Raw genomic sequence first — 72,089 nt, 5'->3', positions numbered from 1 at the left:
TAATCCCAAGCAACGACGGGTTCGTTCGACTAGTCAGTAATAATTACTAATATCTGGAATCGAGAAAATCGAATCAAATAAATGCTTTGCATATGTTCGAAATACATTTTTGTAGGTACATAATTTTTGGTGTTATCAATCGAAAAATATTCCATGCTGATCAATACACACACATTTGCTCCGTTTCGAATCTGAAACAATTCTTATATTGCACTGCTTTACGCACCCAAGTTGAAAAGTATACTCTTGGAGGCTATTCTCGGTAGTCTTTCGCACCGAGAAATCCAACAAAAAACATGAATCGGAATAAGCGTAGGAGCGAACAAATTTGGTGCTCCTAATAGGGAACTGCTCCATTATTCATCTCATTAAGCCAATATTCACGAAGAATGAACGGATTGAACACCAAATTTTCACGAAATCATTGAACAAATAACAAAATACGCTTAAGTGCTCTTATGAAATCGTTTAGCATTGTATATTTAGTAAACTTAGCTAGATTTATCTTGAATTCTGTAAAACAAACCATTTTTCACAACGCTTCCATATCCATCTCAAAACTGGAATCACTGCGCAATTATTCATCTCACGACGCCCCCATATTCATCACACTGTTAATCATGAATGAATCACATTATCATGAATGAACGTAGCCGCAGTCCGTCGTAGTAGGTTACCTAGATATCCGCTGAAGTTGCTTACGTGCAAAATTGGTATCCTAGGTAACCACTGTAGTACTGTCGATTCATGTTCATTGAATCGGAATTAATCAACATTTTCAGTATGATTTTTTCATATTAACAGAAACTGATTTGGCAACTTTTGATTTTCTTCAACGCAGTGAAAACAGATGAAAATGCATACAGTTGAAATTTGGGAATTGTAGAAATGTCTCATATATTCCTGCTCGTTTTTGGAAATTTGAGGTGAACATTTCAAAGATTAAAGTATACTTAGTGTAGTGAGTATTTTTGCTTAGTGATTAAAATAAAAATTGGTCCGCTAGTTATGAAAAAAAACTTTGGTTAGCTGCTGAACGAGTTCCGTTGTAGCCGTATATACCATTTTGTTTTTGAGATGTGTGAGATGTCTGTTTTGATTTTGTTTTCTGAGATAGGTGGTTGAATTAAATGAGTTTTCGAATGCAGATGCCCGATCAAATTCAAATTTAGAGCTTTTAAGTAAGTTTTCGAGGATTTTACTTCATGAGAAACCTAAAGTGAACCAAAAATAAATCATTCCATGAATTAGCAGATTGGTTTAGTTTTTTCCTGTTTTCAATTGTGTTTTCATGTTGTATGATATGAATATGGACTGATATGAATAATGGAGCAGTTCCCCTATGTCATTTCGCATATTTGACAATCTATTAATATTTGACAATCAAACTAGTATGGCAAATACCAGTAAATATAGGTGTGTAACTAAGTTTTTACTATATTCAAATAGGTGGCGCCAACATTATAGTCTGATGGATTTGAACATATCTGAAAAGGGATAAACCAAACCAAGACAAATTGGAATTGGAAAATTGCTCATTAGGATTCTCAGACATTACAAACGTACGTAGCAATAACGGTGGGGATATTGGCTCGGACCACTATCCGGACGAACACATACGATTCGCATAGATTCTCTAGGATTCCTCACATTGGATTTGTGAGCGTCCTTCAAAAGGATTCCTGAAAAAAGAATCCTCAGGAATGCCCTGTATATGGCTCTAGGATTCTTGAATAAGAATCGTGGGTGGAAATCCTCCGGATCGTGTTTGCGATTCCTTTCACGATTCCGTCACCGTGTTAATCGGTATCCTAGGGATCCTTACTCAGGATTCTCTGCGTGTTAGTAAGGGTACCAAGCTGCGGTATCTTTACGCTCAAAACTATCTACCGTATACCACGCGCGACAACGCCGCGGCTTAACGTTAAGCAGGTCCGGGACCTTTAAACTGTGGAGGAATACGCGCAACAGCGCGAAGCGGTATTAGCGGAAGAGGCTTGGCGCATTGCCTCTCGAGGACGACTGGTGCAGCATTCGCACAGCTATCGGGGAGACCGCAAACGGTGACACTAGGAGTGGAAGCACCGTGTGGCAGAAACGACCATCGTCACATTTCATCACAAAACTGCAAACCCCTCCCTTCCCCCTTGAATGCTACGTCATTTATGAATGTTCCCTTATAGCATATTTTAGCACATTATATTATATCAAAATCATTCCAAAGCGAAAGGAGTTTTTCTGGTAGCACATGAACGGCATGTCACCTTTAATTCATATTCCGTTGTGGTGGATAATGGATCTTTTTCACCGATTTCAATATTCGGCTGTCGTTCCTAGAACTAGTTTTCCATTCCACCCTCGTGTTTCTGATTTCTTCTGGTATTTCACAGATCTTTTTACTGTATTCAGTTAAATAGTTTCTGCGGATGGTTTCTGCTTTTTTTTATGTTTTACCTTCATATTGTAGTTGTTGATCAGCCGTTTTGTATTGGGACTGAAATGTTTACCGCGACCCTTTAACGGTGAACAAAAAGCAAAATTATAGAGCCAACTTATGAAAAATCAGTTTATCAGTACAGACTTACTGTTTCCAGTCACGGAAAACCGTAAATCAATATTTTTCAATAAGCAAATTGTATTAACAGTCACGTTACGATGTACAGTTTAGTTTACACCTATTATTTTTTCCACCTAAAATATTAACTATCGAAAGTTTTTTTTTTCACTCACGGGAAAAATACCATGAATTCTGACAGACAGCATTGTTCTATTTATTGCCCATAATATAAGCAATTCCACACAGATATTGCGATCAAATATGCCTTATACATGATAGGGTCTAATTCAGATAAAGTTAGAAGCTCACACCTACTTTTTCCACCACTGTAAATTCCTTTGTGTATGAAAATAACTTGAGAGCAACGAACTACAAACAATTTATTAGTACAATTGAAAGATGCATTCGAAAAACCGACGTGAGAACCGTGCAACGCTTTAGCTTCGGCATCATGAAAAACCTTCGTCGGAAAGCTGGTTACGGACCTTTCTCAAATGTATTTTTTTTTTCGTTGATAACACTGATCAACAAAAGAGAAAAAACGCGGCCCAAAAGCTCAAATTTGAAAAAAAAAGAGAGATTATGGCTATTTAATTATTCCTATGAGTTTCGGTGCCCCTAGCCATTTCAATTATGCGATAATAGCTCCCACCCACTCCAACACGAACATTAACCGTGCGTCTCCTCTCACTGCCCAAGCAGCACTTGTAACATCTTCTTGAAAAAAGCAATAAAAAAGAAAGTCGCATTGTGATCTCACTGCAGTTACTGTGAAACTTACTAGACTGCATGAGAGAGTAAAAGGTCACATATATGACGCGAAACGATTTTTCAACTCCCCAAGATACGTATTGTTACATAGTGGTTAATGTAACTCCGAAGTCAAACAGTAACTTGTATCAATCATCCTTTGTTACAATCATGTTTACATGCAACTGATATGCGGAACAAAAAACTTGTCACATTGCCACTAGTCGACGACTTGTATGCGATTAACATATTTTGAAAGGTTACATTGCATATTGATTCGAAGTTTGTTTGCTTAGTTGACCAAAAATATGGACTGCTCTACTTTTTCGCAACAGCTTCGTCATTTTTCATTAAACTAATCATGTGTTGGATGGCCAGTAAACAATTTTTTCACCACCCAGTTTTTCATAGCTGGTAAAGTTTTTTTTTAAGTTATCCGTGTCTGCACTTATTTTGCGAGACACAACGGCATCGCAACTTCGTTTCCAAACTCTTTGCGATGAAAACACAACACAGGGAAACTAAGGGCAAGACGGACCATTGCCCATTTCCATATGAAACTATTGATATTTTAACAAATTAATAATGCCAGATATATTATGATAGTTTCGAGCGTTTACATATTCAAGAAATAAGCGAAATTATTCCATCCTCATAAGAGCAGCAAACTGATATAGTTTTCACAGTGTGCGGCTTTAGATCTTTCAAACGTATAATTTTTAATGCTATTAGAATGGTTTAATTGGTATTATTTCATGGAAAGCATTAACGAATGTCGAATATTATGAATATCGTTGGATAAAAAATGTGTGTCTTGCCCGTGGTTTCCTTATGCGGCCGCTTCGTTACATTATAACAAAATGCATGGGCAGGATAAGTTACTTCGTGACAAGATATGTCAAGATATTGTTACAGGATAATATACTGGCAACATTTGAGATGCCGTTGTTTCAGTGAAACAAATTCGGACGATAAACAAGTGACAAAGAAACATACTAAAGTTTAATAGTAGTTACGGTAGATAATTGTGACCGAATTGTGATTTCCGACTATATTGTCAAATTTATTCTACTACCAACTGAAAGTTTCTGTACACCTTATCTTAACATTTCATGTTTATTTTTTAATTAGAAGACCGTTGCAAATATTTGTTAAATATTTAATCCTATTGCAACAAATATCATAATAGGAAAATGGAAGATCTAAAAGTAACATTATTATTTTTCTAAAGCAAAAAGATTTCTAAAACATACTAATGTTTTATTAAATATTTCAGTAACAATTTATATTGTAACCTCTTAGAATAAGGGTAAAAAAACAAGGTATTTTATAAATGCGCGTTAATTCAAAAACCCGTGCGAAAATGCGTAATTCGAAAATCCGCGCGAAAAAAGCATTAATTTGAAAACCCGCGTAAAAAAGTGCATTAATCAAAAATCCGCGCAAGGAAAACTAGCATAAAATCCGGATAATGAAAACTAGTATAAAATCTGCATTTAAACCACCTGACTCGTTACTACCTCCCAGATCTTTTGGTTTTCCTTAATAAATATGTGTGTTTGGTTCCACGAAAGATATAGCCACTCTAATGACCGGCAGTGTAAATCCGAGTTGGATGATAAAAATGACGATTATTTTGAGTAAATGAGAAAAAAAAAATCTGTTTCATAAAGCAATATCCTGCAACAATGTTTTCCATCAATAAAAGAGGGATTATTTATTATTTTTGCTGTTAATTACACTACTTTTAGATATCTGGTTTGCTCCGGAATTGAAAACTATTTAAAACGAGTATATAAAATGGTGAATAAAAGTATTTAATTTATTAAATGCGCGTAACATTTTCGGGGCACGTGCTTTTTACGTAAGCAAAATCATCAGTTTCACCATGGATTTTAATTTGCATGTCAAAATCATGTATGAGCACAAAGAACCACTCACATTTATATGACATGGACATGCTGGTTAAATTTTGAAATATGTCGCGAGTAAAAACCAGACAAATATGCTTGAGAAATTTGTTGAATTGTAACTTCAATTTGACCAAGAAGAGTTTCATGATATGCATCTGTTGCACTACGATCGATATGTTACAAATCATGTTACCTAATGGTCTAACAGAAACATCGTTAGAAACAACCAGACTGGTTGCATGTAGACTTCAAATTTGCGCTTTTCAAGTTACATAGTATTAATGATGTTTGTTGCAGAAGCCGCACATGATTTTTCTAATTTGTCGCATAATGCTTACTGACACTTTGATGTAACAAAATATCTTGCTTGGGTGTTGAATCGGTGGAGACGCTAAGTTAATTATTCAATAGCCTTCAATATTATTCAATAGTATTATTCTAGAGACAAACTTTCTCCTACAAAGTTGCTACATATGATAAAGCGCACATTTTTCTGTAATCACATGTTAGGGTGACCCAAATTTTTGATCAAATACAACATATATGTTTCCAGATAGAGTTAAACGATGTAGAGCTATTTTACCAAATCACAACAAGAAAACCACGGGTGCGGCCCTATAGCTCAAACTGGAAAAATGATAGATTATAACTATTCACCCATTCCTGTGAGTTTTGGTGCCCCTAGCCATTTTAAAAACACATCAAAAGCTCCCGCTAACTCCAACGGGAACGTTAATCGTGCGCCTCCTTTCACTTGAATCGATGCTAGAAGAAAAACAATGTTTCTTTTTAAAATAAACAATGTCGTCTTCGTACTTAAAACTCAAAACGGCAAAAATTGTTCCATTGTCACCTTATTATGACTTATGAATTACAGAGTATCTATAAGTCGGTTGTTTTTAAGGATAGTAAACCTTGTTTACAAAGTTGCCTCAAATTAATGGAACAGCAGCATTGTAGACCAATCCTCAATTTTATCTACAAAGATGTGAAAGTAAGATATCTGATTTGATAGAAAATTTGGGTCACTCTTGGGTTGACATAAAAACAACCACCTAATCATATGTAACAACTTTGTAGAAAGTTTTCTCTAGTATATGACTATTAAGCTCTAGATCCGAATTTCCCCCTAAACTCGTTCCCTACAACAATGTACTTGGCGTCTCCATCGATTGAACTCGATTCAACAGTGGAGGCGCACGATTAACGTTCGCGTTGGAATATTCGGGAGCTCTTGACGCGTTTTTGAAATACATGGGGGCACCAAAACTCACGGGAACAGGTAAATTTTCCGTTTGAGCTTCAAGGCCGCACCCGTAGTTTTCTTGTTGTGATTCAGTAAAATAGCTCTATATCGGTTATTTTTAAAGATAGAGAAAAACATTTTTCCACAAAATCATGCAAAATTGATGGGGCTACAACATTGTAGAACATCGTTTTACTCTATCTGCAACGATAAGAAAGTTAGATACTGGATTTCATCGAAAATTTGGGTCACCTTAATTTGTAATTACAGGAAAATATGCGCTTCATCATATGCAGCAACTTTGTAAAAAAAAGTTTTTCTCTAGAATATCACAAGTTACAGACTAAAATTTCACCTTAGCTCGTTCCCTAGAAGGCTTTCGAATAATTAACTTAGCGTCTCCACCGATTTAAAACTGTGAAAGGAGGCGCACGGTTAACGTTCGCGTTGGAGTAGGTAGGAGCTTTTGTCCCATAACAGATTAGGGGCACCAACAATCACAGGAATGGTTAAACAGCTAAAATCTTTCATATTTTTCTAGTTTGAGCTCTAGGGCAAACCGTGTGTTGAACAATGTAATGAATGTATGATCGTGAGAAATAAACCAGTTTTTCTTTAGGTAAACCTACCTTTTTCACAGCAGTAGAACACAATTCAAAATTTTAGTTGTTATCCGTAATATACTAAAATCAAATATCTCTTTTCCAATTTTATAGGTAATAAATCGTTTTGCAAGAACAGAATTACTAACTACAACTTTGCCGATGAAATGAACTGTTTTGGCTCTAAGAATATTTTTCATCCTCAACAGACGTTCGTCGCAGCATATTTGGAAAGTTATTTGTACTGACATGAATCAAACTTAAGGATTATTTTCTGAGCCGATATATTCACCGTTATCCGAACTGAATCAAGATGTAATGCAAAATCTTACTAAGCCTTATTATGGGGGAAGGGGGGGTCGAAAATTTCGAAAAAAGTCCTTACATAATTAATGGATGATGCCTGACGCAAAATTTGCCGAGGACATTGATTGATTCTAGATAAAAATATACGAAGCAATGCTATTTATTTCATAATTTACAGTAGAAGGCTACCTACCTACCTTTATTGTTGTTAAAGCAATATTCATAAGAATATGCTTTAAAAGTTAGGGAAAATTTAAAAAAAAATCTAATAGTTTATTTAGCAGTTTAATTGTTCAAAACTGATCCTCTGTTAGGACCCGGGCCATATTTTCTATAGTCTTAATGAGGTAAACATCAGAGTTTGAATCGCCGGCCGGCCTGCACTGTGGTGACGTTAACCTAAATTGGTTTAATTGCCGGCAGAGTACAATCATTCCACCATATGATTTCATATGATTTGCACGGCAAAAATCGTTACTTCTAGAAAGGCAGCATACGAGTAGAGTGAGTCATATATTTCATCGTGGGCCGGACTGAGCGTCGTCGGTGTGTACTCTTGGGGTTTGCTGTAGGTGCCACGGAACATAACACTTCACCCTCTCTAAAATTAGCGATGGAGTGGGATGTTTAAAATATTGGATCATTTTTTTCCCTCACTATTTCGACGCTCTCTCTCACCGTTCCGCAGATTCAGTAGGGAACGATTTTTACCGATTTTGAAAATACTGAACACTTATACTTTTGGAGTCGATTAGCCGGACGGTTCTAAGGAAACTCATTTATTTTTGATGAGTGTTTTCAGGTGATCACCACTGTGAAACTTGGCTGAACGTCGTGTTCGACCTTTGAAACATGCACCCGCATATTCATGAGATTTTCTCAGACTACCGTTGACTACCTCCAAAGCTGTATGAATCAAAAAAAAAAACTGCTGCCCACGTACCAACATTCCCTATCGCGTCGGGCATTTTCAGATAACATTTCACCAGAAAATCTCCTTCTGCACAGAAGCACACCGCCGCCGGTGTGAATGCTGTCGGGTCCAACACACAGGTTGAGCTCCGAGTTGGCAGAAATGAGAAATGTGTGACATACCTTTACGACGACAGAGAGTTGAGCTAAAAATAATGGGAAGATTTATTCAAATAAATATAATGAAGAAAAGAGTGAGCCGCCGTGCAACGTTAGACAGTTCACCGCTTTAAGGTGACGTTTGTCAAGCACGTCTAATGCATTCGTCGGACATGATTAGCCAACTGTGCGCTTTAGCCATACGGAATGGCATCATTCAGCAGGGGATGCCATTTGTTTGGGTACAGTATTGATTACCTTATTCGCTTTACAAATTCTGCTGTCTGAGGTTGAAGGATGCGTTAAAAAACTACAGTATCGTACAATGAATTTTTATTAGTGTCCTCTGTCGTTAGGGTGAGGCAATTACGAGCTGGAATGTCGCTCCGGAAAACTCACTGAGGTGATTTTATTTTTGCACTGTTTAGCTCTGTCTGGATGGAACAAATTGACTATAAAGCATTTTTTCCTAACAAAATTTATTAAAAGAAGTTGTCATCACTAATATTAGTTTCAAACAGAAAAAAAAGGTGTAACAAGCATTACAGATATTTTATTAGCCCAATACTGTCAGATAGCAACTTAGCAGTGGTGTATATTTTTACTTATGGTTGAAGTAAATCTGTTATAATTTCTGTTCTGTAAATATTAGTTACGATCTTCGATATTCTTGATTTCGTTCGTATTATTTTTCAACAGTATACCAAATCGAAAACATTTTCATTTTTGTAATAAAATAATTAAGTAGTCTGCTCTTATTGTAGAATTAAACAGAAACCTTGTCTATTTTCAATATTCAACCGTTATGTGCCCGACGGGGTACCCGGGTACCCACAAATTGAAATTCCTGTTACTTTTGCAATTTTTATCCAATCTAGATAGTTTTAGCACGAAAAGATTCATTAACTTCTCTACTTTGAAATCAGTGTCAGCGGTGGTCCGAAAGAATCTTCTTACTACCGGAAATCTGGTTTTCCGGGGATATGTTCCGAAACTGTGAAATTTTCATGAATATTTGGTTCCAAAATAGCAACTTCTAATTTCTGAAAAAAATTCATAAATGGCGGAATGCCATCCAATATAGATATTTTTGAAATCGGGATGATGCCCAGAGACCGGAAATCAACTTCACAAGCCATTTTGGATTTCAAGGTGGTGACTTCCGCTTCGTCTGGCGTCGTTTTGAGGTTTTATGTCATCATTCCGATTCCGAAAGTATTCATATTAAGTGGTATTTGTACATTTTCGGCTGTTTTTCGGAAACCGGAAGTTATCATTTTGAATTAGAAAAAAGCACAAGTTAACCGGAAACCGGAGGTCACCAACTAGAACCTCAAAATGATTTGTGAAACTGATTTCCGCTCCCTAGGTATCATCCACATTCTGGAAATACCCGTACTGGCTGTTGTTCGTCCATTTTTGATTCTTTCCCATTTGGAATCCAAAATGGCGTCTGGGATCGTTTGCCGATCTCTAGATATCAACCCGGTTCTGAAAATACTAATATTAGGTGGTATTCGACCTTGTGTTATTTAATTGTTTTTATGGTAGTGAGGCGCCAGTGGAATCAGTTCCAGAAAGACCATTTTGAGGGCATAAGTGCGATACATTCGTTTAGCCGCATCAACAAAAAATAGCTGTTCTCTTTTTGTTTCAGTGCAAATTACTCAATATCATACACATGTAGTAGTAACATCTTGTTTTTTGTTTACACACTCTGCATCAGATCGCTAGCATTGTTGAGTGAAGTGTAAGCGTCTGAACGTGTTTCCTTCGATTTTGGTGCGTTGCATTCGCTCAAACGCAGTAGATATTTAGAGCAAATTTTCGTACGAAAGCTAAAGTATTCGCAAAGTGTTTGTTGTATTTGAATCCAAGTGAGTGTTTTGTCTTGTTTAGACCAACTGCTCGCTATTAATTTTGATTTTTTCAGGCATGGGAAAGGGGTTGAAAGACGTGGAAAAGGTTCAAATTCAAGTTCTGGTGGATACTGGTTGTTCAAAACGCGAGATAGCCCGTAGAATCAACAGGTCGAAAAAGATTGTTCGAAATTTTCTGAAAAATCCTCAAAAGTATGGAGTTAAGGCACGTACCACCGGAAATGCGAAGTTGACGGCTAGGCAAAAACGACGAATTCAGGAAGAAGCGACTAAAAATCATTTGAGTTGTCGCCAGATAATTAACAAACTTGATCTAACAGTACATAAGAGCACCATCATCCGCGTTCTCAATACATCCTCATTCAATAAATAGACAATACCGAAGGGAAAACCCTTACACCTCAACACAAAACGAATTGACTAGAATTAGCAAAAAACACATGCACTAGACTGATGAATGACGCCAAGTAATATTTTCAGATGAAAAAAAGTTTAATCTGGATGGCCCCAATTGCTACAGTCACTATTGGCATGATTTAAGAGATAAAGATGTCACACGTTTTAAGAGAAACTTTGGTGGTGGCACAGTCATGGTATGGGGTGCATTTTCATACGACTCTAAGTTGCCAATCTGCTAGATTTCCACAAAAATGAACTCGAGTAATTGCTGCGAGCTCCTGGAAGAAGTTTTAATACCGCATTTGGACGATCGAATGACCGATTCGGTAATTTTCCAACAAGATATTGCTTCGAACCACATATCACGTCAATCAAAGGCATGGTTTGCTGATAAAGAGATCACCGTTCTCGAATGGCCGGCATGTAACTCAGATTGTAATCCGATTGAAAACTTCTGGAGCATACTTTCTTCTAAGGTTTACGCAAATGGACGTCAGTTTAATACCACAAAGGACCTGAAAAGGTGCATTAGGGAGTGCTGGGATCAAATCGATCAACAAACTATTCAAAACCTCGTCAAATCAATGTACAACATAATCTTCGACGTAATAAGGAACAGCGGAGGAGCAACAAAATACTAAACGACCAATATTTGAGGAATTTTTGTTAATTTTTTTTTTTCTTAATTAAATGCTGCTAAACGAATGCAACGGTGTATTTTCTTTTTTTTACGATTAAAACTACTGAACGAGATTTATTTTTAAGGAAACAGTGGAACTTATTTGGGCTTGCATGAATAAACAGCCTTGAGAAAAAATGTTAAATTTCCATATTGCTTTTACTAAGAAACACAGAATAATTTTAGTGCGCCTAAACGAATGCATCGCACTGTATCAGCATAACGCCCAAAACCATAAGTATGGCCTATGGACAGCTTGAGAGTTTAGAATATCTGAACATTTTTGAGGTCACGCATGATATGATTACCTAAGAAACTTAAATGTTCGTACACTGTTGGTCCCGACGAAATACCGGCAGTTCTTTTGTGCTGGTGTATTGATATTCTGGCTGCTCTACTTTGCAGAATAATCAACCAATCTTTGGCTCGAGAAAAAATATCTGATGTATGGAAGTACTTCCGAATGTTTCTGGTTTAAAAAAATAGTGACCGACGAAATGTTAAAAACTATTGTGGAATAATTAATTTGTCTGCCGTGTCTAAACTAAATGTAATTGGATTGCACACGCAACAAATCTGATCGATTTCACGTCAAATTGCACTTCAGAACTCGAACGAATCGTACAGATTGACGTTATTTACATTTGAGGTCCGTGTGGCTAGTGGCACCAAAATTCATAGGAATGGTTGAATAGCTATAATTTTCTATTTTGTTCCGGTTTGAGCTTTTGTAATGCACTTTCTTTTTCATTTTGTCTACCAGTGTTAGCGAATACTCGTTACGTAGCTTGAATCATTCCTGTGCAATAAAATTTTGCAAATTAGGCTTGGATCTGCATTAACGAACAATTTTGGTTCACCACAAAGTAGTAACCTAGGATCGCTTCTTTTCATTATTTTCCTCAACGATATCGGTAATGTATTTGGAATTCGTTGCAGACAAGTTTACGCCGATGATTTGAAAATATACTCAACGATTCGCCGCATCGTGGATTGTTATAGTCTACAAGCAATTACGTCAACGACCAGGAATTATTCTTGACCGAAAGCTCCGATTATCATAAATTGGACGTGACTTCAAGGACCCATTGTATGAAAGTACTATACTTTTCACTTGTACGCCGTGGTTTTTGGAGTCCGTACTCACCCGTAATTCTGAAATTCGCGTAAAAATAACCGCGTAAAAAACGCGTAAAAAGTTATCTTAGTGTATGCCTATCAAACAAAACAGAGCTTTTAGTTTATTGACAAAATGCCAAAGCAGTCACAATCGAAATTTAGTTATCATGAACTATTGTCAAGCCGACCAACAAGATCTCCACATTATTTAATAAAAATTGTTTAAGGGTATCAACTTTTGTCCAAAAGCTAGGAAAATCATAGAACTGAGCTAAATGTGGCTGAATGTCCATAACCGTCCGGTCAGGACTCATCATGGCGGTCTTGATTTATACGAAAACTGATTTGGCGCCCCCTGCGCATCATTGTCAAGTTTATGTTATAAGCATTTTTAAACAAGGAGGCACTACCAGGCAGTTTTTGAAAAGTTGATAACCTGCCGAACATTTAAATTATATGTAATTATCATTCGAGTTTTATTTTTTTTTTTTAATTTTTCGCTCACTCATTTGGCGTCCTTCGATGATTGAGGCGACCGCCTGCTTCGCCTTCGCGTTAATCCGCCCCTGTTCGTAAACAACTATCTGGCATCTTTTTTTTACTTGCGTTATAAATCGCAAGTCGATTTTTTCCTGGGTGGATTTGCACTGAATCAGTGGAATAAAGTATTTCGCTATATATAACACACTCTAACATATTTGCTAAACACACATACTTCTACTAATGTCAGCCTACTGCGCATACGTGGCAAGTCGCTGCAACGTAAAAAATAAATCATAATGAACCCGATCATCCTACAGTTCGCGCTCCCTAACACACACTGCAAGTGGTCGAGAGAGAAAGAATCCCAAAATCAACTTCTCCGAAGCTGCCTGCGGTCGTAAGCCGCACAAAAGGTGGAACAAACAAAATCTCAATCGCTTGATCACTGCCGCTCAAACGAACAAAAGAAAAAAAATCTTATGAAACCTTAAAAGGTACCCGGGTATCTCGTCGAGCACATAACCGTTAAGCCAATTCTACTCAGACGCTCAACAACAAAAAATAATGTAGAACATCACATGTTTGTGACATCTTCGATAGAACTAACCAGTTCAGTCAGCTTCCTCACTGACGACCTGGACCTTGTCGGAAGGTAACACTTAGCTAAACCATAAACTAAGCCGTGAACCGTGCAGTGAATGCGCCTAAACATCTGCTAGCAGGAGCAGGAGAGGAGATGATTTCAGGCGGGTGGACGAATTTGTGTACCTTCCTCTGACCATTGATTACGTCAGATAACAACGGCAGCAACGATATCCGCAGACGTATTGTAATTATAAGTCGTACTTTTAAGCGGCACTCGAGACGTGAACAATGCCTGAGAAGCAGCGGTAGAAAAAAATCACCTCTAGCGATTTTAAATACATATAAAGCGAGCCTAATGTCGTTTTCGTTTTCGCGGTGTAGCTACACTTTTTCCGTGCTATACTTTGCAGCTTCAAATAAAACATTTTCAGTGTCATTGCATTGGTATGCGTAATAATGGGAAAGCTGTCAATTCGTTTTGTTGTGGTCATTATCGCATTCGTCATTTTGTCTCGTTTCCATTTCATATGTCCATCTCGCAAATGTGCTGAGAAAAAATTTACCTGACACTTTACCACGTGGAACGAAAACCAAAACAAACCAGTTTTGACACATACGTATGAATGTGTTTGTAACTTCCTCCAGTACACTCTACTTTTTTCGGGTGTCGTCAGAGACAGAAAAAGTGTAGAGAGGGACAGAAAAAGGGTAGTCCGAAAATTCAAATAAAACATTCTCGGTGTCAAAAGCGTCGTTTGAGTGTAGCTACACCGCGAAAACGAAAACGACATAAGATGCGTTGACATCGTCGTCATCATGCGAATAACAAAGAATCGGTGTTGGTGCACTCTCTTTGCTTTCCTTCCTACGATATATTTTTTGTTATTAATGTACACATTGGACCGAGTGCCAATGAGAATCGATTTTTCGAATATCGCTAGGTAGGGCTCAAAAGTTTCGTCTGCTCAAAAAAAGTTCCCATGCGAAATTTCAGCTCGATCGGACAGCGGGAACACGTGCTTCAAAGCGGTCAAAGTTTTATGAAAAATATCGATGAAATAAATATCGCTTTATCTGATGCCATATGAAATGTCGAGATTTGGTGTTAACTCGAAAAATTTTTTATTCTAAAACACCAACTTCCTGGGTTTTAGAAAGTTTTCGAGCTTGGGACCAATGGTATATATATATATATATATATATATATATATATATATATATATATATATATATATATATCATTGGTCCCAAGCTCGAAAACTTTCTAAAACCCAGGAAGTTGGTGTTTTAGAATAAAAAATTTTTCGAGTTTTTGAGAAAAATATGTAAACCCGAATTTTAATGGAATCCTTTCTTTCCCTAACGGCCGGCGTATGGAGAGAAAAACACAACAAGCGAATCATGTGTCTGCTTTCTCGCAGCAACCTATACATCATATCATCATTTCATCATGGGCTGAGAGGATTCAAGTTCAGGATCTGTACAACGATTGTATCATATTCGTCTCATTCCCATCACTGCTGAGGAGGGCTTGCAAGCGCTGATCGTTTTTGAACGATCTATATTGAAATAGTTTCCTTCGATTGGAAACTTCAATTTATTACTGTTAAAGTTTGCCAAATTAGCTTTTTAATCTGGAGATAAGTTGTAACAGAGGAACAAAAAGTTAACAATAGATATATAGTCAGGTTTTTTTTACGCGGGGGATACGTTCCAAATTTGTATGAAAACGCGTAAAAAGATTAAATTGAGTTGAAAAAATAAAATAGAGAACCGCCCCAAATCGTTTGAACATTGACTGAACATGACAGTGGTCAGTCTAAAAAGCACAATGCATTACTATAAATTTTCCGTATTTACACCAGAAGTTGTGAATTTTTTTAGAAATCTGATATATGATTACTTTTGTCGTATAACGGAAAACGTGATCGGAATGAGGTCGACATCTTGTACAGTTGAGTTATTGAAAAGAGCAAACCGCGTAAAAAACCTAACCTTACTTATGTTTGTATTTCACCTTTAGCCACATTTCGAATATTACGACTAAATGCACAGGAGATCGCATTAACTGTTTAAAACTGGTGCCGTATTTTATTTCACAATATTTAGTTTAAGACACTTGGACTGTAATTTAAGTGGTAAACAGGATAACATGCTCAAGTTGTCACTTCATATTTATAAGCGACAATGGAAAAACTCAATGTCAACACTGCCTGTACACAGAGTTGTTCGCGTTGGTACACTCCCCCCACAATTATGGAACTCCCACAATTACGGATCACTTTTGTGTCTCATGTTATCTAACTCAGTTAAACTAGCGGTTCGAAGGCATGTAACATTTTTACAGTAAAGTATGCCATATTTTCTAGCTTTAAACACAGAAAACATCGTTCTTATTCCTAGATTGATGTGTTTTTATACGCGTGAAATATTGTCTTCCAGAACCTATCAAAATATTTGTCGTTTTTCTCAATCAGCGTAAGTAGCACGCTCATCATTCGTCAGGTTCATATGTCATATAATCGCTAATTCTCGTGCAAAAAATAACTTATACACAAAGATCAAGGTAAGTTCTTCACGATTCATCAAAATGTTGATGGTTGATAACGATTTGTATTTGTTGATAACGATTTGATAACGATCTGTAAAAAAACTAGTTATTTTCTAAGTGTTCCATAATAGGGACCGAGACAAGATAGTTCTCTATAAATATGGATCACTCCGATTAAAATGTGATTTTCACCAATTAAAAAACCCTCTCAACTTCTATTGAGCTCTAAACGGAAGCTAAGCAATGCTGAGCCTTTGAACAATATTATTTCCAAGGCACGAGGGACAGGAAAGCCACGTAAAGCAGGAAACTGTCATGATGTACCGTATACAATGGTTCATTACTACCTTCGGGAGCGACAGACTTGGGCTCTCGATCTAACTGCAACCTCAAAAGCCACATAATATGTGGCCAGGCCATGCGGGATCTTTAATACGATTTGAAATATGTTATTTCTTCAAATTACATAATTTGAATAAGATTTATTGAATGAATTCGTCGCCAAAAGCTGTTTTTATTATACTGATCCATAATATGAGGCAAAATGTCTCATAATAAGAACCGCTCTCAAAAGTGATCCATAACTGTGTATTTGGTGAGTTATGAAATAAACATACTTTCTGAGAAATATTCACAAAACATGGAAAGAAATAGTCAATGAAGTGAAAGATTACATATTTCTGTAACTGAAAACATTTATAGATTACTTATAAACAATAAAATTGGTCAGTAATGATTTTTTGAATTCATACATCTTCTTAAGTGATCCATAATCGTGGGGGGACTGTAGTAACAATGTCGCCGTTTTTAAGGTGAGCATTTTACATGGTTTTTCTACACCATGTAATCAAACAAACACAAAAAAATACTCATGTTTTCTTTTCTTGCACTAATCTGAAAAACAACCCTCTTACGAAGGACGTTTATGGACGCCAAAAATATAATAGAACCCGTTTATTACTCTGAGTAACTTTAACATTCTTCTGGGTAGAGCAGGGAGTAGCCAATGCTACTAGTTTTACCAGAAATCTGTTCGCGAATCTCGAATCCGCATTCCCACGGTGACAAAAAGATTATGTTGTATCAGTTCGGGTATTTTTTTCCACATCGTCGAGTACGCCGATGATATGAAATTTATCTACCGCGGTGGCATAGACGGTGCAATCGGCGCAATTAATCATACATATTACGTCGTGACTGAAGTAGGTATACGATTGGCAAGATGGCGTAAGATAAAAGCAAGAAGTTCGTGTTATAAAAAACGTTCTCGTATCTGACTTTAAGGTTTGATTTTTGTTTGATATTCGTTGTGCAAATGAAAGCTAGCCGAGCGTTCCGATTGAATAAAAGACGAAAAGTGATGAAGACTAATGTGTCATGTTACTACGGGTATATCGCTTGGACAAACCACTAATTAAGATTGTGTTGGCAATCGTGTTCATATTTTGAGGTAAGCTTAATTTGATTAACTTCTAATTCAAAACAAATGCTGCCCGGTTTTTTCGAATTGTGAGTCAAAATCAACACTAAAGTGATCAAAATTTAACTCGTCAAAATTTTGAAGATTATTTTTTATCTGAACTCAGTTAGTAATTCTCGACGGTTTTCAAAAAATAATATCAAACATAGAGCAGCAGATTATAATTCACATTGATAATAATATGTTACAGAGAAATATACTGATTGATCTCATAACAAACAAAATCTTGCGCTATGTGAGCTCTCATAAATTATTGCCAGTTAAATCCACGCATAATTTAATAGTAGAGAAAATTTTATTTAGAGCGAAATCAGCGCATCATACATGTTTTCATTATCCAAAACATCTTTTAAACCCATTTGATTCCCCTTAATTGACTGCACTATAAACGCATCGAATCCAATGCTTCGTATAGTTCTCTCATAATTGCTGCGCCTTGATAAACGAACAAATTAAAAGGTGTAAAGATTCTGCACCAGACCAGACCCGCTTCGAATGGATCTTTTCACAAGCGAAAAAAAAAGACAACCATCAGAAGAGAACTATTTTTATCGCCGGGCACAGATTCACCAAAACAAACATCCAATGGAATTTTCGTAATAAACATCGCCAAAAATGTTCAGCAGTCAGTCACTCAGCTGAACGTTTAGATCAGGCCGTGAGTGAAAAATCGTACCAGAGATTTTGTACGACACTCACATAAACATAGACACGCAACGTGTGACGAAGAGGAAAAATTAACACCCACGGCCGGCAGCGAAACATCCGAAGGTGGTCCCTATCCAGCATGCTGCACCCAAGTGCCGTGCATTCCCACTGGTTGCACTTCACTCTCGAGTCCCGAGTGACGAAATACGTTTGAACGGTAAAACGACATAGGAATGATTTGACACCTTTCAGTGGTGCTTCCGACCGAGAGTGCTATCGCATCGTTCCGATCGGGTCACTTATGGATGGTAGAATATTTGGCCCACTGCAGCAGTGAGCGTGAGAAAACAGAGAGTTTTCAACACTATTTTTAGACATTTTACTTTGTAACACTAACATGAAGTCTGCCGGAGTTACCCGAGAAGGTGGTCGCCTCACATTTGGGGTAAACAGCTAGTACGTGTAAATGTGCAAATAACCTCGACCACTTCTCAGCGGCTTGGATTCATCCGGCAGCGCGGTGGCAGTGGGTTATAAGACTTGAGAAAAATGGAACATCTAATTTCTCGGTTGTAGCTCAACTGACTGACTGTGTCCTGCAGGTTAGACGGAATTCCAGCTGTGTCGGAATCGGGTACTTTTTCGTCAATTGGAGCTTACTTTTTCTTGGTAGATTAGGTCGAACGCACCATTTCGCAATACTAAGTATAAGTTTTTGCTGGCACGATTGCAGAATCCACAGCAAATTTGCGGCCTAATTGAATTAAGAAAAAACAAACTTGATGTAGCGGCTTTACAAAGACAAATAATTTATTTAGTTCTGCTCTTTTGTTGCTCCGTTCAGTGAGGAATTTAAATATTTTATCTGTTATTTGGTAGCCATGCAATAAGAGCAATCGGGGTTCTCGCAGGTTAGAGAAAATTTATTGAAAGATCCGTGAATTTCTATTTCGTTTTCTCTGCACGTTTTGCAAATATTCTACCAGTCTTATGATGGCATAGAAGTAAGTTTCGATACTTACTATTTTTTTCTTTAGATGCACAGTAATGTTCTTTTTCTTGCAAATGATAAAAAAAACCTCATAGTATTAGTTGTCCCCCACATAATAAGCATAATGAATCTATTTCCTCTTAAATAAATTACAAAATGGTGAAAAGATAGACGCCTTCGATAATTTACCACACCGTCTACCTAAGCCACGTACTGCCCTAAGCTACGCCAATCCTTGGCTACAACACGGGTAATACGCTAGATGAGTAAACCAAAAATATTTATAAAACAATAAAACAATCGGTGCTATACTATTTTTAGCTCGTACCTGACTTCTATGCCACTCACTCACGATGGTGCTCTTTGTCCTTTCTATGATGCGTGCGCAATGCGGATCGCGGTGTGAACTTTCCATTAGCCGCTGCGCTACCAGCAGCAGGAATACGGCATCGCTTGTTTATGTGCCATGTGTTGTGCAGCTCTCCGGCGCGCACTCATCTCAGAATGCGCACACTCGCAGAAGTTTGCTGAAATTTTCATTGAAAATCAACCAAAAAAAAATTTCCTTCTCTTTGCAGACAGAGGAAAACGTCGAACCGCACACGCTTCTATGTTTTCCACGAATAAACACACCGTTGTTATGCTGCGATATTCTATGTTTGCCTCTCATTCTCGCAGCTCAACGCCGACTTAACGGGGGCCGTTCCCAAGTCAGTTGATCGCCAACCTTGCCCCGACATTTCTGAAGTCTCGGACCTATAGTGTGCTCCCAACAGTCGGTTCATTCGGTGTTCAGAACGGATTGATCCCAAGCTCTGCCGGTGGAAACGGAATTTGAGGTTTTCCAGGAGAACAAAATCAGTGAAGATTTATTTCTTACGTGTTTAGCTAACGAAGTCTGTCTTTCAGACTCCATAATCTGGAAAAATTACTTGTGTTCAAACATTTGCCATAATAGTTTTGTGTTGAATAGTGTTTTTGTGAAAACTTCTGAAAAAAAATATCAGGAGCAAGATGTCGTCGTCTGCCGTAACTAAAACTTCGAAGTATACCTATAAATCCACTGGCGGTGGTTCCGCTGACGTTAGCATTGAGTACAGTGCTGACCTGAGCGCATTATCCCGGCTGGAGGTGAGTTTCAGTTACAGACTTGTCTACACTTTGACATCATCAACCCACACGCCTTTGCTCTGCTCGCTACAACACCTGACCGTTACATAACCAACTCAAACGCGACTTTCACTCGTAACAATATTCACACATCATCCACCATTTCCCAGAAAATGACATTTCAAACATTTCATACGACTACCGTCGCCACCGGATTACATAGCTACTTGGGCTAACTTTAGAATCTCCCGGCCGACGGTGGGTAAGACAGCACAAATTCCTTCCAACAGAGTGTCACCGTAGCTGGTCACCGCTATCTTCAAGTTCTCATTATCAATGGCAACGACCATCGTTGAACGCACCTGAAATAGCATTGACACTCGCGGGTACATACACGAACACGAGTCTCGGTACCGAGAATCTTCCCAAGTCTACTTCCCAAAAAACTCGTTCGATTAACCCACGCTGTCACCCCAGCACATGTCAGAATACACTTCAAGCGGCGTTGCATCAGTGAAAAGAAAATCTCGAAAATACCCCCGAACCGACCACTACCGTTGACAACCTACGCAGCGGTGCAATCCCGAGTGAAAGAAATCTCATAGATCCTTCACTGGCAGTGTTGTGTACGTGTGCAAAATAAATCCGATGAACACATCATCAAGTAAAAATGTGAATTTGATTCAGGAACGGTCGGTGAATCTGTGTCTGAACCGTAGCAGTGAAATAAAAAACAACAAACCCACAACGGTTGGTCGGTCGTAAAGTTTTTCGAGAATAAAATGAGACACGTAGCCGCAAAATGTTACTACTGGTGTGGTGTGAAGAAAATACGCTTACCGTTATCACGCGGACGCACGCACCGTTGACAAATTCCGTGACTAAGACTTTCCGCTATAACCGTACGAAAATATGGACTGCGAATGCTAGTAGTGCCTAATGCGTTAGAAACTCAAAGCGAAGAGCAAATATCGTCTAGTGAACGTCAATGCATCTTTACCGGCTTCTAAGCTTTTCGTCTCGTCTCTACCTTCTTACAGGACAAAATCCGCCTGCTGCAGGAAGATCTGGAGTCGGAGCGCGATCTCCGCCAAAGGGTAAGTCACAAACGGGCACGGTATTCATGTTTAGAAAATGCATATATTTATGGAAACTCTCCACTCCAATTAACTTATGTTCTATTCACACGACACATGCATCTCATGGAGGCGCATGGTCACTTACCGCCTTCTAAAGTGGATTTGTGGTTATTTATCCCGTTCAGCGTTCTTTGACAGTTTACAGTTTTCTGATCAAACTATTCAGACGGCACGAATAGTTTCCGTTTCATGTAACCACAACAAAATAACGGTTATATTGTTCTGTTCACACAGAAACCGTATGGTACAGAAATATTTTCGTATCAAGGGTTAAAAGTTTTTTTTATACTATTAAATTTGGTTGAATTTTTCACATGTTCATTTTGGGTTGTCAATCCTAGGAGTTATTTACATTTTGCTAGTACCTTAATCAATTTTTTTCTTTTTTTATATTTTGCAATAAAATACGACACATTAGGTTGTGTGGCCAATTTGTAACTTTTCAACATCAGACCATGATCAAACTAGAGTGGATCATGATCGGACAAAAAAATCTATCATAATCGGACAACTTTACGTCTTAACGCTACTTTACGCTTCTGGTAAAAAAAGCGATTCATCGCATCGCTCGCAGAGCTTCACTTGCATACTGATTTTATCATCAACAGTTTAGTGGAGAATTAGTACTTTCTCAGAAACTACGGAACTTCATTTTCGTGTTCACTCTGCCTGGGTGATTTACATTTAAAAGAAGAATGCTTGCTATTTTCAATACGCATCGAAATAAACGTCACATTATTCCACATTAAATAATCTGCTCTTCCATTTTTCATGGGAATTGTAGTAATGTATTGCTCAGAATGTTTTGAGCCAACAAATTGAGTCAAGCATATGTGTTGGTTTTCGCACCAACTCGACTAAAGAGCTAATACCCTTTAAGAATTCAATAATGCTTTGTAGGCCTTACTGAACTAAGCTAATTTGTTTTATAATTTATTTTTGTTTTGAGATACATCTCAGACTAATATTAAGAAAGGTCTAAAATTTAACCTTTTTTTAAATGATGACGAGAGTGAGAGAAAATTTGTCAATGAATGAGTTTTTGAAAATTATCTTTTCATATAATTTCATTTCAAAATGTTGGAACAATTGGATTTGAGATCCAGCACTAAAACAATTGATTTTAAAAACAAAAACTGATTCAGAGAAACGATCATTTCAGATCTATTTAAACTCAAGTTTTTAAGACAATTTCGAATCATCTGTTAGCGTCTTTTACAAAATGCTGTACAACATCATCTCTCTAAAGATTCCATTGAAGAAAAAACGACACCACGCTAACACTAAACATCCAGTATGGTTTAACAGGCAAATCAAAAAATCAAAAAAACTGCAAACAAAAAGCCCACAAAATTTTCAAAAAACACAATAGCAGTGAAAATCTAGCAATTTACTTGGAAATATGTGAACTTTGCAATCAGTAATGCATTTGAAGAATTCAATGCAAAAACGGAGCTAGAAATTAAGTCTTGTCCAAAGAACTTCTTCAATTACGTCAAAACAAAACTGAAACCAGACAACTTTCCATCAATAACGCAACTCGATGAACGCAAAAGTTTTTCTAGGAAATATAGGTATAGACCACATTTTCCAGAATATCCAAGAAACGTTGGAGTCTACAAACTTCAGGTACAGGATATTTTGCAGGGTCTAATAAATTTAGACCCTTCCAAAGGACCTGGACCTAACGGAATTACTCCAGCACTCATGAAAAATATTTCGAAGGAACTTACATCTCCTTTGTTCTGGCTGTTCAATATGTCGTTGAAAACTGGAGTCTTCCCAAATATATGGAAAAGCTAATTTTTGGTGCCTATTTTCAAATCTGGGCGGAAATCTGACATACGTAATTATCGTGGAATCGCTATTATCTCTTGCATTCCTAAACTCTTCGAGGCAATTGTCAATGAAAAAATATTCGCTCGAGTCAAAAATCGAATCGAATCGAATCCCATTCAAGTTACTTCAGGTGTTCCTAATGGTTCCCACTTAGGACCATTTCTTTTTGTTTTGTACGTAAACGACATTTCTTTCATCCTCAAAAATATTAAAGTTCTAACATATGCCGACGACATGTAGCTGTTTTTGGAAATAAAAAATCAAGAAGACAGCAATGTATTTCAGAATGAAATCCACACATTTACATCTGGTGTAATAAAAGCCTACTTGAATTAAATGAGAAAAAATGCGATGTGATATCCTTTAGAAGAAAATTAACAACACCCAAAATTGTAATTGCATTAGGGAATCAGAATGTAGAGAAATGTGATAAAGTTAGGGATTTAGGAATAATCTTAGATTCTGAACTTATTTTAATCGACCACTATAACACTATCATACACAAGGCAAACAACATGTTAGATGTGAGATCAATACTGGAATACTGTAGCATTGTGTGGTCTCCTCGTCCTGGCGTACATGAAGAAAGAATAGAATCAGTACAAAAGCAATTTCTACTATATGCTCTTCGTAAACTAGGTTGGACCTCACATCGTCCTTCGTCATGTGAAGCACGCTGCATATTGATTGACATTCAAACATTAAAAGAACGGCAAGAGTACGCGATGGCTTCATTTGTAAACGATATCGTTTCGCAGAACGTTGACTCAGTAGTACTACTTTTAAAATTGAACTTTTATGCACCCATTCGACAACTTCGACACCGTAGTTTATTTGCTCTTAACCATCATCGTACGGAATACGCAAAAAAATTGACCTATAAATAGTATGATGAATTCTTATAATCAACACTGCGAAGCCATTGACTTTACGATGTCCCGGTATAAACCGAAACAGTATTTCAAGTCCTTGATGCTGAGGACACAAAATTAATTTGTTTTATGTTTGTGTATAGTTTAGAAATTAATGTTACCAGTCTACATATATGATTGACGAAAATAAAATAAATAAATAAATAAATAAGTTGCTCAAATCTCCAATTTCCAATTGTAAGGAAAAACAAAAGTTTTTGTAAGAGAAATTTTTACGTATTGTACCACGATTGAAACAATTTTTCATATACGAGCTTGCTTAACCATTAAACGAGAAAATTCTATCAAATATTTACCGTTCAAAAAGTTCTCCAGATGATGTTCAGAAAGTTTCGTTGATATTTTTGAAGTAATACTGTAAGTAGAAAAGTTTTAAAATCCATTTTCGAAAAAATATGGTCTACTTTTTAGTAAAATGCTTTTATGATGTCCAAATTTTAAATAGGAATAGGCTGTGGGACTAGGTCGTCAGAGGTTTTCTACGTCATAATTTTTGCTTCATTGTGAGGGGCCATCCACATACCACGTGGACAGATTTTTAACGATAAATTCTAAATTGTATGGACCGTGGACATTAGCCAAACACCTCCCCCCCCCCCAAAGCTTTCCACGTGGTATGTGGATGGCCTCTACTGAGAAATATATGCCGAAGAAAACCCCTGCCGAAGTAGTCTCACACCCTACTTCTTGTGCGAGACATTTGCTTTAAAGTTGAAATTATCGGTTCAACATAACTGCACTAAATCATTGCTGGAAAGGTTTCAAAAAAGGGTACATGAAAGCATAACGAGTTCTGCTTGAGAAACTTACACAAACTTCAATGGAAAAACATGTACCACTTCCATTCTATGGAAAAAGTTATGACAACTAGAAAACGTTAAGAGCAAAAGTGGTACATGTCCAGTCTGAGCATGAGGGATGCATTATAGTTCGCTAATCCTAGGACATAGAACATTTATGTCTTCAGCAGAGTTGTTCAAGTGATTGAGTACTATAGGTTGATGATTAGTTTGTTAAGGAGGTTAACAGAAGAACTTTAACAAAATCTAGATCGGCTGAGGCCAATTCAAAGGAAAACGCTCTAGTATCTTCAGGATTGTTATTTGGCCGATAACAACTACACAGGTTCACCTTTCGGTAGACTACCGGTTGCCTTCCGGATCCAGAAATACCGTAGAAGGGGAAAACTGAAAATTGTTTTGGCTATAACTCTAGTATAAGTTATCAGATCTCGTCTTTTTTTTTTTTTTTTTTTTTTGATATTATTGCGTTCTGGACCAATTTATACAAAAAACCCAAAAAGTGAAAAAATGGCACATGCACAACTTTTGCTCTCAACGGCTCATATAATGATGGACTTCACGTAGGTACAATTCAAGGTAAAGTTTTTGTTAGAAACATTTTTTTCTTTGAGACTGCCCATTTTGTAATGTTAAAAATAGGTTCAGGTGATTAAATTGACTACCTAAAATACTTAATATGAAATGAAATGGCTGGCCCGATTATAATACATTGTTGTTCTTAATCTGAAATTCACGTCGGATTTGCTAGAAATTATTGTTTCTATGAACTAGACAAATACATTGTTTCGATAAACGTAATTTGTTTATAATTTCATATCAATAGTGAAAAAGTGACATGAAAATCTCTGTACCATGAAAATAGATTAAATTGTTTCGATCATGAAGATACATTACCTTATATCAAACACAGGAAATGCGAACCAGTGAAGTCTCAGAAGTAAGCTAGTCCGTTCATAATACAAAACCTTCGCTCAAGAAGCATTTCTATGAGAAATTCAAATGTTACAGAAACATTTTACTGAAAATTATATTGAATATTGGAGTTCATTACCATCGCTTGAAAACAAACCATAATAAAAATTGTGAGGGTGATTTTTTTTTCTGCATCTATTAATATGTGAGGATGAAGTTTGCTCAAAATGGTTAACTTCAGATTTTCTTTACAATACACTGACACTAACAGTCTCTCCCGAGCCGGGACTCGAACCTACGACGATTGGCTTGTTAGGCCAGCATAGTATATATTTATATAGTATTTGCATTGGAGGGATATATTTCATGACCTCTGCCATGCAACGGGCTAGTTTCACAATGTTTTTGTGTATATGAACCTGATATATTCTAGTTTGTGCCATTTAGGCGAAACTTAAAGCATTCGTGTTTTGTCTTCTGTTATTCATTCTGGCATTCTCCTCTATTCCTCTTGCAAAATTATATTTTCAAAGTCTTTCGTCTTACACTTCAATGAGTAAAAAGTTGGTTTCTAATATGCCTTTGTAAAATAATGGATGGTAAAAGCGGCTAACTTTGATAGTTTTTTCTAAATTTTACCTGAATATAGGACTCTTAAATGGGTGCTCTCCGGGTTCACGCATTTCTAAAACAAGTATTTGATATACCTTCTATAATGCATGTACAGCAACAAAATCCATCAATATTGTTTCAATTATGCTGTTGAATTTTTTCGAAAACCAGACTAGTTTTCCGTTTGCGGGTTACTTCGATAATGCTGGAATAGTAAAGAAAAATGAAAGAAAAGTTTCAATTTTTGGAAATTTTGAAATTTATTAAGGTTTACATTTGGATCATTTTTGTACGTTTTGTGCCAATGATTTCCAAGAAAGCTATCCACGTTCTCTGTTGGTGTAGGCTTTTGGTGATTTTATTTGATTAACTGTTTCTTAAAAGAAACCGAAATTATAGGCACATATTTACATTCTTATGAATGAATGTCTATGAAATTTATTAGACCAGTATGTCAGTGTTTTAAGAACTATATTGGAATATTCAGAAGTCATCTTACAACTAACTTAATGGCCAACTCATTGGTTATTAGGAGTAGCAATTGAGGATTGCAACGAATTGTCGAAAATTGGTAATAATTTTATTTGACATAGAATTTTATACTGAATCCTTTGAAGCGTTTTTTTGTTAAACATCAACTTAACCAGATAGGTATAACATAAAGCATTGCTGGTCTAAAAATTTATTCTTCAAACAAAGTTGAGAATTTCTGTTAATGAGAAAACATAAATCTCTTGTATATCTGATGCACTTTGCTTGTAAACTCTCAACGTGCTCTTTGAAAATAAGTATTTTTATCGTTCAAAGAACTTAACCTTGTCAGACCAATTTAAAATAACCCCATTCATCTTGATAACGTGATTTTTGTTTGGCATGAGAAAATAAGAACAATTTTGCAAGCAAACCTTTATGCCAAAAACTGTCGAATGCTTTTTCTATGTGTAGAAGAGCAGATCCAGTTGAATAGCCTTCAGATTGTTAGCGTATAAGCGTATCTTATTGGTAATTCTGGGTAATTGATGAGTAGTGGCATGCCCGTGGCGAAATCCAAATTGTTCATCTGCAAAAATTAAATTTTCATCGATGTATGCCATCATTCTGATAACGGGGGACTCTACTCTTGAAGGTCGAAAAATAATGAATTTTCGTGATTTTTTCAGATGTTTAAAGTATAGTGAAGAGTAAGGGTATTTTGTTTATTCATCGAGGTACATCTGAAGATGTATTTTGCATGTCGTGGATGCAAGTGTAGTGAATATTACGTTGTTGGAAGCTGGAAACGTGGATGCTCTCTCAAAATTAGTAGCATCTACTGAACCGATTTGGCTGAAATTTTGTTTGAGCCGTTTTTAAAAATTTCAAAACCCGTAAATGGCGACCATTATAGTAAAAAATTATTTTTTTCCATGGAAATATATTATTTAAAAAATCATAAAAAATTTTAAAATTCAGATATCGAAAAACGGTTATGTAGCAAGTTAGATAATCCATATTTACATGCAACAAAATTTCATTTCCACGACATGCAAAATACATCTTCAAATATACCTTATTGATTGGCAAAATACCTGAACACTTCACTTTACTCTAAACATCCGAAAAACGAATCAAGAAAATTTATTATTTTTCAACCTTCTAAAGAAAGAAGGGTCTCCCTTAGGAATGATTCTCTCAAACAGTTTACTTATTTAAAAAAAAGCAAACTGATTAGACGATAACTTGAAACCTCAGCTGGATTGTTATCCGGTTTCAAAACTGGAGCATTTTTTTGCATTTTTCCATAATTTGGCAAAATATGCAATTTTGAAACAATTATTGGAAATTTTCACTAAGTAATGCATTGCGCTCTCAGGAAAATGTTCAATTAAAATGTTGAAAAATCCACCGTCACATAGTGCTTTCATATTGCCAAACTACGTAGTGGAAATAGGATAACAATGACGAGTTACTTAATCAATTCAGCTCACATACTTTCAATTCGAATTATGCGCACTCTCAAACTGCTGAGCAAGTCTTTGAGCTTTTTATTCATTGGATACAAGAACATGATCACCATTTTTTATTGCTGGAATAGGATTTGAAGGTTTCTTGAGAATCTTCGACAGCTTTCAAAAGGGGTTTGAATATAGTTTGAATCTTTTCTTTGTTGGTCACAAATGTTTGATTTCTCAGAAGAGTACATCTATGTATAATGCTTTTTATAAATCTTTTCAAACAGTTTTGAACAGCGTCACTGGAACGTTGATATTGACGTCTGCGAACATTTTTTAAACGAATAAGAAGTTGAATTTTCGTCCATTGTTGGTGAATCAAATTTAACTTGAGCGTTTGGAACAGAATAATTCCTGGTATCAATAGTTGCACATTTTAATGCTTCCAAAGCGAAATCAATATTCACTTCATTTTGCAAATCTAACTCATTATTGAAATAATTCTCAATATGAGTTTTATATCTTTCCAAATTAGCCTTGCGATATTTAAAAACAGAGCTAATAGGGTTTTAAACTCATTCATGTGATATTGAAAAAATCACAAGGGTTGTATGCAAAGCCACTACATAAGGTTGTTTGTTACATAACTTGTAATGATTATGTTTTAAATTTTGTGCAAAAGGAAGTTGAAGTGCTACCGAATTTCAATTTGCACATACAACACTGAACAGGAAGGAAACAAACACTATACAACGCAAAAAAATCCAACAGTCAGAGTGCATGCAGATTAAAATAACGTTTTACTTTTATTTCTAGCGCAAAACGAGAAAATATTCTCACCAATATTCCAAAACGTTTGTGTTTCGTCAAGATACAGCAACTTTTCATTAGAGGAAGTGCCGGCTAATGTATCTACTAGTGATGCTGCTCGCTACTGCACAAAGCATCTTTTACTAAAGAAAGTGTCGTTGCATCAGCTGGCCCTACCACTATCGCTGCTGATATCCGCTGCAACTTCTATCCGGTGCCACAGCAGCTGCTGCTATCCGCTGTCATTGCTATCCGCTACGCTGCTGCTGTTATCTGCTGTTATTGCTAAGTAAAGACTGCTGTAGTCGCTCTCTAGAACTAATATGAGCAGTTTCGCCTAAAACAGGCTTTTATATAGTCCAAATTGCACATTCCAAATTGCTAGGTCTTTAATTCTGTCGACTGTGCTTAAGTAAGTAATGAAAGAACGGCCAATCAGATCAATCGAAATTTGTGTTTCAACAATGATTGATCATTTTCAATAGTATAATTTCTTTCCACATTAAGGGTTGACAATCTTCAAGGCTCGATTATGTTCAGGTGTTGCATATTACTGAAGGAAAAAATAATTCAGTACGTTTTGAGGCATGGAGATGAAGTCAAATTTCTAACTGTTTCATTATTTAAAAGTGTAATTAATCTAAGAGAAAATATTAGCTCTTCAATTAGGCATTTAGTTTATCCTGAAAAGGACAATTTGCTATTTAATTCAATATCGGATAAGATGCTGACCACATCTTTGATATCAAATGAGGCAACTTTTCATTGGATGAAAAGATGCCCACTACCGCACAAAGGCAGCATTTAACTAAAGGAAGTGCCGCAGCATTGGCTGGCGCTACCACTATCGTAGCAGATACCCGCTGCAACTGCTGCTATCCGTTGCCAGTGATAACTTGTCACAAGCTGCTGCTGCTGATATTTGTTTCCACAACTGCTGCTTCTATCCGCTGCCACTGCTACTGCTAAGTGAGGACTGTTGTTGTCGCTGTCTAGAACTAATTTGAGCAGTTTCAGCTGAAACAGGCTCTTATATAGGTCAAATAGTACATTCCGAATTACTGGGTCTATTATCCCGTGCATGAGAAAGCAATCATATAACGACCAATCAGAGGTTGAATTTTGCGTTTTGACAAGGCTTGACATTTTTCAATAGTACAAGAGTTCGAATAATAAAATTACAATTTTCTGCATTTAAGAATATTATTGGAAGATTTTCCAACCTATTGCTGCAAAAACGAAGGAAATGCATAAACAACTAACCGATTCATTAGCATTTGAAATTGGACATATTTTTCACTTTTTCCGGTTTTAGCTTTTAATTTTACATCCCTATGTAGCCGAGCATGTAGCCGAACTTCCTGAAAAACGTAGTTCTTCGTCAAAAGTTGAAAAAAATACTAATTTGCCAACAGGTAATCTTGAGATGTAAACTAACCTTTAGGTATTCTTCAAAAGATATACTGTCACAAATCACAAACTATGAAGCTATAGGTAGTCAATGACCAATCCACAAGTAACCAGATACACGACTCAACTGTAGGTCAGCTAAATGAAGCATGCCCAAAAACATGTTATTTTCTTCTTTTATTTCTCTTGCTAACCATCGATAAAGAAAAGTTTACAATGTTAAAAAAGAACTGAGTCGAAAAGGTAGATTGAATCACATACAACTTTCTAGAATTTTTCTCCAAATTTTAAAGAAATAGGTTTCTAATTTTCGCGAAAAACAGGCCGAAATTAACTCAAACTTATAATGGGTTCAGGTGAAATACATGTTTTGCAATTTCGCAATATTTGACAAATCTTCCATCTCGAGCTTAAGCTTTCTCTAGCAAGCTAAAAATCCAAAGAACTTTTTCGAAAACAAAATCTTAAAATGTAAATGAGTCTAAAAGTTTACTTAGGTACTAGAAATATATCCTGCATACGTCGCTGTGGAATATAATACATAAAATACATATAACCTGTCTTTCGTTTAAGCAGTTGAGAAGACTTTTTCTCAATTGTTTGAGCTGCAATCGTCATAAAATCATTGATAACATTTATTACAGCGCAATCCAAACAACATAGGGAAACGACTTTGATCGACCATTATTATTCCTATAGATAAGGATGTCATATCATATTATTAGTATTTTAATCAATCACGACTAGTTTTTGAAACGGCTCCTGTGTAAAGTTGGTTTTGAAGATTAAAATATATGTTTAGAGTTAGAATAATTCGTTTAATTAATGTAATATCTTCGGTTGCGATGCTGTAGTTATTTTTTTTTTTTTTTTGAAAAAAGAAGAATAAATGAAAATGGAAATCATGAAAGTTAAAATTCGTAGAAAATTGTAATGGTGTGATGCCTTCGGCAATGTTGTAGATAGTGATATCGCCATGCAAAAAATAACCACTGTAACAATATCCAATAAAAATATTATACCTTGTAACAATATAACATCTAAATGCACGTAATAACATGCCAATCCCTGCAACTGTTTGGCATTTTCACAAGCAACACAGGTGAAATGAATTTTCGTACCGCCTGCCACTGTTTAAATTTAGAACTCCTAGGAGAAACTGAACAGCTTCAGGTAAGGCTCGCATTTTCAAAACCATGGAAAATTGCGCTCAAAGATTGCATGTGCTGACTAGTGTGCATTATATTTTTCAAAGCGGGTGCAACCAACGGGTTTAATTGTTTCGAGAGGTTGCTAGTTGCCACCTCGTTCAAGTGTTTTCACAAAATGTTGATGATTTGTTTTCATTAGCCGCTTTGCCTGCGTGTTAAGCTTAATGGAGCGTGGAAATAATCTTCACACGTATCCTAAAGTACGCTGCAACAAATAAGCAGATAATTCTACTGTGGAAAGTTTGACTCTCATCGATTTGCTTTCTTCAAAGTTACAAGCCAGCCATTTTCAAATGAAAAATGTCGTTTTAAATCTTATGCTCCCTTTTGCCAACACTGAAACGTTCAAGCTGATGATAAGCTGCCATTCAGAACATCTTTCGAGTCAGGTGGTCATTCGGAACTACCTTCTCTGTTTTGGTCGTGAGTAGTTTGAATACCGTGCTGCCATGTTGGACAACCTAGCCTATTTTTAGGTCATGTTTCTAAAGTCGGCAGGATTAGTACATGAGTGTCAATCAGAAATTTAGTCTCGGTGGTCGCGAACTGCGGCGGCGACATGCCATACAAATCACGAATCGCTTGAACTGGTATTCATTCAGCGATGATGATGAGGTTTAAAAATAGGATTTTTTTTTTCTTTCAAAATAATATTATTTTTCACACTCAAGTTTGTCGGAAATCTCTCCGCTGCTCTTCACTCTCATTGTGTTTAGTGCGGCGGTGATTACATCGCCGTCAACCGAAAAACCAGACGAGAAATAATAACGCCGCAAATCAACAGGAAGATACTTTTGGAAAAATTGTAATAGCGAAACCCGGCGCTCAAAGTGTTTAGCCGCAAAGATGAATCAGACAGATTTTAATAGTCCCCGTGATTCACGGCGCTCATGACGGTGCTGCTTGGCCTACACGGAACGTGACACATACCGTACAAGTTTTGCACATGTTCGTAATTTCTTACACCTACACGTACATACACACCGTCATACTATGAAATGAAATTTTCCATCAACGTCTATAGATTGAAATTCTTTTCTGCACGTAACGACCCTTCACGGAAACTTAAAAAAAAACTTTGATTTGTACAATACTCGCACCAAATTTACGTCAAGAAATCGATAAACTTGTCGTCAGTGACATTTCGTGATCGATACTCACCGAAAGACGAATTGGCGCAATGCGAATCCAATCGGTCAATTTTGATATGTGGAAACATATGCGCACCGCGGCGAATTAGCGAAACCATGCAGTGTAATGTTGCGAACGTGGCGATCGGGAAAATTTATTTTTAGTTCATTCCTGGGTGGAGCTTCTGCGAACAAGCGTCCAGCTTGCCTGGCACGCTAACAACGGCCTCGGGAATCTCAAAGCTGACGGAAATGAAGTAAGACGATATTGGCATTAAGGTGCAAGCTGTTAGACAATTCATGATGTCATTGCGGTTCGCTTTCATATATTTCTTCGTGTGGAATGATTTATGGACGATATTTTGCTGCGAGATCTCAACACAGCAGTTGGAATTTTATCAGGACTTTTGATTACCCTAATGTGAAAAATATTTCGACATGAAAATCGCATTAAGCTATTTTAGAGAGGAGACTTTTCACCTCTTAATAACTTAAGTCAACTGCTCGGCGACTGGTAGCTTTGGTTCGTTTGTAAATAGTACATCCTTTGCTATTTACAAACGAACTGAAGTGACGACAGCCTCCACTTATAAACGTCATTTCACAGACAAATAAAAAACATTATATATTGCATATTAATTTTATGCACATCGTTACTCGAGGAATTTTTGACGAAAAATGGGGAATTACCATTAAAACTGAGTTATATTGTCAAATAATGTCGAACCACCAATACAGGAGTAAATCGTAAAAAAATACATGTGGAACTTCTGCTTAAAAATACTAGATAGTCGTAAACAGAGAGAGCTAAAGGTGACTGATGAAATGGCAATAATGGTATAAACAGGATTCCAAAAATAACACCGGCCTTGTGCGTTTAGTAATGGTTTCTATCGAAAAATGTAGTGAAAAAAGTAATTTTAGAGGTTTTCCTCTATCCAGAATTAGACCAGCATTGCGTCCCAAAACCAACCGGTAGTAGCCGATAAACCACACTCGATGATGATCTGCCAAAACTGTTTCACGATTTTATTGCAATTAATATCTATTACCGAATGTTATAACAGTATTTTATAGACCCTTTAACAGTTGTCATTCGGGTTATTAATTGAAATAAACAAACGTACACCACGATCAGAGGGGTGAAATTGTTCACCTGAAAATTCGTGATAAAAAATACTAATCAAAAGATATTGCTCTTAGGGGCCATCCACAGAACACGTGGATAGATTTTTGATGATTTTTAACACACCTATATATATATATATATATATATATATATATATATATATATATATATATATATATATATATATATATATATATATATATATATATATATATATATATATATATATATATATATATATATATATATATATATATATATATATATATATATATATATATATATATATATATATATATATATATATATATATTTAAATAAACTAAAACAACTTGAGTAATACAAACTAATTACAAATTGAAATTGAAAATTGTTTCCAGAAAATTTGAAGTTCATTATACTTATCAGCAGGAAACATGTCTTTCGCTGCAATTTTCATTTCTTCTAGTGGTTTTCGATGCTTCATTGTTTCATATATATATGTTATCTTCCTAATCCGGTTTCTATGGTTGAAAGAGGACATTTAAACACACGTATAACACCATGAATTGACAACTTACTAGACATTGAATTAGGTGGCGCCGCTGAAGTTGAAGGCTCCATAGTAAAATTCAACGAATTTATGAATTTGAAAACCAAGACACTGGAATGACGCAACGTTCTAAATGAATACAAAAAGATGCGGAGGACGACGACTGTTCTTTGTGGTTTTTTTTTCTCATAAAGCGAAATGTGTGCTTCACTTTTGTATACAAACGAGGGCGAAGCAAAAGCAATCTTCAAACGGGTTATTGTTGGCCGGAGTTTGATGGTATGAATTTGCTGCTAGTATTTGACATTTCAATCAGTTTAGCGAATTTCATGATCATAAATTGAAAAAGGCTGAATGTTTTTAATATTGTTTTAAATTTGCAGAAAGTGATAAAGTTTGACAAAATTAAAATTTCATAAAGATTTGTTTACTGTTTTCTTGTGTAACACTTATTTTAAAACTTTTCATTGATAAATTTTGTGATTTTTGCCTAAATTCATATTTTATCCTTACGGATTGAGTACAATATCATAAATTTTCATTAATTGGGTATCATGGTTATGATTAAAATTAATCCTGGATGAAATTTCAACTTCAAAAATAAAAACTAAAAAAATCTGCTATCTGCTTTTTTCACTAAAGTGACAATTTGCGCAGTTTCGCGCTACAGCAGACAGTATGCATTTGAAAGCTTATGTTTTTACCTGAATTTTGAATCTAGTCACAACCGTGGCAAACTACGGTAACTAAACTTTTAAGCTACTTTTCTACAAAAAATCACGTTTTTTTAATTTTTCTTTAATGTCAGCCCTGCTATAACCAAATTTTACAATATCTAATGAAAAGGGTTTGGTTTGCACAATATTTACAACAACTTTTCCTTTGACGTCAAAAAAATCCAAGCTTTCATTAAAGCTACAGAGCGTTTCAAAGTAATGTCCTTTTTTCAAAAAAAATAGACAAAAAACGTCACTTCGCAAAGCTTTGAAAAGTCATAAAAAATTCAGATTTCATGATATTGCGCCCAAATTTTGGATTGAGACACTTGAATGTTATAGCAATAAAGGAAAAATATTATGAAAGAGCTAACGAAAAAAAAAATTTTTTGGCTGATGGCCAGTGATTCCCCACTGTGCGTTCCATGGTACTGGACCGTGTATTCCATGCAATATATACATAGCAATTGTATTTTTACATGAAACCTATGGTTATATTCAAACTGAGATATCACAAAAACACAAAAAATACATCTTTCAAAATTTCAGCAAATAAAGATTTTTTGATGGACAATTTTTGAAAAAATCATGGTATGCTAATACTTGCTAACCTATGAGATATCTAATTCACAAAATTATGTATTTTTTTCAAATTTTGTGTGTTATTTTCACTTAAGTACTTCAAAAACTTCTGAACTCGGAAGAAAACGACGTAATTATTAAATGTCTATGGAAAAAAAAGATGTAAGAAATAAATTCGAGTGAACTCATAAAATTATCACAATAAAACGTGAATTTCAGACAAATTTTATAAAAACTCGTAGATCTCTGTGTTTTAGGAGTGAGAAATTTAGTGTGTTCTATGAAGTTTCATAGAACTGAAAGATCTACAACTTTGTCGAAAACCGCAAAGCTCTAGCGTGTAAGGGGAAGATTTTGGCATCGCAGTGTCACCTTCGCGGCTAAATTCCGAACTAATTCAAACATCCAAAATGAAGCCCTAACTATACCAAGAAACTTTGTAGAAGATCGGAAACCGATTGGTCAAACCCTGAGAGCGCTAATAATTTCGTACCGCTAGATTCCATTCCTGGCTCAGTGTGCAATGATGGTTTGACACCTCTACCAACTTAACAAATGAAAAACATATTAAACGTTTTCCGAAAACAGCTTAAAATAATCGGGATGATGCACAGAAGCCAAAAATCAACCCCGGACATCGTTTTTTAATTTCGATTTTTGGGAAACAGTCCAAAATGGCTGAATTGAGTATTTCCGGAACTGAAATGATACCCAGAGATCAGAAGGTGACAAGACATGCTCTTTTAAAATCCAAGATAACGACCTCCCGTTACCGGGAAACAGCCTGAAATGACCAAATACCATTCAGTATCTGTATTTCCGGAATCGGAATGATGCCTAGAGGCGACAAATTGTCTCCACATTCTATTTTGAATTCTAAGACGGCAACATTCGCTCTCTGGAAAACATCACAAAACAACCGAATACCACCAAATACGGATATTTCAGGAATCTGGATGATGCACAGACGAGAAACAGTACAGTTGACCTTAGAAATCATTTTGAATTCTAAGATGGTGACTTCCGGTTTCTGAACACAGCCTAAAATGACCGAAATGACCTGGACTATGGGTATTTTTGTAATCGTGATGATACACAGAAACCAAAAATTAACCCCAGATGATATTTTGAATCTTTTTAGGGCCATTAGGTATTTTATTAGTGTTAGATAAATGTTATTGACGTAAACATACTGATACAAAATAGTCTAACATGATAATTGGGTCCAGATTTCAAAGAACTATTGAAAAATGAAGTTTGTTTCGAACTAATGATGCGAGAAAAAATGGGCGGGACGAAGTTTGCCTGTCGGCCAATGATATATAAACACAATTGAAGGGAAAAAGTATCAAAAAAAGATATAAATCCTTCAAACTAAGAGATAGCGATAAACTTTCTGCTACAAAAATGTAAAAACTAACACTAGTTTGAACTTTGTGGAACACTTGAATAATGTAAAAATTAAGATAAGATAAGATTTTCTTGTTTTTTATATTATAACTTTGTCAGATCAAGAGATAGAATATTTCGATCTTCTGCAAACTCACGAAACAAAAATTATCAAGTTCATCAAGAAATAAATTATATGTGAAGAAAATAAAATCAAAAACTGAAAAAGTTATTTTTTTATTTTAATGTAACCAAAACCAAAATAATTACCATCCAATTTAAGAACCAAAAATTTTACCATCCAATTCAAGTACCGTCTGCCGGGGTGAGATTGTGCCAAAAAAGGATATGTTTTTGTTCCTTAGATTTTAGTGCACACATTTAGGCAATGAGTTTGATCCAAATCACGTCAATGCACACTTAAATGTTTAGTTAACGACTGCCTCAAATATGGTTAAGTTACATTAAACTATAATTTTGCTAAAATTAAATGAACTTTGGCCTAATCTCACCCTTTCTATGGGGTGAGATTGTGCCTAAAACAAAATGTTGGATTTAATACCTGGTAAATAAACAGTAGCGCATCTACGAATAATCCACAGGAATAAAATGATAAAACAGTAAGTATAGGGTCGACCATAAACAACGTGGACTATTAAGGGGCTGTAGGGGGTTGACCAGAAACTACGTTTCATATGAATTATAAAAAAATGTATGACTGGATCAAATCAAATCGATAGCTGGAGTAACCAGTTATGAGAACGTGGTTTATAGACAGTCTCTTTACACATAGTACCGTCTCCAGGTAGCTTAGAAAGGGAAAACGTTAGGACATAAAGCCTGAGAAGACTTTTCGTTTCAATTATTATGTGTCATTGACCACATATTCCATTGGAGATCTCAAAACCGCTGGAAACGTACCCACATCCCTCCTTCCTCGCTTCAAAAGTTCTAATTTATATAGAATAGGTGTACAAAACTTTGTTACATTCCATAAGTAATATCAATCATTGTAAATTTCCATCTAACAGTTGAGAACAGTAAGCTTCTTAAGCTTTTAGTCATTATTTCAAATAGTATCATAGCTAGACAACATACCCTATGCTGTGAAGAAAAAAAAATACCCTATGTAAACAATGCAAGTGTTTTGGTGTATACTGATATAATTTTGTCGTGAATGTGAATTCCGCACACTACTGTACCGTTCATTATAACTTGGCACAATCTCACCCCAAAAGGGCTCATAAAGTGTACAGTTCGAAAAAACATTATTTTATAAGCCAACACAGGTTCAATGCATAATATTTCCTAAACACATTGGAGACGATATCCTAACGCACCAACTGAGCAGTAAGTTGATGTGATTTCTTGATCGGGTGGGTTTCCCTGGGACACTTTTGGATAACGTTATTTGCGCATGTTTTTCACCCTGTACTTTGAAACACTATTTAAGTGAAACAGTTCACTGATATTATCTATATTCCATTTGAAGTTGTGAATAAATATGTCACGTTTCATAAAGTATTGAGTTTGAGGTATTAGGTTTTAGAAATCTCAAGTGATTGAACATACAAACATTTTCCGTTTTGGCTCAATCTCACCCCCGTGGCTTAATATCATCCCGGCAAACGGTACTTACAAAACTGAGAAACTGGCAGACATCGAAACACTAAACCATGTATGTCACACTTTTGATATCATCCCACTGTGCGCTGCCGTTTTGAGCATTTCAGCTCCCAGGGGTTCGGGGAATAAAAATTTGATTTTCTGGGTAATCCCAGGATAACGAGAAATAAAAAAAATTGCGAAGAAATGTAAAAAAGCGGCGATTTATCCAATTTGGCGTTTTTGTCATATAGAAGAAGATATTGAAAATGCGATTCAATGATTCGAACTCATAAAAAAGCCGATTTCGACAAAATAAAAAAGTGCACTTCAAAAGCGCCTATTGGAGTGGAACATTATACTGGTCATTACAGGTGCACACCAAGAGCTCAAACCGAAAAAAATGAAAGATTATAGCTGTAGCCCCTACCCATTTTAAAAATGCGACAACATACGTGAGAGTGTCGTATCGAAATTGCACGCCGGGTTCATCGCATCAACGTTATGTTTACGAGGATACTCATTTGAGTCTCTGAAAAAAACGGTAATGGCTAGGGACACCAAAATTCACATGAATGCTATAATCTTTTTTTTCCGGTTTAAGCTTTTGGTGTTGTGTTTCATGTTGCATTTAATATAATTTTAAAATTCATTATTTCTTACGCGAGCTGTTGACAGAATCTTCACAATTTTACACTACACTTTTATTTCAGTTCACTTTTTAATTCTATCACTTTTCACTTTTCACTTATCACTTGCAAATGCGTATTTCAACCCTTACATAACGCCTTCTATATTGCTTAAATGGACTGAATATAAAAATTAATTATTAAATTTGCATCAAATCAGCTAAAAGTAGTTCGATCGTTTTATTCTGGTTCTAGTTATTCGGTGTTTACTCTTGTTGATTTTTTTTTTATATTTTTTCTTGCAATATAGAGTTATTACTATCTACTATCTTGGAGTTACGCGGTTCGAAAAACATATTCAGTCAAAAAGTAATACATTTTTGTGACTAAACATTGTTCTATGATTTCATGCTAGATTTGTAGTTATTTTCTTCTTTGGTATCTAGAAACGTTTTGCTGTGAATTCAAGCTATAATAATTGGACGTTGATTTAATGAACCAATGAAATTATGGAAATCCATCAAAATTTCAAACAATTTCAAACAGTTTTTTGCTTGAAACTACTAATGTCGAGTTTATTTATGTTATTCAACCATTCTTGTCCTTATTTTGTTGGCCTGGATCGGAATTCAAGCCGTTGTCAGTAGAAATCTCAAAACCCAAATTAGGTTTTCTTTTTAACTCACGCAGTGCACGGTGCTCCCACAGACCGTTATTTTAAAAAAATGCACCAAAGAATCTGACTTCACCATCCGATTCGTTATGACATCCAGAATCTCTGGTCGAAATTTCAAAATCATCGTACGGTACATTTTTGAGTAATGCTTTTTGGAAGGTCGTAAAGTACAAAAAAATGATATAAAAACGACAAAATAATTATTATAAGGCATGTTTTTCAATCACCATTTTATGAAATAACTTCCAAAATAGTTTCCACACATTCCAAGGGTTATATTTCAAGACATTTACAACTGGCGGAAAGATTTATTTGAAAATCCCACAGTACACAGTGGTCCAAACTCGAAAAACCGTGATCGTTTAAGATTTGACTGTAAAAATTGATTTTATGTACTTTTATGTACAAGGCCTTACTTTTGGCGTTTTCGGTTTTTCGAGCAATCCACCTAACAGTTAAATAAAAAAAAAAGTTTTTACAGATTTTCAATATAGCAGATTACTTCCTTCAGCAAAATTGTGAAAAAAATTAAAAGAAAAAGAATACTGCGATGTCCTATCTGTACGTTGGACAAGACAAAATAAAGTTTTTTGTGAAACACCTCTACATAAAATCAGTTTTTTGTCTATAACTTTTTCTGTGATTGTCAAAACAAAAAAATTTACAAAGTCTTGAGGAAAGCTGAGTGAATGAATAAAAACTTAGAACATTTTGACCATTACAGACAAAATTATAGACAAAAAACTGATTTTAAGGAAGGGTGTTTCACAAAAAACTCTATTTTGTCGTGTCTTGAGCTGTATTCCCATGGCCATCAGGTCATCGACTTATATAACAGGTAGGCATTTTCGTTCTCTCTCTCTCGTCGATCTGGATGCATAAGCAATAGTCATGTCACGATCTATTGAACCCAAGCTTTAGTACTTGGTTCTGCTTCTCGTTCTAACACTTGGGAGCCTGCTTGAAACCATGCAAAAACTTTTGTAACCGGCAAACTGTATCGGGATCCTCGATGCCATCAGGTACATCCATGAAAATTGTTTCCGGAGTTCTGGAGGGTTCTTCATCCGCCGCACATGGTTGTTCTCCGTGGATTGCAGTTTATCACGGACAACTCTTGTCGTCTTTCCTCTCAATTTCGGATGATGGATCTGTAGAAGCATAAGTTGCAGCAGCAGAGGTTAAGCAGAGGTAAATTCGGTTTGGAAATAAGCAAGTTGACTCCGGACTATCTTCACTTGTTCGTTGCAAATGGAGCGCCCCAAGGGCTGCTTCTTCCTCCGATTCTTCAAAGCACTTCATCATCCGAATCTTCAATAGAGACTTTAGATGTTTGATACTCCCCTTTCTAGATTATGAAAGATGGGGATCACCAAGGTAACTTGACATGCCTCTTTAATTTAGCTTAGCGTAATATAAAAACTCTTCGTTGGTCTTAACGTCTCTTGCAATAACAATATTGCTTGCCGATGCGTCTCAAAACCGGTATCAATTCGTAGCATAATCGATCATCTTCTGGCTCTTGGGATCTAATTCCTTTCTCTGCTGGTTGGGGATCTATGTTTATCATTACATTCGGAAATCTGTATCTTGTCAAGACCTGGTTTTACATTAATTCACTTCTCTGTGGGAGCAACCGTTCGGCAGATACAATGCCGTCAGAGCCGCTTTCGACCATATCTTCGAAGCCTTTGAATCAAGCAGAATTTATTTTAGTTTTTCAAACAGCATCTGATCGAAGCCTTTATTCTTGGAGGTGTTTCGTTGCTCATTTGAAAAATATTAGTGACTGCTGCATTACCATTTCCTTCCGATTTCCTTGAACGACAGTTCTTCGGTGGCCGTAAACTGCTGCTGCGAAATTTTATTCAAACATTCGTTCTGGTACACTAGACTAGAAGAACAAAACCCTTTTATTGTCCATTATTTTGGTCGGTCCTCCACTAACGTCCTGGCGAAAAGTTGTTGAAATTTGCAAAAAATTATACATAGTCGAAACCGGAAGATTTTCACTTTCAAAATGGTTTAGCGTGAACTTTTTAAACTTGCGCTTGCACAAGGCTGCTTGTTTAGACGCCGTTTTAAACATAACTGCACCATTTTGAACCAATTCATAAACAAAACAAAAAATACTGGCTTAAAGAGGAGAGAGAGCCAACATAAACAGACTCTCATTTCTCTCCTGGCGTGTTTGTTTTTGAGTAAGAGAACCTTAAAAAAATCCAAAATGTTAGTTGTCACCCGTTATAAAAATATTTTCTTTCGTCATTAATTTCTCATCGGTTCTCTATTATGAGAAAAATTCTAAATGATGACGTCCTCTAATTGATAGCAACAGAGTAAAGAAGGAGACCACAATAGAGTTGAAATCGAATGTTTCGAAGACTTAGTAACAAGTATAAGCACTGCTGGCGTGACCTTGAACTTGACCTACTCACTCAACGGATGACACCTACTCACATATGCAGTTATAATAGGTCAGATCCTTGACAATAGTATACACTACCCGTCATAAGTTTGGAATCGCTTTACTGAGTATTGCAACACCCAGTTTGAATATTGCAACACCCCGAAAAGTTTAGCATCACTTGATATGGGCAGATCAATGTAACTCTATCTCTTGATTCTGAAAACCTAGCGAGTTATGGTCTTCAGCATAGTTGCTCAGCAGGTTCATTGGAGGAGAGTTCAGTTCGGAATTCAGTCACAACGCAGCGCTAGTGTCCATGAAGTTTTGGGTGTTTTGAACGCTATTTAGCTCAATAATCCCACCATTTAGAGAGGTGCGATTCTCAGCAAAGTTACTCAAGAAGTCAAGGGCTTGTAATTGGCGAACAGTATTGTGTGAAATTCAGCCGCAACGCAGCGCTAGTGTGCATGTAATTTTGAGCGTTTCGAACTTAGTTTAGCTCAAAAATCACTACATTCACACTTATTGCTTACACATGACATAGTGAAACCAATTTGAATGTTGACAATTTGATCATCACACACAATACGTAAGCTTGTGTTTGATTCAGTACTAAATTGTCTACCATGTAGAAGCCTTTAGCATCCTGAACAAGTTTGCTGAACACCGTAACTTTCTAGCAGGTCGGAATCGTGAGATTAGTTAAGTTCAAAATACGACGAATTGCGTGCCCACTAGCGCCACATAGCGGTGAAATTTCACACCGAATTGGTCACCATACAGTAGCCTTTGACCTTCTGAACAAGTTTGCTGAAAACCGCAACTTTCTAGGTTGTCAAAAACACGAGATATCCGCTTATTCCAGGTGATGCTAAACTTTTCGGCAGGTGTTGCAATATTCAAACTGGGTGTTGCAATACTCAGTAAAGCGATTCCAAACTTATGCCGGGTAGTGTATGTAATACACGAAACCTAATACATGTACTGATTACTAACTAAAACCGTGCTTGATGATTGACTTAGTTATTGGCTAGAAAGTTGATTGGGCTTAAACTTTAACAAACAACTTGAAAATGTTACAACTCAGTCAGAAGTTCATCGATTTTCGTGATTTTAGAACAATAAAAACTTCAGGAGATGAAAATATTTCATATGATCAACAAATCAACAATTTTTTGTATTTAAATTTCTATTGAATCAAGATTTTTTGTTGAAAGTTCCATTTTTAATGCAATATCGATTTTTTCATAGTTTCATTTCCATTTTTTGCAAAATTTCGGAGAGTTTCTATCGTTACATTACATCACAAATTGACCGAATCATTTTCTTTATTACACTAAAAGAGTTATTTCCTTGTCCAATTGTATAGATCGAACGCGAAAAAGCCGACCTCAGCGTGCAAGTAATCCAGATGTCAGAGCGCCTCGATGAGGCCGAGGGTGGCGCCGAAAGTCAGGTTAGTAGTGCTTCTGCCTAGCGGTGGACTTTTAAACATTTCCGCAATTAAATGAGCCGTTTCTGTTCGGTCGTAGCTGGAAATCAACCGCAAACGTGACACCGAACTGACCAAACTGCGCAAGCTGCTCGAAGATGTGCACCTGGAATCAGAAGAAACCGCCCACATTCTGAAGAAAAAACACCAGGAAATCGTCAACGATTTCAACGAGCAAATCGAGTCTCTAACCAAGGCGAAACAAAGGTGCGCGAAAAACAGTTTTATACGACCAAAAGCTAACTAGGTATATTGCCAGCAACGTCCATATATCATTCATCATCCTAACCTAGATTAACCGCATGCAATCTCGCACACCCACGAGACTAGCCCCTAGCTGGCAAGTAGGTGGAAAAATTTCAGCCATACTCACGGAGACGAGAAGTAAGAACTGTATCTACTCGTCACATTACAGTACAGCAGCGAAGCTCAAAACAACTCTAATAAAATCTTTCTGTTCAACCCACCTAACTTTAGTGCGCACGTCACACTGGTATTCAACATCTCCGAGTAGACCGTATGCACAAATATGCTGCGAGTTGATTTAATAAATTTCCACCGGCCATTTTCTGCTTCAAATAAACCTGGACGATGGGGTGGAACAAACCGTCCGATTTGAACCGAATTTCATTTCAAGTCGGTTGAATCTTCCTTCTTCTTCTTCTTCTTCTTGAACGATCCGTTTCCGTTGGACGGATTGATAAAGTGACGATGACGATCATTATCATCGCAGTCATTATAACCGTGTGCGGAGAAAAACAAAATAACATAAACAAACCACCGCGAGTGCTGTTCTGTGCAAAATAAATTTTAAGACCTAAATATAGCCGTTGCGTGTAAAATTAGCAGCGCACTCAAAGTGGTCATCTTCCACCTACGAACGATACTGAAAAAAAATGTTTGGTATTGTTGATAGCATTTGTGTATTGGTTAACGAATACCGAAAACATCGCAGGTCTCATCACGCTAAAGGTCCGTCTTAAATAACCGGAGACATTATGCAATGTTCTTTTTCGTTTCCAGTCGAATTCGGTTAATTAACCCGAAATTCAGAAGCTTTGGACCTTTGCCATAAGATGTTCAATTTCATATTGCAGTTTTTCCATTCAACTCGAACTTTTCGCAAGATAGAGTAGCTTTATCGTGTGCTGACTGATTGGTTTAAAAAAAGTGACATGCCTCCTAAAATGTCACTTCAAATGTCAACTTGGTTTTCGAATCAACGACATAATCCAGCAGTTAATTAGTTAGCAATACATGAAAGGCAATTTGGCATTTTTTGATATCTTCAAATTTTCATCTAATTTTCGGCAGGGTCGAGAAGGAGAAGTCCAAACAGCAGGCCGAAATCTACGAGCTGTTGTCTCAGATCGAGAGTGTGTCGAAAGATAAGTCCATCAGTATTAAGACGATTGAGAAGCTGGAAGTGCACGTGACGGAGCTGAACATTCGTGTCGAAGAGCTGAACCGCACCATTGTGGACATCACGTCGCACAAGACTCGCCTATCCCAGGAGAACATCGATTTGGTTAAGCAGGTGCAGGACCTGAAGATCAACATCGAAAGCATCAGCTTCTCGAAGACACAACTGAACTCACAGCTTGAGGAAGCCAGACGCCGCCTGGAAGAGGATGACCGCCGCCGTTCCATGCTGGAGTCCACACTGCACCAGATCGAAACTGAGCTCGAGTCCGTTCGGCTGCAGCTGGAAGAGGAATCGGAGGCTCGTATGGATCTGGAACGACAACTGGTGAAGGCAAATGGGGAAGCTGGAACCTACAAATCAAAATACGAAGCCGAAGTGATGGCTCGTAACGAAGAGTGTGAGGAAATTCGCCGCAAATACACTATTCGTATCCAGGAATCGGAAGAGCACATCGAATCTCTCCAGGTTCGATTGAACAAACTGGAAAAGGAAAAGAGTCGTTTGTCCAGTGAAATCGAAATTCTCATTATCGACCTGGAGAAGGCCAACAATGGTATTCGCGAATACACCAAACGTATCGAAATTCTCGAGAAAACCAATATCGAAATTAAGACCCGTCTGGAGGAAACCATTACCCTGTACGACCAGTCGCAGCGCGATCTGAGACAGAGAACTCAGGACTACCAGCGCCTGAGCCACGAGTTGGATGCCACCCGTGAACAGAAGGACCAGTTGTCCCGGGATAACAACAAGCTGCAGAAGGATCTGCACGAGGCCCGTAGCACCGTCACCGAACTGACACGCCGCCTTCATGACTATGAAGTCGAGCTGCGTCGTCTGGAGAATGAGCGCGAAGAACTGACCGCTGCCTACAAGGAAGCCGAAGCTGTATGTTTGTTTTGTGTTTTTCTCTGCGATCGCTTAATTAATTCTCAATCCAATTGTAGGGACGTAAAGCCGAAGAGAAGCGTGCCCAAGCTTTGGCCGGTGAATACGGTCAATTCCGTCACGACACCGAACGCCGTTTGCTCGAGAAGGAAGAGGAGATCGAAGTCATCCGGTAAGTACTTTTACTACTCCAAAAGAAAAACACCTTATTTTTTTCTACATTCCAAACACCTTCTTCATAATGTTTGTCAGAATTATTGTTAGTAGAACGAACCCGTAAAATTGTTCTCAGACGCAATTCTATTAAAAAGTTTTGAGCCTTGTCGCTTTGTCGATAATGTTGCTCATAGGGTACCTACATTTCATGACTGGAGAAAGTTACATATGCTACGTAGAGCTCTATTGCGAAAAATTCAGCTCCAATTATATACAATAGTTTCACCGAAAAGTGATATATTTTCTTGACATTCATCTCTTGGCCAAAATGAATTTATTATATTCGGGTTATAAAGGGTGTTGAAAAAAACAGAAACAGAAGTGGAACATGGTCCATCCGAAAATCATCATAGCAGTGAAAAAAATCCATTCAATTATACTAGAAAAAAAAGTTTATGTGCTGTTCTTCATTTCGAAACCTTGTTAATTTTATATTGTTTATGTTGTTTTTTATATATTAATTACTTTCACAACAGGTTGAGCGAAATGCGTAGTTTCCTCAATTTTACTCGACTATAAACTTATATAAACAAGAAAGGAGACCTAATGTAAAATCAAGGTTTCTTTCCTGTGTGAACTTTTGACGACAACAGAAAATATCTTGAAAAAGAAAAGTCTTCACTAGTGGAAGAATGTTTAGAATTTTTTAGGTAATTTGGAGCCATTTCAATTGAAAAACTGTGTAGGTCAGGTGAATGCTGTTATACGGTTTGATGAAGTCAGCTTGGCGTTTCGATAGAGAATTTTGTTTTATTTCACTGGTATATGTTGTGATCATGAAAAATTTTCAGGAGAATTCAACAATCTCGGGATCCCGAGAATCAACATTTATGTTGCCTGATCTGTGAATCGCAGGAAAAGGTTCCCGGGTAATCGTTCTCGGGATAGCAAAAACCTATTGCAAACCCCCAATTGAATGTGTTTATTATTTAGATGACGAATTTCAAGCCAACTTTCAAAATTGGAAGAACTGTTTGAACATAAATTTACAATCTTCGCAATTCCAACCAACAATGCTTATCTGAATGGGACACTAAGCATGTAAAGTTAGCTACTTAGACATAGTCAGAGTCGAATTTATAGAAGGGTGGAGAATTTTTTCTGTTGCATCACGTTTTTACATGAGTTCACGTGTTTAAAGATATGTTGCATATGGCTATGTAGAAAGAAAGGCTGTCAAATTTGGCATTTTTATGTTGCGAGTACGATATACTGGAGGAATTGAGTGTTGGCTGGATAATTAAACAGTTTTTCAGCGAGAGACTTTGTAAACAGAATCAAAAAAATCAGACCAATATTTGTTAAGTTTTCGAAAACAAACAGTACGTACGATTAAAAAAACGGTTTTGTATCATTATACGGCCTCGTCACGAGACTCGTGTCCCAGGCCCCCCAATCGTAAATCTGGCTCTGGACAAAGTTATTTTTTTTTTCGGCGAGTTCTGAGTCATCTGTATCAAAGATGAGTTATACGATAGATTTGGTTGGGTTTGAGTTTGAACATGTTTAGAGATATTGGGTCCGAGTTTGCTGAACAAAAGTTTGGGATTACAGCTTAAGTTTAAGAGCCTATGTAGAAATGTGGCCTTAGCGTGGGACTACACAAATTGTTATTCACCAAAGTAACGGGTGAGTCATAAGTAGTTGGACCTAATGAAAACACGTTTGTTGTAAAGTTTTTTCTTTGAATTCAATTTATTATTCCATTTTCACAAGTCCATACAATGTGCGTTTGAGGTGTGAAACAATTAGGCAGATAGTTACCCCTTCATCTTCAATCTTCCTCGAGATTCTCGGAACACTCGCTTCTATGGTCTAGGTCACCTTGCGGTCCACTTGTTGGCACATCTGACGGGATTTGAGTTGTTAAGTTGTGGTGGCTGGATGCTCTTCTTTACTGAGCCTCGTTTCAACCCTGCCAAGTATCGGCAAATTTAACTGCCTGGAGAGCTATTCATTCGACTGTTTGTGACTTTTTTTAAATTTAGTGTGAGGGAAGGAGTCCGTCAAGTAGGGGGATGAGAGGTCCCTCTGATGGTCTGATTCTACTAAGATTCGAACTTATGGCCAATCGCATGTCAAAGTGGACTCCCTAACCTTGAGGCCTCTGTTCCGTGACCTTTTTTGTAGATAAACAAAAACACACTGAGCACGAGCAATACCCACAAAAAGGAAAACAAAACTACATATAGCTGTTTGTGCAGAAAACGGGACAACTACATCACATCACACATCTTTCAAAATATTGTAATGTCTCAAGAAAAACAGTTAGTTCGACTTGACAGCAGCGTTTCGAACTCAGAACAGAATTTCGTTATCTCTTAGTCACAGTTACAGGATGCAACTCGCAATAGCGTAATATACTGTTGCATGGCTGAGAGTGCTGCATTCTTGTTATCTCATTCCTCCCGAAACGAAAAAAAACTTGATTTTCTTCCTTCCAAGCCGTGTTCCAGGAAATACTACAGTACAGCTTGTTATACACGAAATGAACTCCATTAAACCGCAGACAGAGATTTAAGCTATATTCTCAACATGCGAAAGTTTCCAAACAGTCAATCCGAAAAAAGAAACTACTAGCAATACGTTACTGGATAGCAATATATTACTAGAGTGGTCACAAAGCTTATCATTTCTCCTCAGAGAATATCTAGCTTAAGGCAAAATATCTTTCACTGCGATAATAACTGCCCTCACACGGGTGGGTAAAGCGACGCCCTTGCTTGAAGCGAGTAGCAAATCTTGTGTATCTGAGAAGCTTGCAAAAAACACTGCGGTGGAATCTGCAATATCGCTTTAGAGAGATGATATACACGTGTGATCTTTCTCACACGAAAGGATAATCAGAGCTCACTACAGTGCTTTTACTGTGTGTCTCTCAGGATACATCCGTATTTTACATAACGCACTCAGGAGAGGGGTTATTAAGCGAAGTGTCAGGCTGCGTGAGTTCATGGCCATGCAAAAGTGCGTTACGTGGGGGTGGAGGACTATGGAAAATTGTTAAACTCCGCGTTGCGTACTATACGAATGTTCAAATGAGGAGAGCATCTGGATAGGAAACAAGATTGCGTTGTTTGCTTTGCATATCGAAACTGAACAAAAAAATCTCAGCAGTGCGTACCGCGGTGTACTTCTGTGTGATTCATCATTCTTTTTTCGCTCAGCTGTGGTGTATGCAGCAAGTGCATTAATTTTTCTGCGAGCGACAGAAATACAGTACGAAGCAGAATAGAGAGGTGTAGAGCAAAAAAATACTACACGTAGCACTTATGCTGGGCAAGAAGTGAGCGGTGAATATTCACTCCGCTCTTCCCACATATTTAGCATGAGTATGAGCATGATTGACCGCTCGCGGTTGTTACTCCGTTATTGCCAGATCACAGAGAACCAACAGATGATGCTTAGGTCTAATATGTGTCCTCAATGTGTAAAAACTAGTGACCCTAACCTTTATATTAGGCAACTCCAGCGCCTACCGCATCCGAATGCAATTCGGATACAGTCCCTCCCTGTTGACTCTCCTACTCCACTCGTGAATTCTACAGTACCTTCCTGTCGACTCGCGCACGGATATGAATGATAAGCGTATACCTTACTTCAATAGCGATACTGCCAATAATATGATATGATATGGTACAGAAATCACCTAGGCAATATCATAATAGATCTAATCTCTGGTCGCAGTGATGAGTCTACACAGGAAAAAAAAGACACTCGTTTGATTGGAAGCCGTGAACACATCTGCACTTACACGAGAAATCACTGGGATATTGGAGAAAGGGTAAGGTATACAGCCGGGTTCGTTTTGATAAACGATTCACTACGAGTTCATTATGTTCGCCGCAAAAACCGTTACACGATCCTAGCTTATTCTGTTTGATGATGTATCACCGCAACAAAGCGCACTACGTTGTTGATCTGTCTGTAGATAATATGACATCATGGAAGGCATCGACATCGGAGTCTCTAGGATTTCGGTAGCTAGATATCTGGCTTTTGCGTAACCAATCGACTAACAACGTCTCTCGTATACTCATAGAGCGAAAACACTCCCGACCAATATCTAAAAAGTCATGAATATACAAAATTAGGTGGCGTCGTCAATGTTCAAAATTTATAAGATAAGAAAAGAACAAAAGGCCGTACACACGGGTAATAATAAAACAATATCCGTTCTGAAGATTTGGGTTTTTCGTGTACCTATATTAGTTTGTAGAATGTCCTATAATTTTTCGAGTATAAAATATATAGTCTGTCGGGAGAGTGATCAATAACAGTTAATATTATCATTTACACTACGAAAACCGGTACAAGGACAAAAATAATAACAACGCGGTCATAGTTTTTGTACACGCATCCAAAGCCTAAAAATTAAATTAAAAGCATATAAGCATAAGTAACAATACAACAATCCCAATCCATTTTAAAAATGCCAAAGTAATCATTATTGATTTCATCGTTTTGAATCTGTGTTATCTTTGGAAATGTGACATAGGGGAACTGCTCCATTATTCATCTCATTAAGCCGATATTCACGAAGAATGCACGGATTAAACAACAAATTTTAATGACGTCATTGAACATATAAACAACATACGCTTACGTGCTCTTATAGAATCGTTCAGTATTGTATATTTAGTAAACTTAGCTAGATTTATCCTGGAATTTGTAAAACAAACCATTTTGCACAACGCTTCCATATCCATCTCAAAACTTAAATCACTGCTCAATTATTCATCTTACGACGCCCCCATATTCATCACACTGCAGTGCACTGTTAATCATGAATGAATCACATTATCATGAATTAACGTAGCCGCTGTAGTTGTTTACGTGCAAATATGGTAACCTAGGTTGCCACGGCAGTGCTGTCCATTTATGTCAATTATGTCGGAATAATTCAACATTCTCAGTATATTAAGTAAGAAAAGATATGAGGTTTTTATGCCTTTTTGAGTAACATACTGTGACTCAAAAGGGCTTTTCCTCATCACGAAAAGTTCATTGAGGCATATTTAGCCAGATGAAAACATCAAATAAATAAATAAATAAATAAATGATTTGTACGTATCAGCAGTAACCGATTTGGCAACTTTTGATTTTCTTCAAGGCAGTGAAAACAGATGAAAATACATACAGTTGAAATTTAGGAATTGTAGAAATACATCTCATATATTTCTGCTAATTCAAGCTGGTTTTTGCAAATTTGAGGTGAACGTTTTTAAGGTTAAAGTGTTCTTAGTGTAGTGAGTGATTTTGTCTAGTGAATAAAATAAAAAATGGTCCGCTAGTGATGAGAAAAACTTTGGTTGGCTGCTGAACGAGTCCCGTTGTAGCCGTACAGAACAATGCGCGGATTTTGTTTTCTGAGGTAGGTGATTGAATTTAATGAGTTTTCGAGTGCAGATGTCTGACTATTATATCAAATTTAGAGCTTTTAAGTGAGTTTTTGAGGATTCTACTTTATGAGAAATCTAAAGTGAACTAAGAAGAATCCATTCCATGGATTAGCAGATCGATTTAGTTAGAAAATATGCGTTTTTTACTGTTTTCAATTGTGTTTTCATGTTGTATGAGATGCATATATGGGCTGAGATGAATAATGGAGCAGTTTCCCTAATTATCAAAAATTTGCATGGAAATAAAAATATATCCAGCTTTTAACGCTCCATAATGGCGGACGCTATAATGCAAAGCTCGTAATTAATTACCCATCCTTTTGACAACTCTGCTTTCGTCAGTTTGAAGTCTTCATACATTTTATCAAAAGAAAAATATCTGGCAACATTTGTGTTGCCAATTTTTCAGAAATCCCAAATCTGACGTAGGCAGAGAGATTTGCATATTACGAACACGCATTATAGCGACCGTCATTATGGTGCGTAAAAAGCTGGATTAAAAAGCTAGAGAAGTCATAAATTGAAAAGAAAAAAATGCAAAGCAAAAAAGGTTGTCGGATAAGTTTTAACTTATAATTGCAAAGTATTTGAAGTACAATCCATACGATAAATCTTCGTGCGCCACCCAAAGCCACCTGCGTTAATTTATAAATCAATAAAACACTGTACATCGACAAAGTATAGCAATTGTTATGGTAACATCTTTTTTATAAGAATGCGATAACGTGAGCGTATATGTGTTACTTGGAAAGAACAACTAGGGATGGGCGAACGGCTCGAAGCCAGTTTTTGAAAATTGAGTAAGCGAGCGAACGGCTGTCGTAAACGAGCTACGGTTCTTTAAGTGCAACTGAAACCGCACTTATCTTTAATATGGTGTCGTCATTCCTGGCAAAATTCGTTGCATTGGAACACCGGCGTCAATAACATGTAACATATTTGTGCTGCGTGACAACCAAAGCAAAGTCTTGGTGCAACATTCCGATTCGGAACTTGACCTTCTGTTTATTTATTCATATACACACTTCGCCGACTGCTTAGTGTACAGGACAATTGCGGGGCTAGCGCTACGATCCTACTGACACTAACAGTCTCTTCCGAGCCGAGACTTGAACCTACGACGACTGGCTTGTTAGGCCAGCATCGTACCTCGAGACCATCTGCATTTGCACGCACACCAATACATGTCCTTTCACTAGCGCGGATTTATCGCATTATGTTTGTTGCGATTTGCACCATTATCACTGATATTCCACTTTCAACTCACTATTTTGTCACAATATGGATCTTACCAAACACACCGAACATAAAAGCTACATTTTAGCATTATTTGAAACATATATTTTAAATAAAAAAAGCCCCTATCGAAATAACACTTGTATGGCAGTTGAAAGTGCTGCCAGCTCTCTTCTGCTCTTCCCACATATTGAGGAGAATAACAAGCCTGGTGGTGGCAGCTGTCAAAATTGGAATAAAAGTATCCTTCTGTGCCATTCCAATCGAGTAAATGACTCATTAAGGTGAAACGGTTTAGAAGCCACAAATGTTCGATTTCGAACCACCACTTCGAATTTATAAAAGCACAGGACGCGGTAATAGTTAATGCGTCACCTGTGAAAACGCGATTTGTTGTTTGCTGTGGTGAAGCAAACATAAGACAGCGTTTTCTCACGGAACGCATTAACTATTACCGAATCTTGTGCCTTTGAAAATTGGAAGTGGTGGATCGAATTCGGCCATTTATGACTATTAAACCTTGTTTTAGCTTCGACCTGTTTTTGTTTACTTCTCTTTTCAATTACCAAAGCAAATTTCAAATCATATCAGCTCACTCTAATGTGAACGCTCGAAGTGATATCCGATATCATCTGGCGATATCAGGTGATATCCGCCGTAGTCTGAACAAGCCATAAAAATGCTATAACTGTTCAGACTTAAATATGTCGAATTAAATGCTGAAAATCATTTTTCTGCCAACACTAGCAGCGTACCACACTATAGCATTTTGTAGTGTTTTTGACAAGGTTGTTCAAATTACAATACTTTAACGTACTGTTAGTGCATAATTAAAACAATAATGATCTCTCTTCAGAAGAAAATGTAGGAAAGTGAGTTTTCCCTTACAATTTTTTATACAAATTTGAAATGCAATACACCAAACCGAGACTAAATCAATCAACTTGAGATATGTTTAGGATTGTTTCGGGCTCCAAATGGAACAAAAAAAAACTTGGTCCTGGAAAATCGATTACTTTGTCCCACCCTAATGGATATTCCGCTTGTTGTAAATATTATACCATGCATTACTCTAAAAGAAAAGTGAGATGCTAGTACATGCACGATAGTCCTTGAACATCATTCTGCATGAAGCCGAAAAAGTGAATAGGTAAATGTTACATTATCTCTGGAAATTCTCAATTGGTACTTAAGAGATCAGCTACAAAGCGGTATTAGAAACTAATGTATATTTTACTTTATGGCAAATATATAAGCTTATTTTGAAGTTGTTAAAATAATCTTCCACTGTATCAATGTCTCGTCTCTCGGTCATCTTTTCGCCATTATGTATATTACCAATGTTTAAAATGTTCCAAATGCCACGTAAAACAACAAAGCCTTTCGCTTAGATAAAATGTCAAAGAATTTCCTGAGACGTTTCTCAGACATTCGGTAAGACACGATCGCAATCAACAATTTACTGCCTGAATGCCAGCGAAACATAACCAATGCTACAAACGGCATAAAGAATACAGTTTTATCGGCACACTAAGTTGACACCTAGGGTAACGGGGGTATTTTGGCCCACATGCATATTTTGGCCCACCCGGTAACATTTCACGCATTTTATCTGATAAATTCAATGAATATTAGAAAACTATGCATGCAACATTGAATAACACACCTAAGAATCATACTACACTATAATTTTCGGCGAAAAACTGGCTCTAGGTAGTGTTATTTTGGAATTAGTTCATACATATTCAAAGTCAACCCAAAGTCAAGAGGAAGTGGTAATATACAAGTCAGCGTCCGGAAGCTATTGTAACAAATAGGTATGCTTATGAAACAATTCGTTGTTGTAGTAGCATCAATAAAATATCATGGAAACAGTTTGTATACTCTAACATGTTGGAAAAAGTTGAAAAAGTGGTTAAACGCATGGCCGAAATATGTTTGCCTCTTTCTGAAGCAAACATATTTTGGCCATGCCAAGTTTTGACATCTCTTTGATTACCGTTCGGCCGTTGCACGTGAACAAAGAAGCAGCTTGTGACAATTTACAGGTAATTACTTCTTAATTTATCACATTTAACGATATTAAATTAGATGACAATGCCAAATCATTTAGATGATAAGCCAAATCATTTAATTTCTAGATGCCTAAAATTTGCAAAAATTCACAGCAGAAGGATGTTCTCCTCAAACGCACTATTTTTGCTCTAAAAGTACCGATGATGATCTTAGATATAATTAGTCCGAACTATTTCTATACACGTCTGTAGATATAAAGGTGGGCCAAAGTAAAAATTTGGTGGACCAAAATACGTCTTTAGTACTTCGTAGAAATTTTGATATTTCTAGGATATTTTTCAATATATTGCATTGTTGAACGGTGTATATTAAAATAGACACTTAGCTTTTAACAATGGTATAAAAGAGTAGGTATTTATGTTGAAAAATTGTGTTTGTTTTTAATGAACTGTGCGAACACTTCCCAAAGCTGGCCAAAATACCCCCGTTACCCTAGTCGAGGCATGATCTGTGAGACAAAAGCACACTACCGCGTAACAAATTCCCAGGACGGTATCTAAAAATAAACTCGCTTTGGCAGTCGCACTATTTTTCACCCAATCTGTTTACAATCGGCGTGTCGAAATCGATCCCATAAACGTTCCAACCAATGTCATAAATAACGCCACGGGCATCTTGCTTTCATCCATGATCAAATAATTTTGGGTTTCGTACATCCGCTGATTAAGCGAAACGATCTTCACACGTCCAGCCTAATAAAATATTATCACCTTGTTCATGAGCGTCATTTGGCGGGGAGTGTGGAGGGGTTGTATCTTCACTTGCACTTCATGTGCATTACGTTTGATCCAAAAGCAGTCGTTCGTGGATCAAGGTGAAGTGCGGTTCGTTTACCTATACGAGCAAATTGGATCCCAGTAGAAACGTGAAACAATCTCCGAGAGAGAAGATTACGGTGGATTATGAAGAAATATTTTGCTTACCCCTTGTTCAACAGCAAACGATGCCGTGAACAAAATCGCGGTAGAAAAACTGGATATTGTGACTAAAACGAAAAGCTTGGCGGCATATTTTTAGAAATATTTTAACTACTAGCGGTGCGACTTTTAATGCATTGCATAATGCAATTATTGCTCAGTTGCGCGGTGATATAAGCAATGGTGGGCAGGAATTTTACTCGACTTTCGCAGATGAGTGTGGTATATTCGAAGCCTCCATTTTGGCGATGACATATATCGCACCAAGTCATTGTACTGTGGCATTACAAGTACTTTTGTAACGGGGTTTTCGTGTCAGATTTGAATGACATATTTTTGCAATCATGCATAAAGCTGTACTGTTCACGCTACAGCGGGCCCAAGCGTGGAAAAAGATGCTCGCAGAACATTGACAAATGATTCAAAAGCAATGTCATCTGTGTTAAAATATATTATCATTTACAGTTACTATTATATTTCGAAGCTTCAAAAAACATATTAAAAAATTATGTTTTAAACACATGCTTCCATCCCTACGAGACGGAAGGGGAGGGATGCTCACTTCTATTGCAGAATCAATAAAAAATATATTTGTGCACTGTAATTATTCAAATTTAAAGTACTATAGAACTTCATTTGCAAAACCTAGAATTTATAACAATTTTTCAAGCTTTATCAAATAAAATAAACTTCGACGGCCTCTCTGCAAAAAATTCCACATGCAATTTTATCGATTTTTTTATTCAATTTTGCATTTTTGGAAGCTCAGCTCTAGCAATTTTCGCTAACATGTTTTCCTACTAGATTGAACCCTCGACTAACAAATTGTGGAAAAAACATTTCGTATGTATTAAATCCTTCGGATAAAAGAAAACAAACTATCACAGTACATACATATTTACCTTACCGAGAGCCGTGGTGGCACATGCTGTAGTAAAAAAGTTGGCACCATGATTCACCAGTCACCCGGAACAGACATTCGATCGATGTGGTCGAGCCCACGTGCACGCTGCGCCCCACTATTTCTGATGCCGGTAGGGTTGCTGAAGAAAGCGATATCACAGAGTTGTCGTACGGCATCCTCACGACGTGACCGGCCCACCGCAGCTTATTGATTTCCACTAGGTGTGCAATGGAGTTCTCTCCAAGCAGCGCGTGCAGCTCATGGTTATGCGTCTTCACCATTTTCCGTCGCCCGTCTGTACTCCGCCGTAGATAGTTCGCAGCACCTTCAGTTCGAAAGGGTGTTCAAATCTTCCGCGAGAAGCGTTGTTGTCTCAATTCCGTAGAGGACTACCACTCTTGTCGTGGTTTTGTACAGAGTCACAAATACACGAGTTCATCGACTAACTCAAGCTTATCGTCGTCTACAGTCTGGCTTCGGCTCCAGTCGGGCGTAGGTTTCCTCCGTTATTGCAAAGTTACATGTTATGATCAAAGTCATCCACGTAGTCTAGAAGCTGTACTGACCTTCTGAAAATCGTGCCTCTCATGTCAATGCCCGCCCTCCGGACCACACCTTGTCTTAACACTCCGCGCGATTCAAAGAGACTTGAGAAAATCCCCGGAATACGCTTGTAGCATATCTTTTGTTTCATGGTGGCCTTAATCAATCGTGTCAGATCCTCCAGGAATCCATTGTCGTACATGATCTGCCACAACGAACTTCATGAACATCGGGGGCTGGTACTCGATCATCTACTACTGGTGCTCCTAAGTCAGTTCCTTTTTTCTACAAAGTTGTTCAAAATTAACGAAGCTAAAACATAGTAAAAAAACTTTTTGACGTAGGACTACGTCTATCTGGAAGTGAGGTACCTTAAGTTGAAAATCCAGTAATTCAACCAGCGAAAACCAGGGAAAACTAGTCAGGTTTTGAGCGCTTATTTTTCAGTCATTTATAATCAGGTTATCGAGGTTTTGGCATCAATCGATCAGAAATTCTTTTACGGTTGAATTTATGTAACAAAAACAACCTGTTGTTTGAGATACACTATTGAAAAATTGGTAAATAATATCGATTGTCTAAATCATACCGAGCAACCAATCACTACCTTTCTTCCCAGCAGTTTTCGATGCTTATTTACTTTCTTTACCATTCCCTATTCTTCTTACCTCCCCCCTCTTTCCAAAAAACTGAGAAAACCTTGATATAAAAGATACCATTCGAACATTTCGCCCCGTCATTTTCATTCCAAACCGTACCAGTGACATACGAAAAAAACGTGAAATTTCGGTTTTCGAATTTTTTTTTGATGCCAAATGACTTAAAATTGCATGAAACGTCGAGAATTGGTGTCATCTGAAATTTTTTTTTTTTGCAAAAATCTACTCTCTGAGACTTAGTCGTTTTTTCAATTGTGGAAGGCGGAGTTCAAAGTTTTTAGAATTTATCATTTGAAATTGATCAGTCTCTTGAAACAGCTTGTATAATGATATTCACTATAACTAGCATCGAATACATTATGTTTCATTAGGGTGGTTCATTTATTCGACATAGGGTGATTCATAATATTGCATAAAAATGAGTATAAAATGAAAAAAATCACTTTTCACTGAATACCAACAGAAAAATTCCTGAAAATATAATATTTGTTATAAAATTGTCGTTAAGGTGGCAATGTTGAATTGGAAAAAATATATGTAAAATAGCAAGATATTACAAAACAAATTTACAAAATGTATCAAAAAAGTACTCTGTGCAAAAAAAATTATCTCAACCAAAATTAAGATTGTGTCTCGCGGAAAATGTTGAATGCTTTCATGTCATTTGCAAAATCACACACGGGAGGTACATGGAATTCGAATATTTGAAAAATGTTTTACATTCCAAGTGTCTTAAAAGTACATGAAACGGTGGAAACTGATGAAATATGTTTTGTTTTATTTTGTTTGAAAAATCTACTCTCTAAGACACTTGTACTTGTTCTTTCGAATGTTGTACCAGACAATTTATTCGTTTTATTTACCACAATAATGTCCTTTGCCAACACTTGATTAAACACACAGTGCTCTGGCTTATATAATCGGACAAAAGACTATGTCGATGTTATTCAGTGATAATAAGAGTATAGGAATCTCAATCAGATACGCAACACAATTGACTCGTTGTTTCTGGGTTTGTGTCGTTTTGACAGTTCGACCATATACTTTCTGTCAAGTTTACATCATCAGAACGTGAACGTGCCCATTGGCTGAAACTTTGCATAAACGTTTTTATAGGCAAAAGATGCCATGTTGTGCTATTGGTTTAATATATTGAAACACAACTCATTTTTGAAAAGCTATTGAAAATGCTGTTTCGGATAGGTATTGATGATTACAAATATTTTTAGAGCCAACACGGTTCGTTTGCGCGGTGTGACGTATTCGACAAAGTTGTAGATTATATTTTTGTTTTTCAAAAAAAATATACACTCTAAAAACAAATCATTAATTTTTTGAAAAAAAAAATAAAAGAAAGTTATGAATTAATTATCCAAAACAGCCCATTTAAAAGAACTGATTTTTGTATAAAAACTACGAAAGTTTACCCGAACAACGAAACCGGCCATGGAGAAATCAGAAAAAAAAGCTATGATTTTTTATTATTTTTTTTTTCACAGGATACATTTTCTTTTGGAAAAACAAAGTTATTATTTACAACTTCGCCAGATACACTATGCCAATCAAATAAACCGTTTTGACTGTAGAAATATCCTTAATTCCACATAGAGTGCTCTATTGGAAATTAAAAATATGTCTACAGTCGAAACGGCATAGTTGTGAATAATATTTTGTCCTTCCAGAAAAAAACCTTTTAAAAAATTGAAAATATTTCTTTTTTTTTTTCAAAAAATGATAACTTATTTTTCTTGATTTCTAAATGATCGGACTGGTTTCATTGTTTTGGTAATCTTTTGTAGGTTTTGTTAAAAAAATCAAGTTTTTAAAAATTGAGCCCTTTTAGATAATTAATTTTTAATTTTTCTTAAATTAAATAATCAAATAATTTTTCAAGTGTAATTTTTTTGGAAAGACGGAATTATTACCTACAACTTTGTCTAAAACGTCACACCAATAAAACGAACCGAAGTGCTTTTTTTTATTTTATACTCATTTTTCACAATATTATGAAGCACCCTATGCCGAATCAATGAACCACCCTGACGAAACATAATGTATTCGATGCTAGTTATAGTGTATATCATTATACAAGCTATTTCGAGAGACTAATGATCAATTTCAAATGATAAATTTTAATCATTTTAAACTCCGCCTTCCACAATTGAAAAAACGACTAAGTCCCAGAGAGTGGATTTTTGCAAAAAAAAATTTCAGATGACACCAATTCTCGACGTTTCATGCATTTTTAAGTCATTTGGCATCAAAAAAATATTTCGAAAACCGAAATTTCACGTAACCACCCCCCCCCCCCCCAGGGTGATTTTTCGGTTTTCAAAATAGGCAAACTTGAATCGCTTTACGCCACGTCACTTTAAGTCCGATTGAGCTGAAATTTTGCACAGGGTGTTTTTTCGAGCAGGTGAACATTTTGTATAGGGTTTTTTTTTTTTTGAAATTCGAGATGACTTTTTTGGCTGGCACCCTTATATCCGCTCCTCAAGATCTCCCCGCTGTCATGTAGCGCCAACCTTAGAGATAGCAGCATTCAAATCACTCAGAGTTTGCCAGTCAGAAACTTAAAACCGCCTGGGAAATACTTGACTAATCAACGAATTACATCTGTTCTGAACAAGTGCTTGCTCTCGACTCTTTAAGTCTTAAAACTACTGCAAATAGCAATATAATCCGTTTACATTTTCTTAAAAGGCCCAACATTCACTGATAGAAAAAACCGGTTTCTCACTTACTTACCTTCATCTACTCTTTCTTCAAATTCTGCTTGTTTTTGAAGACCTTCCCTGTTTTCCGAAGATTGTCTTACAGAATTATCTAGAATTTTTCTTTTGGCGATGTTCTGGCGAGTTTCAGCGGAATTGCTTCCTAGGTACGAGAACAACTTCGTTGGTTTCGTACCGTAATGCGTAACGGTTCGATGCCAGATCTGGCCATAACAGAGTGTTATTTTGGCCTTGGTTATTTTGGTTATGTTTGGCCGTTGATGGTACCGGTTGTTCTGTACGGCTTACTGAATTCGCAACACCCAGATCGTAACGAATCAGATGGAAGAATTGACCTTCTTGGCGGCGTCTCTTATTGAGAGGTTCGGATTGCACTTGGAGTAATCTCGCACTTTCCATACCACCACGGGCTCGGTTGTCTTGGTTTTTTTTTTTTCACTACTCGTCGTCGGATCGTCTGGGTCTCCGTAAACGGTTGAACCACACGAGACGTGGTTAAATGGTCTATTACCAAACTGCTTCTCGATTCAACTGTGGACTAGCCTGAATTTTCATCATCATCTCGATAATTTGACAGATTATAACGAAATTGAAACTACACATGTAAACATTACACTTTAAACTGATTTTACCCGAAATTTTATTAATTTTTACCCATTTAATAAAAAGTTCATTTGTTTTTCAATCTTGCTCATAAAACATTATTTCATCAATTGTGCCGTGTCAAATAAATGTTGTGTAAACGAAAAAAAATTATTTTAGCAATCAAAACTAACCATAGTTTATTTTGAAACTCGAACTAGGCTACCTTAAAATGATCTACCACTACTCTCTTCCATTCTGCGAGAACAAATCAAGCGGCTCTCTGTGCTCAATATTTTTATCTTTTACCAGTACTGAGCTGATAGAAAGGTTATTTTATTTCTACACATACATTCAAAATAAGTATCGAAACAAGCTCAATGATTTGCGAATTTATTTCAACTCTTTTGAATCCGGTATCCAAGAAATACTCTCTAAAAAAACAAGCTCAGGATCACAATAAGACCAAGAAAACTGTTACATTTTGTTTTGTTATGTTTTTACGCAATGTTTAAAGAGCATATTTGCAGTTGTTTTTTTGGAGAGTACTAGTAACTTTATTGCAGATTACTACAATTATTTCGACAAATTATAATTTTAAAAATTATGTGAACCAACGAAAAATGTAGGGGGTATACTTAATTTGGAAACTATCGCCAAGGGGTACGTGGGCAAAAAGGTTGAGAACCGCTTAGTAATAGAGCTCTCAGTTCTGGAACTACTTATATTGAATAATATTTCAATACTTTTTCAGCCTTTTCACAGCTTAACGGAAAGAAAAGCTACATAAGTCTGCAGAAACTAGCAGTCTCCAACTACTAGTATTAGTATCGTGGGGTATTTGAACATTTATCTTTATTATAGCTTCCCAGAAACCCAAAGTTGCCATATTTAATTTAAAACGACAACGTCTCGGTTTAAAAATTATTCTTATTTCAGGATATATGATCGATTGTTGGAGCTTTCTAGAACTTGGAAGTGGATTTTCAGTTTCGTTCTTGGTTCCAGAAGTATCATCATTGAAGGTTTTCTAACGTATTTTACAATTTTATAAAAATTCCCTGAAACGAAGGAGTCGCATAATGTATATAAATATGGCGTCCGGTCTCTGGACTTCAGGTTTCGGCTTTCAGACGTGACCAAGGTCCCAGAAATTATCATACTCATTGACACAAAAATGTTGACTTCCTTATCATCTTTCGTGTTTGCTCCTTCTTCCTTCCAACACATCTAAAACCGTTTTTGTAAGCTTGGATGAAATCAGTACAGGCGTTTCAGAGTTATGCTGGAGCATACATACAAATATTGACTTTTAAAGGAATAAGTTATTAAATCGATTACGTAAAGTTGTAACTTAGATCAAAGAGGTTATTTGCCTTTTCCCGTTTTGCATTTAACATTATAATATCAAAAATATTCCCACAATAGATCAAAACTTTGGTCATAGTGGTTAGAAGCTTATTCGTCGACCTTCTAAGACTTTTTTTTATCTTATCGCATTATTTATGTCAATGATGTATTAAGTTGCTGTCAATTGAGAGCATTTTGAAACTTAGTTAGATCATGCTGGTTGACATTAACTAATTGACGAGAAACAAACTGATCATCGCTAAATAGATTTGAACCATTATTTCTCGAACTGGACTGGACAGCAAAAATGTACTGTGGCACTAAGTAATGATTTATTTTAACAGACGCTTGTTTGACGCTTATTTCATCTTTTGACTGATGAAATCAGTCATCAACTACTTACAAGACAAATAGTCGCACTAATTGACAGAATACAACAAATTTCAGACCAGCAGCGTAGCCGTCAAGCGATACGTTTTAACCACAATCCTTTAGCACAATAAAATGATTAATGAATAAATAAATTTTAGCAGCAGTGTTAAATTATTAGCAAACACGCACCCGAAAGAGAGAGACACTTTAATACAAATAAACGAACTCTATACATAAGCAAATATTTCCCAGCTCACAGGACAAAAACATAGAAAACAGGTAAGAGAGATAGCAAACTCTGTACAACAGCTGCGCGTACTGTGTGCTCCGAAAGTAGGGGAAATTCACTTAAAAATACTTTTCAATGGCACCGTTGCAAATTTTGAGTAACCGAAACGAACGGCGCGAGCGGCTTATCCCCACCCATATATGGGACGCAAACTACGGACATGCGATGCACTACTACCAGCCAATGATCGATTATCTTGATGCGAAACAGCGCGGCAGGACTCCGGAGAGGATACCTTATCTCCCGTACACCGAGGAGCGCGGTCTCGAGCGATTTCACGCGAGCCACTTCGCGTTCAGGCCCTACACATCTAACGAGGTTGCGGCCCTGTCGGAAGAAGCGGTCGATAAGGCGGTAAGCTATCTGCCCGATTATCGTTTCGATATAAAACGCTCGGTACTCAGTGTAACCGCGACCGCCGATGCAGCTAGGCTGAAAAAACACGTTACACCGGACAGTGTTCTCGATCGGTATCAGAGTAAACTCGTTCAACGCACAACTCAACAGCAGCAACAGGAAAATCAAGACAGAATGGCCTTGTGCAAGAGAACGCAATTCTACAAAGACCTAAAGGATGACGGTTTGTCTCCGGAGTTGAAAAAAGCTGTCCGTGGAAAGTCGGCCTATCAGATCTCCAACATTCTGCTTGCCGAAAGTGCCAAATCTCGTGCCTCCGAGGAACGATCTGTGAGTAAGACAACACGTAGTTCTTCGGTTGCTCGTCGAAGCTGTGGCCGAGGCAACAGTGAGGTGCGCTATATCATCAAATCTTCCAGCGTCAACCTGAATGATGCTGCGGAGGAAACTGAAACTGAAACTTCACAGCAGTATAAGGCGATGCATACATCGGTCGACAATGTTCGTCGCGAAATCAAGAACTTTGCCGTTAAGACCGAGGAGTTCTTGCATGATACCAGGTGAATCCACAGTAATGCTATCTCTCTACCTATTCTATAAGAACTGTTAGCTTATAAAAGTGTGTTTGTACAATGTGACAAGGTGTTTGTAGTAGCTTAGCTAGTGCTCTGCAAGTAGTGACGAAATTCTAAATAAGGCAATGTACGGTATAAATTTAGTTCCGCTGGCGTTGTCACTCACGCGTTCAAATGTCATTTCTTCCGATCCGTGAACTTGTCGCCGTCTGTATTAGGAGTCCGATCCATTACGTCAACAAGCAAATTTCAAGTAAAAATAAGAAGCCCGGCCGTTTTAAAGCAAAATAATCTATTTTCGTGTCCAAAACGACGGGTGCGCAAGGCGCTCGGTTGCGCGTTTTGTTCGTCTGTAATCACTTGCCAAACCCATCGTGATCTTCCTCTCGTTTGTTCGTCAATGCCCCGATAAATACACTCATCCTTCCACCTGGCCATGGATCCGCCGAGCCAGGAGCGGTCGCTGGTTTGCTCAATCAACTTCAGCGATGGCATTGAAATTTCTACCAGAGGTAACTAAACTCATTCGATAGCCACCACCGCATGATCATTGTGACAGCAGACAGTGGGAAAATTTCATTCGCTGTGCTTCTTGTTTGATTCAACATATTTTCATTCCGCAATGAGGTCAACCGCATAACGAACATGAATTCAGCAGAACGAAGGAATCTAATTGCCAAAGCGGCACATCATTAAAATGTCTTGTTATTTTTAATTTCTCAAATGTTGCCGTGCGTGCTTCATTTACTGAACAGTCAGCATGATAACGACGCATGGTTTGGATTTGTCACATCCTATAAATATATGTATGCAGTGCCAATTTCAATCATTCTCACTCTTGCTTGGTACCTAGTCTGTTGCAAAATGTTTTGACAGCGGATATTCGTGTCAATGGTTATCGAAATGCAGTTTACTCACGAGTTAATTAATAGTCACATGCATGGTATGTTGTTAGGTACGTTAGAGTTTAACATTTTGCTCATTGAACTATCCAATTCCACTCCGATCACACTGTTTTGAACCAGTGGACATGTAAAATAAGAAATAAACAACAAAAATTTACATACTTCACTCTTACATTCCTTTATTGTTAACATTTGAAAAGTTCCAGAGCACTTAGACTATAAATAGACTGTTCTAGAAAGTAGCAACACCACATTTTAATATGATAGGATGTTAGAGGAATAACAAACAAATATTTCTGTTCCAAGCATTAGTTGGAGATACATTCATTTATCAATGTGTTTACATGAACAACTCATAAGTTTTTTTCTATGCAAGCAAATCGGCGTTTCATGCATCTAGAACATTTGACATAAACAGCAACATCGAAAATTTTATTCACTATCAAAACAGCGAAAGCCAGCACCAAAGCAGCCAAAGTTTTTTTTTTTCTTTGAAAAATGTCTTCAACTGCTCTAAAAACAGGAAGAATTTAAATAAAAAACATAGCCGGAGATCGAAATAATTACACTCGTAGCGGAAAAAAATTGTTTTAAATTTGTGAAACGTGTTTCGGTGATAGTATATGATTACGCGAAAGAGTATTAGGGATCATTCATACTATACACAACGTTCTCAGGGGTGCGGAGGGGTGGATGGTGTGTATTTAACGAAGCGTTACACTGTGTGTGGCAAACATGTAAAGCTGCATTACGTGGAGGTGGGTGGGTACTAAGATAAGACGCGACAATAGGCTTCTTATTTTTCTATTCTTAACGCTCGCTATCCCTGTTAAAATGTTTTGAAACGTTCCAAATCGTTTTTACCACATTGAATATATTTAGAAACTTTTACAAATGAATGAAACATTAATAGATTTGACAAATAGAAGAAATTTTGGAGACAAAATTAAAAACGATAACCACAGACAAACAAACGTGCCTCTTCGAAAAAAAATCCTGAAAAATCTTCGTCCTTATTCGCAACGTTACACTCATGCGCCACCATGTGAGCTTACTGTCTACTAACTTATTTTCGTAAAACGGTTTATGTCTTTGCTAATGGGTGTGCACGCTTGCTTAAATCAACACAAGCAGCATTACTGATGGTTTTTGTCTTTGATAATGAATGTGCACCAGCTAGCTGGCATCTCTATCTTATTTGCTTTGTTTCATCGCAGCTAACATCGCAGCGGATCCGCGATTTGCGGGCCCCATTGACAGATGCTATGTTATGCGTATGAAAAGTGTCAGATGTCAGATTGAGCCAAACATCAGCCTGGTCGGAATTGGTTCCATGTAACCAAAGATGATTAGAACAAGATACCTGACTTCCAGTTTTTTTCATACATTTTGCCCACGACACCTTTATATTGGTTAGTGCTGCCATCTGATGACTTAAATTCTCATAAAACTGGTTATTAGCAGAATCGATTTATGTGCATAATCCGCCAGATGAAAATGAAAATCAGATAACAGCACTATATAAGGATATTGAAAATTAGATGACCGCACCGTGCAAGGATATTTAAAATTAGATGGCAGGACCATACAAAGATATTGAAAAAAATTGCTTCACCTTTCGCCACCTTGCCGTCATCATCAAAATATCAGTATACAAGTTAGTTCGACTTTCGTTCACGCGCAGCGACAATCGTGTCCGATGGATTCTGCAAGAGTCAGAAATCTTGTTCTAGTCATCTATGATGTAACGCACACCGATTGTCAGGCCCTGTTTTAGGGTTGGTATTGAAAATAGCCAAATTCCGCGTTATGTAATATTTGAATGGTTCCTTATCTTCGTTCCCCTTTCGTTAAATATATAATAAATTTCCTAAAATATAAATATATTATCCGTTCTCGTTTGACGTTCATTTTTGCACCGGCATCAGAACAAACAATCTTTCAAAATAAACTGCATCTGTCACAGTCATACACGTTCAATGGAAAATTTGCACGATTGTGTAAAAAAATACTTCACAAGAAACGCTCAGTGATAAATGGTATACAACCCCAATAACCTTGCAGAATTTTTATTTCACAAGTTTCTTGCTCGAAGAATGATACTTATTATTTACCCGAATTCACGACTAATCGACCTCATAGCAAGAAATGCACCATCGTGCTGCGTGAATAAGCAAAACAAGACAGAACCTGAAACATAATACCCAGTTTTCAGTGTTGTGTCAATTTACCGTCTCGAGCAAGAAAAAAAGCACTTTCACTCCGCGATTCAGAAATTAATTACGGTGTCGCTTAATGTGACATCTGGATTTGGTAGATGCTTACTTCATTCTGTTGAGCACACGCGAATAAGCAGCTGTGTTAATTTTAGCAGGAGAGAAAACTGTTTATTTTTCAGTTTTTTTTTTTTTCAATGCGGTGACATTATCGCATCAACATTTCTCAACGTGTAGCCTTGCAGATTTGTCGAAAATTATTTGAGAAAACATTTCTCTTCCTCCTTCTTACCGTTTTCATCCATTTTGTGTAGGGCAAAACAGACCATATCATGCTTTGGGTTAGACAAATTTATTTAAAATTAAATCGTCATCAAAATCATGTAATTGTATTTTGTTTTTCATTGTGCACTTGAAAACTATCCAAACTCTATGACTCATTCTCAGATGCAATGTACTAGAATGTGTGAAACGCTTCAGATGACCGCGTGGTCATCTGAAGCGATCTCAAGCGATCTTTGACCTGCACTAGGCAGTAGCCAACACATCTTCCGTTATATATATAGCTAGTGCTTGTGAATCGATCTTAATTCGCATCTTTGACGAAAACGCACGGCATTTCAATAAAACATATGTCAGTCTTGAAATTTTGGAGACCAATAGGCAAACCCATTTGTACCAGCTGATTCATCAAGCGTTTCTCTTTTCTGTCTCATCCAATACCAACAGCAAGCAGACTAGCATTGAAATAGAGCAGCTGAATGCCCGCGTCGTTGAGGCGGAAACCAAGCTGAAGAGCGAAGTGCAGCGCATCAAGAAGAAGCTGCAGATCCAGATTACCGAACTGGAGATGTCGCTGGATGTTGCCAACCATACCAACATCGAGCTGCAGAAGACGATCAAGCGTCAATCGGCACAGCTGACCGAGATTCAGGCCCACTACGAGGAGATTCAACGCCAGTTGCAGTCCACCGTTGATCAGTACGGAATTGCCCAACGTCGCATTCAGTCGCTCAATGGTGAACTGGAAGAGATCCGTATCAACTACGACTCGTCGCTGCGCTCCAAACGTCAGGTTGAGGTTCAGCTGGAGGAAGCCACATCACGCATCAACGAGCTCGTCGTCAGCAACGCTAACTACTCTTCCCTTAGAGCTAAGCTCGAACAGGAACTGCAGGTTTTGGCCAGCGACTACGAGGAGGTTTCGCGCGAGTTGCGCGTCAGCGATGAACGTTACCAGAAGGTTCAGGTATGAGTATGATTACTAACAATCGATGAAACAACCAGCTCAAAACGAACACGATCTCTGTTCCAGGTTGAACTCAAGCACACCGTTGAACTACTGCACGAAGAACAGGAAAGAATTGTTAAGATTGAAACCATCAAAAAGTCTCTGGAAGTCGAAGTCAAGGTATACCAACGAAACCCCAAACATCATCTACTTACTTACATCTAACGTATCATCCAACAGCAACTTTCAGTCCGTCTCGAAGAGGTTGAGGTTAATGCTGTTGCCGGTAGCCGTCGTATCATCAGCAAGTTGGAAGCTCGTCTGCGGGACATCGAAACCGAACTGGAGGAGGAAAGAAGGAAGCACGCTGAAACTATCAAGATCCTGCGCAAGAAGGAACGCTCGGTTAAGGAAGTCTACATCCAAATCGAGGAAGACCAGAAGAACCTCCAAATCCTTCAGGATGCATTGGAGAAGGCCAACCAGAAGATTGCTGCCTACAAGCGTCAGCTAGTCGAACAGGTAAACGTGAGCATGTTTAAAATTCGAATCCCAATAATAACCATTATAATTATTTACAGGAACAATGCTCACAGACGTGTGTTACAAAGGTGCGTCGCTTCCAGCGCGAACTAGAGGCTGCCGAGGACCGTGCCGATGTCGCCGAAAGCAACCTGAATCTGGTTCGTGCCAAGCACCGTACCTTCGTCACCACTTCAACTGTGCCCGGATCGCAAGTCTATCTGGTTCAGGAAACTACCAGAACCATCAACGAGACGTCTTCGTCATAATTTGGCAGAGGAAGGGCAAAGTCACGACAGGGCAAACCATTGCCATGTGATCCAATAACATCCGGGCGATATGGCGATCTTGCGCCATATCGATTGATCTTTCAATTTTGTTATAATTTTCGTTTGTGTTTGGTTTAAATACCTTTTACATCTTCTGTTCTTTATGTCGTCTGTCTTCATTTCTGTGTACCATTAATTTCTTTCGTTACAACTGAAGTCACACTACAGTCCACGACAAAATATAATCTCTTTAATATGACATGTAAGCCATCATACATTAGCTAAGTAAAACAAATCTTGCGGGCGACCAACAAAAGCATCTGCTATCGCAAATATTGAAGAAATGGAAAACTCTACATTAACACCGAGAAAAAAGGAAATACAAATAACTAGCCGCTTAGTTTTGTTATGGATATTGCTAGATTGGGAAAAGCAAAGATGTCGTAAGGCAAATTAATTTATTCTTATTGATCGAGAGCAGAATTTTATTCGGAAATCGAAACATTACATTACTTTTGTATATTATACATCTTAATAATAAATAAATATTATTGAAACAATAAAAAAAAAACGAAATATAAGAAGATAGTAAAAAAAAGTCGCGAAGAGAAATCCATGCAGTTTTTTCAAAATCTATTTATTTATTGAACACCCATTACTTTAGTCGATTTTCAACCAATACCTGGAATGGAATTGGACATATTTAAGAGCCACAGTGGAGAATGTAAAATGATTGTCACTGAAATCATAAAATCAATAAACTTTGAAAACCACAAAAAGTGCTATTTTCATCAATCTTAATGCTTCTTTATTAACTTTAGTCACAGACTTTAGTTTTATGATTTTCTATAATGTTTTTGCTTCTAAAGGGTGATTTTTTAAGAATTTGGTTTTTCTTTTAAAAAAAATACGCATAAAAATTACAACTGTATGAAATCTTTATTTGAGACGATTGACGAATTGGTTTATGCCATTTACTTTTTAAAGATAATTTCATTCAAATGTTGGCCACGGCTACGTTTTAAATGGTCCATACTAAAAGTCGAATTTTGAGTCACTTTTTCGAGCATTTCGGCTGGTATCTCGCGAATAACGCGTGTAATGTTGTCTTCCAAAACTGGAATTGTTATTGGCTTATCCGCATAGACGAGAGACTTAACGTAGCCCCACAAAAAATAATCTAGCGGTGTTAAATCGCATGATGTAGGCGGCCAATTCACCGGTCCATTTCGTGAGATGAATTGCTCACCGAACTCATTCCGCAATATGTCCATTGATTCGTGCCATTGACCGTAACGTTGCGATTTTGATCATTTTTGAAGAAGTACGGACCAATGATGCCTCCAGCGTGTAAACCGCACCAAACCGTGCTTTTCTCTGGGTGCATTGGCGATTCTTGTATTGCCTCTGGTTGCTCTTCGATCCAAATGCCGCAATTTTGCTTATCAACATACCCATTTAACCAGAAATGAGCTCCGTCACTGAACTTCGTCACTGAAAAAGTGGATTTCACAGAGGACGAATTTTGGTAATAAAATTCGATTATTTGTAAGCGTTGTTCAGGCGTAAGTCTGTTCATGGTGAAAGGGCAAACCAAACTGAGTACATGAGCTGTCAGAATTCCTGCGTGAACTGTCAAATCAGAATACACGAAAAACCACATAGCAAAAAAAAATCACCCTTTATGTTCTTTATTAACCTTACTATCCGCTGCCGTATTTGCACTGCTTCCTATATCTTGACTGCAGCGCATGTGTCAAATTGAGAACTACAAAAAAAGTATGAAAATGCAAGACAGCGCTTCAGACAATTTTGTTTCGCGACGACTGTTATTTAACTTTATAATCATATTGATTTTTTTGCTGTTGACGACAGTAATATGAACATAACTTCTAGCGTAGAAAAATGGATACTTCCTTATGAATGTACAATTAATTTAAGCCTTAAGGATTTGTAGAAAATATCTTTCTTGATTATTTGAATTGGGAAAGTTATAGTACAAAAGCCGGTTTTCAAGATAATTCTATAACGTACAAGTAATATAAGTTTGCTTGACCCATAGATGGCGATAGTTGCTCCAAACCCAATTTTAAAGATTGTATTAGCTTTGGAGTTTGAGCCCTATTACATAACTCAACCAATTTTGTTATACTTAAC

General features: G+C 37.0%; 1 protein-coding gene across 3 annotated transcripts; it reads left to right on the top strand.

Annotated features, from left to right (window-relative positions):
• Positions 1-19,977: 19,977 nt before the first annotated feature.
• LOC129722694 (paramyosin, long form) lies at positions 19,978-70,701 on the top strand. 3 transcript variants are annotated; one of them, XM_055676361.1, is made up of 10 exons: positions 19,978-20,391; positions 21,411-21,467; positions 44,137-44,223; positions 44,300-44,466; positions 45,574-46,573; positions 46,633-46,745; positions 68,640-69,159; positions 69,226-69,321; positions 69,382-69,663; positions 69,723-70,701. In XM_055676361.1, exons 1-10 carry the CDS (start codon positions 20,275-20,277, stop codon positions 69,930-69,932), a joined length of 2,649 nt encoding a protein of 882 aa, XP_055532336.1. In that variant the 5' UTR covers positions 19,978-20,274; the 3' UTR covers positions 69,933-70,701. The 3 variants fall into 3 exon arrangements, with proteins under 3 accessions (XP_055532336.1, XP_055532338.1, XP_055532337.1); XM_055676363.1 differs by lacking the exons at positions 19,978-20,391; positions 21,411-21,467; positions 44,137-44,223; ... (1 more) ...; positions 45,574-46,573; positions 46,633-46,745 and adding exons at positions 56,305-56,398; positions 63,727-64,774; XM_055676362.1 differs by lacking the exons at positions 19,978-20,391; positions 21,411-21,467; positions 44,137-44,223; ... (1 more) ...; positions 45,574-46,573; positions 46,633-46,745 and adding exons at positions 56,311-56,398; positions 63,730-64,774.
• The last annotated feature ends 1,388 nt before the right edge of the window (positions 70,702-72,089 follow it).

The sequence above is a fragment of the Wyeomyia smithii genome, chromosome 2 (assembly GCF_029784165.1).
Source record: "Wyeomyia smithii strain HCP4-BCI-WySm-NY-G18 chromosome 2, ASM2978416v1, whole genome shotgun sequence".
NCBI classification, from domain to species: Eukaryota; Metazoa; Arthropoda; class Insecta; order Diptera; family Culicidae; genus Wyeomyia; species Wyeomyia smithii.
This window is presented reverse-complemented; position numbering and strand designations above follow the sequence as displayed.

Bases quoted from the DNA above. Each gene is read 5' to 3' on its own strand.
- LOC129722694 (XM_055676361.1), top strand. From the start codon at position 20,275: ATGTCGTCGTCTGCCGTAACTAAAACTTCGAAGTATACCTATAAATCC. The intron at 44,224-44,299 runs GTTAGTAGTGCT...GTTCGGTCGTAG, and splicing joins AGGGTGGCGCCGAAAGTCAG to CTGGAAATCAACCGCAAACG. The intron at 69,160-69,225 runs GTATGAGTATGA...TCTCTGTTCCAG, and splicing joins AACGTTACCAGAAGGTTCAG to GTTGAACTCAAGCACACCGT.